The sequence below is a fragment of the Eretmochelys imbricata genome, chromosome 1 (genome assembly GCF_965152235.1).
Source record: "Eretmochelys imbricata isolate rEreImb1 chromosome 1, rEreImb1.hap1, whole genome shotgun sequence".
Taxonomy (NCBI): Eukaryota; Metazoa; Chordata; order Testudines; family Cheloniidae; genus Eretmochelys; species Eretmochelys imbricata.
Genome location: NC_135572.1, coordinates 210,283,131 through 210,354,777, shown reverse-complemented (window position 1 = coordinate 210,354,777; position 71,647 = coordinate 210,283,131). Strand labels below are relative to the sequence as shown.

Genomic DNA, 71,647 nt, shown 5'->3' with positions numbered 1-71,647 from the left:
CTAAAGTTATACTGACATAATTATTTTAGGGTGGGATTTTCAAAAGGGCTCTGGTCTGACCTAACTCTGATCCAATTAAAGTCAGTGGGAGTTCTAATGTCAACTTTAACAAGGAAAATTAGATCAAACTGAGAGCTATTGAAAATCCTGTCCTTAAGCACCATGGGACTCAATTAGAATAGGGCTGTTGTGACCCTACGAGCATCCCAATGCCAGTGGGCAAGGGGCACCCTGGCATCTAGCCATGAGTCCTAGCTGGCCCAACCAGCTGAATGTACCCCAATTTGCTGTTGTCATAATCTGTATCTAAAAGGGGTTCTGTGAGATACCATATGTGACTGGTAACACACTAGTCACTAATATTATTGTACGGCATATGTATAGGTGATATATGAACAATTATAAATATGTGCTGGAAACATAAATTGTTTCTGGGACTGAAATTAGGATCTGAATTGGCAACTCCCTCCTTCCTTTCATCTGCTAGGGATAGAGGGGAATGGTGCCCTCTCAGTCCAAGGTGTGCCAGTCATCCAGGCTGTCCACTGGGGTTCCCTCTCACTGGTGGGGGTTGGGGAGCACCCACTCGATCACTGGGAGAGTCAGGACAGGCCTGTCTCCCTGCCACACTGCTGTTAACCATGCAGGTCCTTTAACAGCTAAAGGATCCCAAACTTCTGCAATGGAGAATCTGCACGTCTTCGCTAGAGGTAAATCCCTTCTTCTGCCCATCTCCTCGCAGGCCAGGACCTGGGGACACCCGTGGCATCCCGCAGTTCCCCCAAAGAGGGGAGGTAACGGATGCCCCCAAGCTCCCGCTCCACTGGATTTGTCCTTTGTCCCACACCCAGAGATGAGCTGTGTTTCTTCCCCCACCCCACACAGGAGCATGTGCCCTTTCACAGGCTGGGGGGAGAAGTTCCCCCTCCCTCATGGCTGCTGCCACCTCTGCAATCTCCTAGGCAGCTGTCTTACACTTGGCTTGGGCTTTTCCCTCTCTCACGTGGGTGTCACAGGACTGGCAGAACTCCCTAGCTGCCTCAGATTCCCAACTTGCAGCTGGAGTCTCAGCCACAACCTTGCTCTCTTCTGCCTCAGTTTCCCTGGTAAGGGCAGGCAGTGATCTGTTCTCCCTGGCCATGGCAATGCACTTTCGTATCAGTAAAATACCCAGTGTGGGAGCAGCAGATGGTGTCATCCTCCCCTCAGCCTCTGGTATCTATCTGCAGAAACTGGGAAGGTAAATTGAGCTTAACCCTGCTTTCCTTTTGTTACAGGAAGGGAGAACATGCCCACACCCCACCTCCACTTCTCCCTTTCAGCACCTTCATTTGTAGGGACACCGTAACAAGCTGTATTCTTGCAGTCAGCTGTTAGTGCCTGCTCCAGACTCTTTGCTTTTGCAGGAGAAAAGGCTGGAGCATATCAAAAGGTATATCACTTAAGATCCCAGCCAACTTTTCAGTGTTTTCCCCAGGAATTGAAATCTGGGGCGGTGTTCGAATTTATGGGGGGAGGTCAAGGCCAATGAGGGGTGAGACTGTGAGGGCGAAGGTGGGCTGTATGGCACCATAATAAAAACGGAAAAATGTTTCATGACCATTTTATTAGATTTAACTCAGGTTTTCAAATCATCACACAACTTAAAGTTGGCTACTCAAGCCTTCTATGAAGCATTACATCTACATCCTTCTTGGTTTCTTGTTATAATTTTGCATAACTCTGTTAATGAACTTCTTGAATGCAATGCGTTCATCTTTGGTGGCTTCTTGTGAGTCCGGTAGTTCCATTCCTTCAACTGATATGCTTATTAGTTCATTCACATGATCAGGCAGAAGGCGACTTCTTTCAGAACACAAAATTCTATTCAATGATGAAAAAGAACGCTCAACTGTAGCTGTTGTGACTGGGAGTAGCAAGAGATGAACTCCTACTTCTTTCATCCCAAGAAACATAGCCACAAGTGATGATAAAAAAGAAGTTGAAGTCAAATCTCCATTCATCCATCTTATGATATTTCACTCTGTGTTCAAATTCTCTATTCTGTCCTGAGCACATGGCAGCCCCCAACTGTTGGCATTTTATAGGACAGGGATGGAATCATAGAATATAAGGGTTGGAAGGGACCTCAGGAGGTCATTTAGTCCAACCCCCTGCTCAAAGCAGGACCAAGCCCCAATTTTTGCCCCAGATCCCTAAATGGGATTGAACTCACAATCCTGGGTTTAGCAGGCCAACGCTCAAACCACTGAGCTATCCCTCCATCCCTCCTGCCTGTAAAACCTATGTAGATGTTGAGTAGAATCTAGAAGTCGCTGTTGTAGATTTTTAAGAATCAAGTCTGTGTACTTTTTCAGTTGTCTTAACAAACACTTCTTGTCCTCTTCACTTAAGGATTCAGTATAAATGCCTTCTTTAGTCAACATCTGGACTGAAGTCTTTGCTTCTTCCAGTACTTTTTCAACTGATAGCTCTCTGATTGATCCAAATGTAGCTTCTATTGCTGGACAAAGATTTACTACTGTTGTAGCAGATGCCTGGATGGCATTGTTAATGACCCAAGTGATTTCAACAGTAGACTTACAAGAGCGAGAATGGCAATAGTCTTCTCTGAACATAGTAGCAAAAGTAATCCACCAGCCTCACTACTTAGACCATCCCATCTTGGTAGATACTTTCCAAAGCCAGTAATAATGGCTGCAGTAATTTTAAGACAACAGCCAAGGATTGCTCATGAGAAAGCCAGAGGGTTTTCCCAGGTTGGACTAATTTGAACTTCAGTCTCAGTGTATCTTCTATATTTTCCAAGATATTCAGTCTTTTTGGACTCTTGCTGAAAAATATAATGAAGACATTACATTTATAGCTTTTTAAATGTCTTTTGAAGAGTCTGCAGCTTCTATTAGTGCTAGTTGGAGTACATGGCCTCTGCAGTGTGTATAGGAGAGATCAGGGTTACACTTTTCTCTGAGCAAAGCTTGTACTCCACCATGTCTTCCAGAGAAGTCTGCAGCTCCATCAAATGCACAAGCAGCCATCTGTTTGGGGTCCAACTGACAAGCATTTAACTCTTCTAAGAGGTGGGATGTCACAGATGCAGCTGATGTGTCTTCTATAACTTGAACATCTAGAAATGTATCTACTGGCCCACCACTGACATCAAGATAACATACACAATGACTTAATACTCGATGCCCATTTGCATTGGTGCATTCAACAGCTATGTATGCAAATTTTTTGAATGTGGTGAGAGAGTTCACTTTTTCAACTGTTGAGTCTTTCACTGTTGCACCACATGCTTCTAGCTGGTCAGTTGAGTTTCTTGCAGAAAGATAGTGAGCATTTGCTGGTCTTGGTCAGAACCAGTGTTCAACTTCAGGATGAACAAGTGACAATGCACTTAACATTGGCCTCCAGTTTGTAGCGTGTGGTATCTCTTGCTTAAATAGAAAGTATGATGCCACAGCCATGTTTGTTAGCATGAACTGTTTTGTGCCTCCAGTGTTCTTAACAGCCTCATTAACACTCACCAGTGTGGTCCTTGGTCAGTGGAGACTCAGAGTTCAAAGGTGCTTTCACATGAGTTCAAACCTCCCAGGTGCGAGGCAAGAAGGCACCTTGCTCATTCCTCCAGCTGCTCACTGTTTGCTCTGGCCACTGTTGTTTGCTGTGCCATTGTTCACTCCATCGCTCTGTTGCCAACGGCCCTGCGCCGTCACCTTCTGCTGCCACCTGCCACTGTGACCTCTGCGAGTTGGTCTCTTGAGGTTCCACCCATCTCTCAGTGATTTCAGCTGAGCTCTCAGTGGGGGAACCTCGCTGCTAGTGCAGACTGGGCCATCTCTTCCACAGAATCACTGTCCCACAGCAGGTCTAAACACTTTGACCTAATTATCAGTGATTTCAGCTGTAGTGGTCACTTAAGAAAACAAGAGACTATCTATGGAGCCTAATCAGCTCTGTCTTTAAACAGTGGAGAGGGGCAGGTCAAATAGTACTTGTGACTCAGGCAAACCATCAAGCAAAACACCTGTCCCCACCCTCTCTCTCAATGCCCTCAATCATAGAATATCAGGGTTGGAAGGGACCTCAGGAGGTCATCTAGTCCAACCCCCTTGCTCAAAGCAGGACCAATCCCCAATTTTTGCCCCAGATCCTAAACAGCCCTCTCAAGGATTGAACTCACAACCCTGGGTTTAGCAGGCCAATACTCAAACCACTGAGCTATCCCTCCCACAAAAGCTGAAGCCCATACAGGGATCGTGACCTTGGCATTATTAGCACCACGCTCTAACCAACGGAGCTAACCGGCCACTCAGTACAGGCTAAGTACAGTTCTACTGTCCTTTACTCATACAATAATAACATTTCATTACCCCCCGCATTCCAGTGATTTGTAACCCAACCCCAGCCAAAATATATCACTTGAGTAACACAGCTGTGTTTGCTGGATACCTAGGTAGACTAGATGTGAATGTAAATACAATCTGGTCCTGAAGTCTTTCCCCCCAGCTCATCACTAACTGTCAGGGAGAGCTCATTTAGACTTTGCTTACAAATCATATTTTAAATTATTAGGTTGGCCAGCATCACCGAAATGAATGCACTGACACTGTCATAAAAAACAACAGCTGTATAAGGAAGCTAGTCTATGTTCATACTTTTCAAATCTATTATACTTTTTCAGATACACATATTTTATCATACACTTTACATGCTTTTATAGTGTGTATTAATGTTTCCATTTCAATTCCAATTTCCAAACAATCACTAAATTGGCAACACTGCATGTAACTAATTCACAAAACTGCGTGGGGTGGGGTGTAGGGAAATCCCTTCAGCCAACAATGCATCTGACCCTTCCTGTGTCTGCAGGCAGTGAAAATGGGTTTAAACCAGGAAATGGCATAAAGTCACTGCCTAGTCAGAAAAACGTTGTACAAATCTCTACAAATATTGTCAAATCCACACACATGCCCAGAATTGGACACAATACTGCAGTTGAGGCCTTATAAGTGCTGAGTAGAGTGGAAGAATTACTTCTCGTGTCTTGCTTACAACACTCTGACTAATACAACCCAGAACGATGTTCACTTTTTTTGCAACAGTGTTATATTGTTGACTCATACTTATTTTGTGATCTACTATAACCTCCAGATCCTTTTCTGCAATCCTCCTTCCTAGGCAGCTATTTCCCATTTTGTATTTGTGTGATTGATTATTCATTCCTAAGTGTTGTACTTTGCATTTGTCCTTATTGAATTTCATCCTATTTAATTTAGACCATTTTTCCAATTTGTCCAGATAATTTTGACTTGTAATTCTATCCTCCAAAGCGCTTGCAACCTTTCCCAGCTTGGTACCATCTTCAAACTTTATAAGTGTACTCTCTGTGTCATTATCCAAACTATTTAAGAAGATATTGACTAGAACCAGACCCAGGGAAGATCCCTATGGCTTGGACCCCACTTGATACGCCTTTCCAGATTGCTTGTGAACCACTGATAACTACTCTCTGAGTAAGATTTTCCAGCCACTTTGGCACCCACCTTATATTAGGTTGGTCTAGACTATATTTCTCTAGTTTGTTTATGAGAAGACCATGTGAGACAGTATCAAAAGCCTTACTAAAGTCAAGCTATATCACATCTAGTGCTTCCTCTTTTTGTGTGACTCTCTTTTGAGTTTCAGGTCATTGAAAATCTCCTGGTGAAGCCAGTGAGGTCTCTCACCATACTTCCTATCTTTCCTGCTCATTGGGATAGTTTGCTCTTTTGTCCTTAATAATGTCTCTTTAAAAATTGCCAGCATTTTTTCCCCTTAGACTTGCTTCCCACAGGATCTAACCTACCAGTTCTCTAAGTTTGCTGAAGTCTGCCTTCTTGAAGTCCATTGTCTTTATTCTGCTGTTTCCACTCCTACCATTCCCTCAGTCATTTCATGGTCACTTTCAGCCACGCTGCCGTCCGCTACAATCCCCAACTGACCACACTGTGAACTTTTGGCAAGCTAAAAGAAAAACCAGAGACAAACAAGCTGGCCCACTCACCCCAAGCATTAGTGCTGGCTCCTTCTTCAGTAGGGCTCTCCCTCCCATACACGCCTGTTCGCTGCCCCCTGTTCACAGAGAAGGAACCAAGCTGAGCAATGGAGATTTCAATGGCAGAGCAGTGCCTGGCTATTGTGTGAGCATGGTGATGGAAGTGGCTTCTGTTATGTTGCTCAGAAAGCTGAATGTCTTCCGAACTAGGACTCAATGAGTCCCAATGACAATCTTTAATTTCTGTGTCCCCTGAGACCGTTGATCGCCACCTAGGATGGGAGAAGGAGAACCACACATGAGGTGCACCAGAGCACATTGGTGTTTAGAACCCACCCAGGGCATTGTTCAAAAACAGGAGAAAGCTCCAGTGTGGAGGTGGGTCCACAAACCCACTGTTTCCTGCCCTGTCCACCCCAACATGCTCGGCCCCAGGACCGACCCGTGGGGCACTCCACTTGATACCGGCTGCCAGCTAGACATGGAGCCATTGATCACTCCCCTTTGAGCCCGACAATCTAGCCAGCTTTCTATCCACCTTATAGTCCATTCATCCAGCCCATACTTCTTTAACTTGCTGGCAAGAATACTGTGGGAGACCGTGTCAAAAGCTTTGCTAAAGTCAAGGAAAACATCCACTGCTTTCCCCTCATCCCCAGAGCCAGTTATCTCATCATAGAAGGCAATTAGATTAGTCAGGCATGACTTGCCCTTGGTGAATCCATGCTGACTGTTCCTGATCACTTTCCTCTCCTCTAAGTGCTTCAGAATTGATTCCTTGAGGACCTGCTCCATGATTTTTCCAGGGACTGGGGTGAGGCTGACTGGCCTGTAGTTCCCAGGATCCTCCTTCTTCCCTTTTTTAAAGATTGGCACTACATTAGCCTTTTTCCAGTCATCCGGGACTTCCCCCGATCGCCATGAGTTTTCGAAGATAACGGCCAATGGCTCTGCAATCACATCCGCCAACTCCTTTAGCACTCTCGGATGCAGTGCATCCGGCCCCATGGACTTGTGCTCATCCAGTTTTTCTAAATAGTCCCGAACCACTTCTTTCTTCACACAGGGCTGGTCACCTCCTCCCCGTGCTGTGCTGCCCAGTGCAGCAGTCTGGGAGCTGACCTTGTTCGTGAAGACAGAGGCAAAAAAAGCATTGAGTACATTAGCTTTTTCCACATCCTCTGTCATTAAGTTGCCTTCCTCATTCAGTAAGGGGCTCACACTTTCCTTGACTTTCTTCTTGTTGCTAACATACCTGAAGAAACCCTTCTTGTTACTCTTAACATCTCTTGCTAGCTGCAACTCCAAGTGTGATTTGGCCTTCCTGATTTCACTCCTGCATGCCCGAGCAATATTTTTATACTCATCCCTGGTCATTTGTCCAATCTTCCACTTCTTGTAAGCTTCTTTTTTGTGTTTAAGATCAGCAAGGATTTCACTGTTAAGCCAAGCTGGTCGCCTGCCATATTTACTATTCTTTTGACACATCGGGATGGTTTGTCCCTGTAACCTCAATAAGGATTCTTTAAAATACAGCCAGCTCTCCTGGACTCCTTTCCCCCTCATGTTATTCTCCCAGGGGATCCTGCCCATCAGTTCCCTGAGGTTGTCAAAGTCTGCTTTTCTGAAGTCCAGGGTCCGTATTCTGCTGCTTTCCTTTCTTCCTTATGTCAGGATCCTGAACTCGACCATCTCATGGTCACTGCCTCCCAGGTTCCCATCCACTTTTGCTTCCCCTACTAATTCTTCCCGGTTTGTGAGCAGCAGGTCAAGAAGAGCTCTGCCCCTAGTTGTTTCCTCCAGCACTTGCACCAGGAAATTGTCCCCTACACTTTCCAAAAACTTCCTGGATTGTCTGTGCACTGCTGTATTGCTCTCCCAGCAGATGTCAGGGTGATTGAAGTCTCCCATAAGAACCAGGGCATGCGATCTAGTAACTTCCATGAGTTGCCGGAAGAAAGCCTCGTCCACCTCATCCCCCTCATCCGGTGGTCTATAGCAGACTCTCACCACGACATCACCCTTGTTGCTCATGCTTCTAAACTGAATCCAGAGACTCTCAGGTTTTTCTGCAGTTTCATACCGGAGCTCTGAGCAGTCATACTGCTCCCTTACATACAATGCAACTCCCGCACCTTTTCTGCCCAGCCTGTCCTTCCTGAACAGTTTATATCCATCCATGACAGTACTCCAGTCATGTGAGTTATCCCACCAAGTCTCTGTTATTCCAATCACATCATAATTCCTTGACTGTGCCAGGACTTCCAGTTCTCCCTGCTTGTTTCCCAGGCTTCTTTTGTTTGTGTATAGGCACTTGAGATAACTTGCTGTTTGTCCTGCTTTCTTAGTATGAGGCAGGAGCCCTCCCCTTTCTCGCTCTCCTGCTCGTGCTTCCTCCCGGTATCCCACGTCCCCACTTACCTCAGGGCTTTGGTCTCCTTGCCCCGGTGAACCTAGTTTAAAGCCCTCCTCACTAGGTTAGCCAGCCTGCTTGCAAAGATGCTCTTCCCTCTCTTTGTTAAGTGGAGCCCGTCTCTGCCTAGTCGTTGTGCCCCTCCTTCCCCCCTTTCCCTACGGCATTCATTTTGTCAAATGTTAGCCACAGTAACCTCTCTGAAGAAGGGAAGGTGGATGGTGGGTGGTAGTGGAGAGGCAGGAGTGATCAAAGGTTGGCGCTGGGAAGATACAGAAGACCTGAGCATTCTTGTGAGGTGAAGGAGGTAGAAGAGGGAGAGGGTAAGAATATGAGAGTGGGGGAAGGGAGGTTAGTAGCTGGGAGAAGATCAGGGGGTTGGGGGAGGTGGCGTGTTGCAGGTAGAGAGTCAGCAAGAGTTGTTGGAGACAGCTGGACTGAACAAAGGCCCTGTTATCCCCACTAGGTAAACACCTGAGGAAGGAGCATGCTCCCACTCAGTTTGTTCAACCGATCATGTATTTGTCTGTTGTTTCAAATGATGCTAATTTCCTGATTTTCCTCGCAGTACAGTGAGTCTCCACTGAGCAGGGGCTGCCTCCCAAACCGTGACTGTCTTTCTCTCTGTCTCTCTCCGCAGCAGGTCAGCCACTTGTTGCTCCAAGATCCAGCCGCAGGGATTCCACAACACCCGCCAGAATGAATAAGTTCATCATTTATGAACATGCAAACTTCAACAGTTACCGCAGAGAACTGACCCCTAACATCTCCCACCTGAGGTCTGTAGGCTAGAATGACTGCATCTCCTCACTGAAGGTCATTGGCCAGCCCTGGGTGGCCTACCAGCATCATCATTATTCAGGCAAGATCAGGGTGTTTGCGGAAGGTGACTATAGCTTTGTGGGTCATGATATGAATAATGAGATCACCTCTCTCCAGCTGATTACTGAAAACCTGCAGAATCCCCAGATCACCCTGTATGAACACTCACACTATTGAGGGCAGGGCAAGGTGGTAAGGGAAGCAACCAACCTGGCCAGGGGACTTTTCATCTTCTCACAAGGTCCAGAACGTCAACTGGCTGTTGTGTGACCACAGCAATGGAAACAGCTGGTGTTATGTAGCCCGGGAAGAAGAACAGCTTCCAAACTATGGTTCCGTCTATTTCAACGGCAAACTTTCATTTCTGCATCCCCTCTGACCTGGCCACCACTAGAGCTGACAAACTGCAGAGCCTGCCATCCTGGGGTGCCATGTGTTGGGGGGGTCTCAACAGGGTGGTGGAGAGCTGGAGCTCTGCCCAGGCTTGCACTTCATTCCTGCACACACCACAGAATGAGTGAATTTGGGAAAATGAAGCTCATCCTGTGCTGGGCCCTTTGTGTGCTGCTGTTTGTCCCCCAAGGCTGTACCAGAACTTTGTCCAGGACCTCACTTTCCCAGTCTCCTTCATGCTTCCTCTGGGGCAGTCCCTGCCTCCTACATCTTTCATGCAGCTCTAACGGGGAGGCCTATTCAGGGATCTGCTGGCCTTTGCCTGCTGCTTTTTCGCCTTCAACCCCTTTTCTCTCACATCATCTCCTCCTGTCCTCCCTTACCCCAGCCAGCTTGTTCCGCATCCCATCTCCCCTGCTTTAACTCCTACAGGTTGTATACTTATAAAACAAATGAACACCACCATACCATTTTAGTTAGACATGGAGGAGAGGGGAAATGAATGAAGATATGCTTATCCCTGCCTCAGTGAGTGGGGAGGGACTAAATAACCTCTTGAGGTTTCTTCCATCCTGACAGTTCTATCATACTATGGATGACCACAGAGGGGCCCCCAAAAGTGCTTGGCCAAATCTTGGAGACAGTTGCCCCATTATCACTGCCAAGACACCATGGCATCCAAAGACATTGAAAGGAATGTCCACATGGATGAAACAGAAGGAGTCAACCAAAGAGATCGTCAGCAAACTTTATCACGACAAGCTCTAGCTTTTACAGCTCAAGTGGATAGGAAAGGTGATGGGGAGGGGTTCAGTTCCTTTGTGGAGATAGGAACCTCTAACCCTTCCCAGGGGATAAACGAGCCACCTGCTAATTTGGAAACTGTCAAGGTGCCTCTACTGGCCAAGATCTCTCCTCACACAGATGTGATCATCCATGCCCTGAGGTGCCATCTCAGTTTTGCTGGTGCTGATCACCCTCTAGGATGGGAAAAGGAGGACTGAACATGAGATGCACCAGAGCACATTGGGGCGTAGCACGCCCCCAGGCCACTCTAGACCAGGAGAGCAGTGGCTGGAACTCACGTCTCCCACATACTAGGCCATATGCATACGCATGCTCTCTCTTTCCCCTCCCCAGACATTGACATGTTCTCCTGAACGGAAAACCCATCATTTGGACACAATTCCATTGTTCTGTAAATGTTTAAACGAGTTGGGTTTTGTTCCAATGCAAAACAAAAACAGACTTTGAAACCTTGAAAGCTCCTGCTATATAGCTCTAAGAATTTACCCTCACTGTCAAAACTCTGAGCCATACTTCCAGTCTGAATTGATCTAGCATTTGCTGCTAACCATTGTCTTTTACAATGCCTCTTCCTGCTCAACTGACGTGATGTATACTCTGGGAAATCTCTTCCCCAGGGAGGTGTTTGGAGCCTGTGATCCAGTTGTCCCAGATCCTGAGGTAAATGCACCTTTGACCCTTTCCTGGCTTCACTGAAGACACCTCACATAGGTCTCCAGTTGTTCCCGTTCCTGGGGAAGGAACCTGCATTACTCTCCCTCCAGGCCAGGGATTTAGGCTTCAGTTCCACCTGCAAGCCACTGTGGTCAAGTCTGCGTTTAGTCCAGCACCTGCCATCCTGCTCTCTCCTAGGCAGAGACAGGGTTAATCAGTGACCAGCCAGCCTGCATACAGCAGAGAATTATTTATTCAGAACAAAAGCATAACTGAGTAAAGATATCACGATAAACAGTTCACACCCAAGCTTACCACACAATGCCTGTTTACCACAAAGGACCCTGGTAGGTTTCAAAGTAATTCAGGTTCTCTTGCAGGACCTGGTTCTGTTTGGGCCACACATTGTCAGTTTTTGGTTTGGGTGAGAGCCACCCCTCTTCCCTTTCTTGGTCAGGATGGCCATTTTATAACAATCTCAGTTCTTTGCCAGTCTCATGAACCAGGTCTTTCCCATGTAGGTCACCAGTCTGAATCCAGTCTGACTTGGAAACTTTGCAGGCCACAGAACCTCACCCACCCACCCCTGCAACAGGGCAGTAATCTCTGGCTGAGTTGCTGAAGTCCTCAGCTATTCATATAAAGATTTCAAGTTACAGAGAATCTATCACTTATTCTAGTTCAAGCCAGAAAGTGACCTGTGCCCCATGCTGTGGAGGAAGGCGAAAACTCCCCAGGCTGCCTGCCCATCTGAGCTGGGGGTGAATTCCTTCCCAACCCCAGTATGGCGATCAGTTAGACCAGTGGTTCTCAAACTTTTGTACTGGTGACCCCTTTCACATAGCAAGCCTCTGAGTGCGACCCCCCTAATAAATTAAAAACACTTTTTTATATATTTAACAACATTATAAATGCTGGAGGCAAAGCGGGATTTGGGGTGGAGGCTGACAGCTCGCGACCCCCCATGTAATAACCTTATGAGGGGTCCCAACCCCCAGTTTGAGAACCCCTGAGTTAGACCCTGAGCATGTTCGTGAGACCCACCAGCTAGATAGCTGGGAAAGAGTTGTCTGTAGCAACTCAGAGCCCTCACCATCTACAGTCCCATCTCTGACCACAGGGGATCTCTGCTAATAGCAGTGGCAGATGCGCCATATGCCACAGTAGGCAACCTCATCATACCATCCCCTCCAAGAGTTTATCAAGATCAGTCTTGGAACAAGTGAGTTTATTTGCCCGCACTAATCTCCTTGGAAAGCCGTTCCTGAACCTCACTCCTGTGAAGTCAAACCACCATATGCAAATTCCCTTGGGAGGTGAGAAGCTTCCCAGTCTTATCAGCCTAAGGATTTGTTTAATTACACACAGGTGACTTTAATTGCCGCAGCAAACTCCTGCACTCACCCACTGAGTCAGGGTACAATCACTCGCAATAAAGATAACTTTAATTATGTTGATTCCACAGAATTGAGTATTTCATGACTCTTTAAAGCTAAGTTCACATGTTCTCAGTTCTTGATAGCTCAGTAATGCTTATATTCCTTCTGCCCAGTCACTGCTTTGCTTGTCCTGTCTCAAGACATACATTGACACCTCCACACTTTGTGGGTAGCCATAGACTGTGAACAGAGAAAGTGAGTCACACATTTCTTGCATAAAAATCAATCAGAAGTTTCCCAGGTCTCCACATCTCCCCGTCTTGAAAGCGGGCTCAGCCAGGCTGTCAGTGCAGTGCCCCAGGGGAGCTCACACATGCCCTCACATGGCCCCCAGTACTGTAAAACCCCTGGGACTGAAATGAGGATCAGAATCAGCAACTTCCTCCTTCCTTTCAAGTGCTAGGGATAGAGGGGAGTTGTGCCCTCTCAGTATGAGGTGTGAGAAGGATGTTGATAAATTGGAGAGGGTTCTGAGAAGAGCCACATGAATGAATAAAGGATTAGAAAACCTGCCTTCTCGTGCTAGACTCAGGGAGCTCAACCTAGTTAGCTTAACAAAGAGAAGGTTAAGGGGTGACTTGGTCACAGTCTGTAAGTACCTGCAGAGGGAACAAATATTTGACAATGGGCTCTTCAGTCAGCAGACAAAGGCTTAACACAATCCAATGGCTGAGAGTTGAAGCTAGACAAATTCAGACTGGAAATAAGGGGCAGATTTTTAACCGTGAGGGTCATTAACCATTGGAACAATTTACTGAGGCTCATGGTGATTCTCCCTCACAGGCCATTTTTAAATCAAGCCTGGATGTTTTTTAAAATGTCTGCGTATCCAGGAACAAGTGTGTTCTATAAACATCCCAGGAGTTCTCATGATGCCCTTGAAAAAAATCCACTCATAGCACTAGAAAAACTGATCAGAGTCCATTTACTATGCAGAAACCCCAGGTCCACTGGGAGCTGGATTTCTTCTGTTATCTGCCGGGGCTGATTATTAGTGGACACCCTCTCCACTCCTGCAATATGTCTTTCTTTCTTTCTTTCTTTCTTTCTTTCTTTCTTTCAGCAGTGGGTGTTTTCCATGCATGATCCTTGGCTCTAATTCCTAACTTTGGCTCTGGCACCTGGCCTCTAGCTCCGACCCTGGGCTCCTACTCCTGGCTGCTGACCCCTGGTAGAAGCAGGAAGCACAACCCCTATGTGATGCTGGCAGGCCAGGTGCCACCTCTTTCCAATGCTGCAGGCATTAGCAAAGAACTGACAAACTCACAGCTGGAGACCAGGCCAGTTCACTTATGTGTTAGTGTTGCTCAGAATAGGTGTTAGTCTGATAAGAATTTGTTTAGTGTTTAGACTCTGTAGGATGTTTGCAGGGTGCTGCATGTGTCAATCTGACCTGTAATGTCTGTATTCCATGCTGTAAGGAAATAGGTAAGGGCTGCTTTATAACTTTCAGAATGTTTGCTCTAAACTTGTCAACTCACAGGAAGAGTGGATCCCCCATGCTCATCCAGAAGAACTATCAGAATCAGCTGGGCCTTCCAGGAACATCACAATTCAAGGCATTGGCGAATGGCTCTCTCGCACTACTACGAGCAAGGAAGCTCATCCTATGGACTTGGCAGCTGCGTGAAGGAAATAAAAGAAAGACACTGGGAAAGTTTTCTATCACTTTGCTGTTTGAACTCTCACAGAGCCAGAGACACCAAACAGGACTGAAGGTAAAAAATCCATTACAATCTACATACCACACAGACTATGCTGACAGCTTGTGCCACACGCTCTCAAAGAAACTGTGGAATGACCTGATCAACATCCTCTACAGCAAACAGGGAAAGATTAAGAATGAGTTCTCAAAAATGGATACTCTCATAAAAAACCAACCTTCCACACAAACTTCCTTGTGGCTGGACTTTACTAAAACTAGACAAGCCATTTACAACACACACTTTGCTTCTCTACAAAAGAAAAAGGACACTAAACTTTCTAAACTACTACATGCCACAAGGGGCCACAGCAATGGTTCCCTCAACCCACCCAGCAATATTGTTAACCTATCCAACTATACTCTCAGCCCAGCAGAAGCAGCTGTCCTATCTCGGGGCCTCTCCTTCTGCCCCTCCACCCCCACGAACATGATACAGTTCTGTGGTGACCTGGAATCCTATTTTCGACATCTCCGACTCAAGGAATATTTCCAACATACCTCTGAACAACATACTAATCCACAGAGACCTCCCTACCAACACTACAAAAAGAAGGATTCTAGGTGGACTCCTCCTGAAGGTCGAAACAGCAGACTGGACTTCTACATAGAGTGCTTCCGCCGACAGGCACGGGCTGAAATTGTGGAAAAGCAGCATCACTTGCCCCATAACCTCAGCCGTGCGGAACACAATGCCATCCACAGCCTCAGAAACAACTCTGACATCATAGTCAAAAAGGCTGACAAAGGAGGTGCTGTTGTCATCATGAATAGGTCAGAATATGAACAAGAGGCTGCTGGGCAGCTCTCCAACACCACTTTCTACAAGCCATTACCCTCTGATCCCACTGAGGGTTACCAAAAGAAACTACAGCATTTGCTCAAGAAACTCCCTGAAAAAGCACAAGATCAAATCCGCACAGACACACCCCTGGAACCCCAACCTGGGATATTCTATCTACTACCCAAGATCCATAAACCTGGGAATCCTGGGCACCCCATCATCTCAGGCATTGGCACCCTGACAGCAGGATTGTCTGGCTATGTAGACTCCCTCCGCAGGCCCTACGCTACCAGCACTCCCAGCTACCTTCGAGACACCACTGACTTCCTGAGGAAACTACAATCCATCGGTGATCTTCCTGATAACACCATCCTGGCCACTATGGATGTAGAAGCCCTCTACACCAACATTCCACACAAAGATGGACTACAAGCCATCAAGAACACATCCCCGATAATGTCACGGCTAACCTGGTGGCTGAACTTTGTGACTTTGTCCTCACCCATAACTATTTCACATTTGGGGACAATGTATACCTTCAGATCAGCGGCACTGCTATGGGTACCCGCATGGCCCCACAGTATGCCAACATTTTTATGGCTGATTTAGAACAACGCTTCCTCAGCTCTCGTCCCCTAACGCCCCTACTCTACTTGCGCTATATTGATGACATCTTCATCATCTGGACCCATGGAAAAGAAGCCCTTGAGGAATTCCACCATGATTTCAACAATTTCCATCCCACCATCAACCTCAGGCTGGTCCAGTCCACACAAGAGATCCACTTCCTGGACACTACAGTGCTAATAAACGATGGTCACATAAACATCACCCTATACCGGAAACCTACTGACCGCTATTCCTACCTACATGCCTCCAGCTTTCACCCGGACCACACCACACGATCCGTCGTCTACAGCCAAGCTCTGCGATACAACCGCATTTGCTCCAACCTCTCAGACAGAGACAGACACCTACAAGATCTCTATCAAGCATTTTTACAACTACAATACCCACCTGCGGAAGTGAAGAAATAGATTGATAGAGCCAGAAGAGTTCCCAGAAGTCACCTACTACAAGACAGGCCCAACAAAGAAAATAACAGAATGCCACCAGCCCTCACCTTTAGCCCCCAACTAAAACCCCTCCAACGCATTATTAAGGATCTACAACCTATCCTGAAGGATGACCCAACACTCTCACAAATCTTGGGAGACAGGCCAGTCCTTGCCTACAGACAGCCCCCCAGCCTGAAGCAAATACTCACCAGCAACCACATACCACACAACAGAACCACTAACCGAGGAACCTATCCTTGCAACAAAGCCTGTTGCCAACTGTGCCCACATATCTATTCAGGGGACACCATCACAGGGCCTAATAACATCAGCCACACTATCAGAGGCTCGTTCACCTGCACATCCACCAATGTGATATATGCCATCATGTGCCAGCAATGCCCCTCTGCCATGTACATTGGTCAAACTGGACAGTAAAAGAGTAAATGGACACAAATCAGATGTCAAGAATTATAACATTCATAAACCAGTCGGAGAACACTTCAATCTCTCTGGTCACGCGATTACAGACATGAAAGTCGCTATTTTACAACAAAAAAACTTCAAATCCAGACTCCAGCGAGAAACTGCTGAATTGGAATTCATTTGCAAATTGGATACAATTAACTTAGGCTTGAATAGAGACTGGGAGTGGCTTAGTCATTATGCAAGGTAGCCTATTTCCCCTTGTTTTTTCCTCCCCCCCTCCCCAGACGTTCTTGTTAAACCCTGGATTTGTGCTGGAAATGGCCCACCTTGATTATCATACACAATATAAGAAGAGTGGTCACTTTGGATCAGCTATTACCAGCAGGAGAGTGAGTTTGTGTGTGTGTTGGGGGGGGGGGTGAGAAAACCTGGATTTGTGTTGGAAATGGCCCACCTTGATTATCATACACATTGTAAGGAGAGTGATCACTTTAGATAAGCTATTACCAGCAGGAGAGTGGAGTGGGAGGAGGTATTTTTTCATGCTTTGTGTGTATATAAGATCTTCTAAACTGTCCACAGTATGCATCCGATGAAGTGAGCTGTAGCTCACGAAAGCTTATGCTCAAATAAATTGGTTAGTCTCTAAGGCACCACAAGTACTCCTTTTCTTTTTGCAAACTGAAGTCGAGATTCCCAGATGTTACCCCTGGATCTGGCCTGAAAGACACTGAATTAACAGATTGTGACAACTCTGTCACTGTTAGCATTTAGATTGCAACCCCTCTTTATATATATGTTTGTTTGCTTCAACCTGTAAAAAAAACTCTCTCATTCCTTTTTCCTTGTAATACTCCTTTAAGTTAATATATTACAGGATTGGCTACAGGCATTGTCTGTGGTGTCAGATCTAAGATACAAAATGATCTGGGGTCAGTGACTGGTTTCTTGGGACAGGAAGCAACCTGCGTATCTTGTGATTTCTTGGTCTAAGTGACCATTTATCATTAAGTCCAGCTTGCCTGGGTGACAAGATAGGCTGACAAGTCTCAGGGAACTGTCTGTGACTCCAGGGTGAGACTGTTTTTGTGATTTAGTGTTTTAGTGACAAGGTCAGCTCCCACACTGCTGTCCTGGGCAGCACAGTATGGGGAGGAGGTGAACAGCCCTCAGTGGTGAAAGAACAGGTTAAGAACTACTTAGAAAAGCTGGACATGCACAAGTCCATGGGTCCAGATCTGATGCACCCGAGGGTGCTGACGGAATTGGCTGATGTGATTGCAGAGCCATTGGTCATTATCTTTGAAAACTCATGGCGATTGGGGGAGGTCCCAGACAATTGGAAAAGGCAAATATAGTGCCCATCTTTAAAAAAGGGAAGAAGGAGAACCCGGGGAACTACAGACCTGTCAGCCCTGGAAAAATCATGGAGCACATCCCGAAGGAAACCATTCTGAAGCACTTGGAGGTGAGGAAGGTGATCAGGAACAGTCAGCATGGATTCACCAAGGGCAAGTCATGCCTGACCAGCCTGATTGCCTTCTATGAGGAGATAACTGGCTCTGTGGATATGGGGAAAGCAGTGGACGTGATATATCTTGGCTTTACCAAAGCTTTTGATACGGTCTCCCGCAGTATTCTTGCCAGCAAGTGAAAAAAGTATGGATTGGATGAATGGACTATAAGGTGGATAGAAAGCTGGCTAGATTGTCAGACTCAGTGGGTAGTGATCAATGACTCGATATCAAGCTGGCAGCCGGTATCAAGCGGAGTGCCCCAGGGGTCGGTCCTGGGGCCGATTTTGTTCAACATCTTTATTAATGATCTGGACGATGGGATGGATTGCACCCTCAGCAAGTTCGCAGATGACACTAAGCTGGGGGGGTGAGGTAGATACACTGGAGGGTAGGGATAGGGTCCGGAGGGACCTAGACAAATTGGAGGACCGGGCCAAAAGAAATCTGATGAGGTTCAACAAGGACAAGTGCAGAGTCCTGCACTTAGGACGGAAGCATCCCATGCACCGCTATGGGCTGGGCACCGACTGGCTAAGCAGCAGTGCTGCAGAAAAGGACCTGGGGATTACAGTGGATGAGAAGCTGAATATGAGTCAGCAGTGGGCTTGTTTAGTCTGCAGAAGAGAAGAGTGAGGGGGGATTTCATAGCAGCCTTCAACTACCTGAAGAGGGGTTCCAAAGAGGCTGGAGCTCGGCTGTTACTGGCTTGGTGAAATCTAATTATAGAACAGACTAGCGGTCTGGGGTGTCTGCCTTGTTTTTGACAGTCTTCCCTGAGGCAGGCACACCAGGTTGTGAGCCACTGCAGACAGCACGCTATAGTGCTCTAACCACTAGGCACAGCTGCCAAAGTCCCGGTCTCCGACAGAGTCTACATGAAGCGTGGTGGTTGCCGCTTTTGTCTTTACCCCGCGTCCCTTTAGGGAATCATCTCCAGAATTTCCCTTGGCTGCTGGAATCTCTGCCAGGGATCTGGGTCCTGGACTATCATTTCTTTTCTGGTTCTCGGACTAGAACAGTTCAGTGAGCTGTGCCTGTGTTAGCCCTGGACAGCTTACTTTTCTTATTGACTTTTCTTCAGCCCTTCAGTATTCATCTCTCCTGGTTTTCCTTCCTCTTTCCTTTCCTGAGCAGGCTGGGAGACACCTTTCCTTTGTGCTTTCTCCTTCTACAATACTTGGTCATACTGCTGATGGCACGTTTTGGCAATTCCTCTTCACTGTCACAGATCCCACTCACACACTACCGCCAGGTCACAGGTCCAGAGGGATCTGCACCTCTGACCCCTCGTGGCTGGCCTGAGGGCACCCAGCTAAGGTCTGAGGCTCTAGCTGTCACCTTTCTCATGGTGAAACCCAAGTTCCTCTCCCTGCAGATCGGGGATTTAGGCAGCTCCTCCTGCTCTGCATTGGGATCACCTGAGCACATCTGTGGGCATGTTTACACTACAGCACAACAATGGCCCAACTGTGGTGCTGCAGCTACACTACTGTAGCACTGTTGTGTAAATACGTCCTACACAGATGGAAGGGATGTTTCATCCACGTAGACAATCCACCGCTCTGCGAGGCGGGAGCTGGCTGCATGGAAGACCCCTTCCTCCTAGCTGCATCTACACTGGGGGTCAGGTCGACCTAACTGCGTCACACAGGGCACGTAATCTTTCACAGGCCTGAGCAATGAAGCTAGATTGACCTAATTTTTAGGTGTAGACAAGGCTTCAGTTTAGTACAGCACCTGCCGTCCTGCTCTCTCCGAGGCAGGGACAGAGTTAATCAGTGACTAGCCAGCCTTCATACAGCAGAGTATTATTTATTCAGAACAAAAGCATCATAGAGAAAACATATCACAATAAGCAGTCACATACATGCTTACCATGCAATGCCTATCTACCAGAAAGGACCCCGATAGGTGTCAAAGTAAATCAGGTTATTTCGCAGGACCTGGTTCCCTTTGGGTCACAGTCTCATGTCAGTTTTTTGATGGGGTGAGAGCAACCCCTCCCCCCTTCCTCGGTCAGGTTGGCCATTTTATAACAGTTTCAGTTCTGTTTGCCAGTCTCCTGAACCAGGTCTTTCCCATGTAGGTCTCCAGTCTGAATCCAGACTGACTCGGAGATTTCAAGGCCACAAGTGACCATCATGATCTTCTAGTTTGACCTCCTGCACATTGCAGGCCACAGAACCTCACCCACCCACTCCTGCAATAGGGCGGTAACCGCTGGCTGAGCTACTGAAGTCCTCAAATCTTCATATAAAGATTTCAAGTTACAGAGAATCTATCACTTATTCTAATTCAAACCAGTAAGTGACCCACACCCCATGCTGTGGAGGAAGGTGAAAAACCCCCAGTGTCTCTGCCTATCTGACCTGGGGGAGAATTCCTTCCCACACCTAATATGGCGATTTGTTAGACCCTGAGTGGGTGGATGAGACCCACCAGCTAGACAGCTGGGAAAGAATTGCCTGTAATAACTCAGAGCCCTCCCCATCTACTGACCTTAGGAGACCTCTGCTAACAGCAGTGGCGGATAGGCCATATGTAAGGCTACGATTTAGTGACTTCCAGCAACCTCCATGACTTAAGCCTGCGGTGGTTGAGAGCTCCAGGGTCTCCCGCCATCCAGGGGGCAGGGAACTGCAGGGTATCCCCAAGCTCCCGGCCGCCACATGCGATGGGGCTCCCTGGAGCTGCTGGTGGTGAGGGAACCCCTGAGTTCCTGGCCACCGCGGGCCCCTGGAGCTGCAGGCTGAAGGGGTAGCCCGCAGCCCCCAGCTGCTGCAGACGGCTCCTAGCCCCTGTGCAGCCGCCCCGCTTCAGGCAGTGTGGGGAGCCAGAGATCCCCATTTTTTCACAGCGTCTGTGAATTTTTCTATTTTGCCCGTGACCTGTCCGTGACTTTTCCTAAAATTATCCATGACAAAATCTTAGCCTTAGCCATATGCCACAGTAGGCAACCTCATTGTATCATCCCCTCCATAAGTTCATCAAGCTCAGTTTTCAAAGAAGCAAGTTTATTTGCCCTCACTAATCTCCTTGGAAGGCTGTTCCAGAACCTCACTCCTCTGAAGTCAAACCACAATATACAGAGTCCCCTGGGAGCTGAACCTTCCCAGGCTTATCAGCTTAAGGATTTGTTAAATTACACAACGAGTGAGTTTTGCTGCAGGAAACTCTTGCACTCGCCCATTGGGTCAGGATACAATCACTAGTCAATAAAGATAACTTTAATGATGTTGATTCCACAGAATTTAGTATTTCATGATTTTAAAGCTCACTTCCCGTGTTGTCAGTTCTTGATATCTCAGCAGCACTTACGTTCCTTCCGCCCAGTTGCTGCATTGCTTGTCCTGTCTCAAGACATACATTAACACCTCCACACTTTGTGGGTAGCCATAGAATGTGAACGGAGAAAGTGAGTCACACATTTCTTGCATAAAAATCAATCAGAAGTTTCCCAGTTCTCCATAGATCCCCTCCAGTACTGTAAGACCCCTGGGAGTGAAACGAGGACCAGAATTGGCAACTCCAGCCTCCCTTTCATGTGCTAGAAAGAGGGGTGGGTTTTGCCCTCTCAATCCGAGTTGTTCCAGTCTCCCAGGCCATTCGCCTGGGATATGAATGACAAGATCACTTCTCTCCAGCTGATTACCGAAAACCTGCACAATCCCCAGATTATCCTGTATGAACACATGCACTGTCAATGGGAGATCAGGGTGGTGAGAATCATAGATTCATAGAAATATGGGACTAGAAGGGACCTCCATAGGTAATCTAGTCCAGTCCCCTGCACTGAGGCAGGACTAAGTATTATCTAGAACAGAGGTGGGCAAACTACGGCCCGCGGGCCACATCCGGCCTGCAGAACCGTCCTGCCCAGCCCTTGAGCTCCTGGCTGGGGAGGATCGCCCCCGGCCCCTCCCCTGCTGTCCCCCCACCCCCGCAGCCTCAGCTCGCCACACCACCGGCTCTCTAGCCCGCCACTCCTGCCAGGGAACATGGCAGCGTGGCTGGCTCTGGCCAGGTGGCAGGCTGCAAGCTCATGCTGCTCTGAGTGGCATGGTAAGAGGTCAGGGAGCGGGGCGGGGGTGGGTTGGATAAGGGGTAGAGGGTTCCGGGGGGCAGTCAGGGGACAGGGAGCAGGGGATGGTTGGATGGGGCAGAGGTTCTGGCGTGGGAGTCCCGGGGGGTCTGTCAGGTGGCGGGGGTGTGGATAGGGGTTGGGGCAGTCAGGGGACAGGGAGCAGGGGTGGTTGGATAGGGGGTGAGGTCCTGGGGGCGGTTAGGAGCGGGGGGTCCTGGGAGGGGGCGGTCAGGGGATGGGAATGCGGTGGGGGGTTGGATGGGTCGGTGGTTCTGAGGGGGGCAGTCAGGGGGCCGGAAGTGGGAGGGGGTGGATAGGGGGCAGGGGCCAGGCTGTATGGGGAGGCACAGCCTTCCCTACCCGGTCCTCCCTACAGTTTTTGAACCCTGATGTGGCCCGCGGGCCAAAAAGTTTGCCAACCCCTGATCTAGAATAATCCTGACAGGTGTTTGTCTAACCTGCTCTTAAAAACCTCCAATGATGTAGATTCCACAACCTCCCTAGGCAATTTATTCCAGTGCTTAACCACCCTGAGAGATGGGAAGTTTTTCCTAACGTCTAACCTAAATCTCCTGTGCTGCAATTTAAGCTAATTACTTGTCCTGTCCTCAGGGGTTAAGGAAAACAATTTATCACCCTCCTTCTTGTGACCTTTTACGTGCTTGAAGTTTGTTATCATGTGCCCCCTCAGTCCTCTTCTCCAAACTAAACAAACCCAATTTTATCAGTCTTCCCTCATAGGTCATGTTTTCTAGGCCTTTACTGATTTTGTTGCTCTTCTGAGCTGCATGAAGTTTTAAATGTAAAATTGTCAACTTTATCAAGTCCAGGCCACTCAGTGCTCACCTGTTTCACACTCTTTGCAAAGAGATGGGGTCAGAACATCAGCAACTGTTGCGTCACACAGAGATTCACTGGCTTTCGAGGGGGAAAGTACTTGACAGACTGTTGGAATTGTGCACAGAAGTTCACATATTTCTTTCTGGTCATTCATTTCCACCTTCCTCTGTGTTTCACAATACTGTGTGGTTAGCTCAACTTGCCTACCTTGCAGATATATTTAGCAAGCTGAATGATCTAAATTTGTCCATGCAAGCCCGCAACCCTAACATTCTGAATCTCTATGACAATGTGGATGCTTTGATCAAAAAACCTGAATTCTGGAAGTTCACATGTGCAGATAAAGACTCCACATGTTTTCCACTACTCCATGCATATGTCACTGATGTTGGCACAGGAGAAATTCAATAGAGTAAAATTAAAGAAATAATAGTAGATCATTTGGCCAACTTGACATCTGAGGTCAAGTCATATTCCCCCAACATTGAACACAGCTCAGCTCAACTTGACTGCGTAAGACAGCCATTCATTTTGTCAGATGTTAGCCACAGTAACCTCAATGCCAGTCAGCAAGAAAATCTTCTTGAGCTGGCCTCAGACCGTGGGCTGCGAATGAAGTTTAATGACTCCACACTAACCCAATTCTGGTGTTTAGTACAGAAAGAGCTCACTGACCTTAGGAATCATGCTTTGGATGTTCTGTTACCTTTTGGGTCAACATATCTTTGTGAAGTCTCATTTTCTACCTTGACTGCCATCAAGACAAAGAGTAGCAACAGACTCAATGTAGAGAAAACCTTAATTGTTGCTGTCTTTTCACTGCCTCCCAGAATGACAAGGCTCACAAGTGAAAAACAGACTCAAGTATCCCACTGAAATGTAAGTACAAGAATTATCTTCCAGTCAATTTATTTTATAATTATATGGTAAAAATGAGAAAAAAAATTTCAGTAATTTCAATTTTTCAGTAATAGCGTGCTGTGACATTTTGCATTTTTATGTCTGATTTTATAAGCAAGGAGTTTTTAAATGAGGTGAAAGTTGGGGGTACACAGGATAAATCAGACTCCTGAAAGAGGTACAGTGGTCTGGAAAGGTTGAAACCCACTGCTCTACTACACAGAAGAGCCCTGTAGGTAATTACAGATTGTAAGTTAGGCCATGTTTTGTATAATATAATGTTGAACAGCAAGTACAAATGTGTGTGTTCACCTTAACTATAAAACAAGTTTGAATGTATGTGTAGGGTGGTTTATTTACGCAAGATGGCTTGAGTGTATGCTTAATTGTTTTGGGAAGGAGGAGCAATGGGTGGACATTGGTGCTGTGTGCATGTGTGTGTTGAGGGATGGGACGGGTTGCCTGTGGGGTGCCATCTGGAACTGGGGTATCCCTGAGCCCGTTGACCACCAGACTGGGCTCCCTCTCATACTGTGCTGCTGTGACAAGTTGCAAAGCCCTCCAGGCTTGCAATTTCACCAGCATTCACACAGGTAGGGACACACCCAGCTGCAGTTACATGCAGGCTCTCTAACCACCAGCCTCCCGTCTTAGGACCCCAGCGCAGTAACATCCTGCTCCTGGTCCAATCTAGCCAGTATATGGGTTTAACACCCAGTCCGCCTCTCCCTCAATGTGAAGAGGACCATGTACACTTGTGGTAACCGAGCTAAGATTTTTTCCCAGACACCTTAGTTAAATGCTCACTGGTTTGGATTAAAACATAAAACAAGTTTATTAACTTCAAAAGATAGATTTTAAGTGATTATAAGGGATAGCAAACAGATCAAAGCAGATTACCTAGCAAATAAACAAAAGACAGAAACTAAGTTTAATATACTACATAGATGGGATATGAATAGCAAATCCTCACCCTAGTGATGATACAAGCAGGTTGCATATTCTTAAGGGGGCAAGCTGCACTAACTTACAGCTTGGAATCCCCAGGTGTTCCACTCACAGGCTAAAAATTCCTCTAACCTGGATCCAGCACTTGCCCCAGTTCAGTCTTTGTTCCTCAGGTGTTTCCAGGAGTCTCTTTGGCAGGGGAGTCAGTGAAAAACCTCAATTATGTCACACCCCTGCCTGAAATAGCCTTTGCATATGGCAGGAACCTTTTGTTTCCAAGCTTGGTTCCCATACCAGCCATGCTTATATCCCAAGATGAAGTCCAGTCCCAGGTGACCTGGTCACATGTTCCTGTAGTGTCACAGCAGCCATGAATCGGAGGCTGTTTGTAGCATACTCAGGAAGGCCCCTCAGTGGGAGATAAGTTTCTTCTAAGACCTATTTTTTTTCTCCTAATGGCTCATTAACCTGAATGGGCCCTTTCCTGCCAGCCATCTAGACTGAGCGCCTTTTGCCCAGTGGGTGTTTCCCGGGGAAAACACATTTGTAACACAGATACATAGTCAATATTCCTAACTTCAGATACAAAAATGATACACGTATGCAAATAGGGTAATCATGTTCAGTAAATCATAACCTTTTCAATGCTATCTCACAACTGATCTTGCATAAAATACATCATAATTATGCCATAATCATATCATAAGATCTCTATGAAGAGTATGGGGTGCAGTGTCACAAGGGGGAATAGCAGTAGCCTTATCCCTGATAAAAATGTGTAATCAACTGTTTTACATAAAATAGCTTAAACAAAACCTTCATTTTGTCTACATGGGGTGTATTAGCTAATTTTACATAGTTAGATTTCTTTTAAGTTAGGCTGTATGTATTGCGTGTTTGGTATAAAACAATCCTGAACAAGAAATATGAATGTGTGTGTGAATGGGTGATTTATTTATAAAATACGTAGTGAGGTGGAGTGGCCTCCCTCCCAGGCTGACAGGGAGGAACCACGCCCTGCCCTCTCGTAGGTGGAGCCTGGCCGGGTCTGCCCCTCATGCTGGAAGCAGAGGGAGGGAACAGGAAGTATAAGAGGCAGGACCTCCAGCTAAGTTGAGCCAGAATCAGGGAAGGAGTTGGACGCCTCTGCTTTGCTGCTGGCCCCTGCACCAGGGACCGAGCTGTGCCAACCTCTGCCCGTGGAGCAGGACCCAGAGGAAGAGGAGCTGCTAAGACTGCCGTTGGCCGAGTACCCCGAGGAGCTGCTGGGACTGCTGGGTGCCGTGTACCTAAAGGAGACTGAGGACCCAGGAGCAACGAAACCCTGCAAAGAGGTAGGGGTAGAAAGTAGCCCAGGTAAACTGGACATTAGTCCCGTTGTGTTGCTGAAACCACAGTCAGCATGTTTCCGCAGGATCCCCACTGACCCCGTGGTAGGATTCCCCACCACTAATAGGACTCTGGGCTGGGAGCTGGTGGAGTAGGGTGGGCCAGGGTCCCCCTACCCCCTGCTGCCAACCCTACCCATGGGGTAGTGCCTAACCACCTTAGGCCGGACGGCCTGTGTTTGTCTGCTGTCTGCCCCAGCCAGAGAACTGGGCCATAGACTGCTACTGCTCTGCCTCACCCAGAGGGCTTGAGCCTGACTGTGTTTGCTGTCTGTCCCAGTCAGGCAGGTGGGCTAAACACTGCCAGTTGCTCTGCCCCACCCCAAGAGGCCAGGGCCCTAGACTCTTTGCTGACACTTACCAAGCTAATCCCCCTCCTTTGGCCTCAACTGCTAGGTGGCGCAGCGAGGCGGTGTGGCCTCCCTCTGTGGCTACAGTTATTTTGAATGTGTGTTTCCAATGGTTTATCTGTCAAATAGGACACAAGTTGGCTTGAATAGATGCTGAATTGTTTTGGGAAATAGGGCAGAATAGGGGGTGGGCGGGGGTTGTGTTTGTGTGTTGTATGTTTTGCTAAAATATTCTTTTAAATTTATCTGTCCTTCAAAAACTTTACTAAAATTAAGAGGCCTCTGATAAAGTTTAAGCCAATAGGTGCTAATTTCCAATAAATATAAAAGGCTGTGAAGAAATATATTACTTCGAGTAAATGGAATAAGGGACATTCTTCTAAAGATTAGTAAGGAATTATGCAGAAAAAGAACACCTTATTCCTGGCCAGAAACTGAAAACAAAGATGACTAATTGCTAAATGTCCATAGGTTTTGTAAAAATTTTGAGAGAGAAATTTCCCTGCATGCTCCTTTTGAAGTGTGGATCATATTTCTGCAAATAAAAACTACAACACAGGGGTCGGGGGGAAGGGGATGGGGAGAGGTAAGGAGGCAGCATATATCAGCACTCTTATTTCTTTCCTTTAAAGAGATGGAAAAAGAGGTTGAGGACCTTTCCGCTTTGTAATGAAAAATAGAGAAATAAAATCATTACAATAAAAGGCCTACTGCCTTTGCCCATCTAAGAATACAGAGAAAACCACATTTTAAGTTAAACAGGAATTGCTGCAATGAAAACAAGGGAGAACGTGTGGTAGTTTTAAGGCTAACGTTGGGATATACTTGGGCATAGCTCAGTGTTTACAATCACTTCCCTAAGCACAAGAACAGTCACCCACCCATTACATGTGTTCAAACTGGAGATAAGTCCAGAAATTACCATCTCAGGCTGAACCAATCACCATAACTATGGGAGTTGGGTGTTATTTTTTTCCTGCTTTTCACGTGTTCACAGAGCATTTTACACATAGTGATATTTAAAGTGCTCTTTCCCTTACTATTAACAATACTAAAATTTTGCTTTTGTTTTGTGTTGTTCCTTTCTTCCCTTCTCTCCCCTCCTCAAACCTGATGATGGTAAACTCCACATATTACAAATCACATGATTATGTGACTACGTAATATCAGATCTTTGACTATTCTCTGATTACATTTGCTCTAGATCTTTCTTGTCAAAGTTTTCCAGCATGTCATCAGAAAATATTGGAGAATGGCCGGAGGCCTTGCGTGCAACCCCACAAATCCAAGAAATTACTAACAAGGTGAGTGGCATGCAATGAAAGATGGACAACAGAAACAAATGTAACAAAAGTGTACATCTTTCATTGAAGATTGGCTAAAATACATTAATTGACTTTATTGACTACATGTTTTTAAAGAAATGGTCAAAGTTAATTCATGAGCTCACTGGCGATCACAAGGGATTAGTGGTTGGTGCACTGGGACTGGTAGTCATGAGACAGATGCGATTCCTGTGTTAGCCACAGAGTTGCCGTGTGGCCTGACTTTGGGGAAGTCACTTCAGTGCTCTCTGCCTCAGTTTCCCCACCTGTAATGCTGTTGCTATGTTGGACATCACTGTCGTATCCAAATGCTCCTAAAAGAGGCTCCAAAGCAGACAATTAAAATCACAGCAAATGGAAATGATGCTTTGCCAAAAGCTCTTCTGAGATGAAAGGATTTTATCCCTGATTTCCTCAGCAGGTACAAGGCATTTTTCACGGGCAATCTGAAAGCACAAATCACGAGCAGAGATGGGCACCTCTCTCCGGCCTGTCAGTCAGGTGCCTAAGTACCTTTGTGTGCTGGGCCCTAAATCCTGCCCCTTTTCTCTCCATTTTATTCTTGGCTAATTTAGATGGCTCCCCACTCTGCCTGATGGCTTCTGGGAATCCCTTTCCTAGGCACTTAAGCCTCCCCATACCGTGCATGGGGAACCTGGGTGCTTAACTCAGGGCTAAGAATTCCACTGGTCATCAGGCTGCTCAAGATCCCTGGGGAATCTGGCCCCAACAGCCCTAGTCCTATCGCGTTGGGACAGGTCTTCTCGTAGACCCCTGAGCGTTACCTTCATGTCTGCCCTAAGCCTAGCTGAGTCCAGAAACAACAGCCAACAATACATTTGATCAGGAATGTATTGCTTATTAAATCTCCTTGTCCTACATCTGCTAGGAATGAGCCAAGGGCGACAAACTGTCCATTTGGGGACTAGGCAGCTGGCTGCTTGACCTCCCTCAAAGGGATGGGCCCTCTCAATAAATAACTCACGGGTAAATAGTGCTTGGAGGTTGGGAAGGTCATGAATGGGGAGGGGGACAGAGTTTATTTCTCTAAGACAAGGACAGCAAGTGCTGAGGTGACACTTAATTCAACACTTCCACGGAAGTGGAAAGCCTGGGTGTAGTGCAATGACTCTGCTGAAAGCAGCAAAAGGGGAAGGTTCCTGGGAATTGGGTTAGTCAAGAGAGGGTCAGGCAGGCAGGGTGTGTTGGGGTTCTGGGAGGAGTGCAGTGATTGCAGCATTCGCCTTGTGAGTGTCAGCATGTGAGGAACTAGACCAGCTGCTCCAGAGCTGAGACTGTGACACAGAGCTGAAGCTGCACCAGAGTTAGATGCTCACACAAAAGATGCTGCATCAGTGTGGAAGAGCAATGCAGAGGGGCCCCCAATGAGACATACCACAGAATTGAACTTTGGCCAATTGCCTCTACTGCACGAATGCATTAAGATGTTAAGATTGCGCACTAACTTCTTTTGAACTGTCTTCCCCCCCGCCCCCGCACACACACACCAAGAGTTCAACTGGAAACTACTCTGTTATTGTTAATAGGAACTGTTTAAACTAGTGAGCCCAGGGTATTTGCCCTTTTCTGGCAGCCTTAATACATTAGTATTTAATTGGTGCTGTGTGTCAGAGCTTTTTGAGACCCAGTAGCTGTTGCAGCCCACGATGCCTCACAGCTGAAGTTTCTTTAATGCTTTCCTCTGAGACACGGAACTTCTGGTGTGCTACCAAGTTCTGTATCTGATGTACCACAGCCCTCCAATGACCTCATCAGGTGAGGTTGATCATAGGCATCTTAGGGAAAATTTTCAAAAGTGACTTAGTTGTAACACGTATGAAACTAGCCAGGACTTACCTCCTGGAATTAAGTTGAAGTATTTTAGGCATTCATTGTATTAAAAATGCAAAAGTTTATGTACTATTGAGGGATTGTAAATAATTCCATGGGGGAGGGGAACAACAGCCCTCCAGGAACTAAGAACTGTGGGGGATGGTTAGGCAAATTCACTCAGGTAGTAACACCTCCACAGAGGTACCACCAGCTGGAGAGAAGCTTGCATTTACTGGTACAAACTGGATTCTCCACAGACCAACAGACAAAAAAAGGATTTTTGGATAAATAGCCTGAGTTTTAACTGACTCATGGCCTTTTTTCTGATCCAGCAAAGGGAACGGACCTTCCGTTCAAGTGGTGGGGCACAATCCTTGTGGAAGGACTTAACCTACCAGAGCCCTAGGGTGGAGCTAGAGTTACCTCTGGTGAACTTGCTAGCGAGTTTGTATGTTTTCATTGTGTTAACGTTTTACCTTAAGAATAAATGTGCCTACTTAGAAAGAGCTGTGTGATAACCTGTCACTGCTGGCACGCCACTGTTCATAGCCTGTGGAGAGAAAGCAGCACAGAGGCTGGTCTGTTTAGGCCGTCTGGCTTGCTGGAGATATGGCAGGGTAGCTCAAGAAGCTGTGCAGCCTGAACATGCTGGTCAGGAGGGAGAGAGACATGGGCCTTTGCCTTTGCCCAAGGGAGGTGACGGTTCAGGAGCTGGGGGACTCGAGTGGGTGCCCTTGGTGGACACAAGGGGGGACTGCAGGTGCAGTTGCCCTGAACTGTCACAGTTGGTACTTAGCCTTTGAAAAGGTCATTGATAATGTCACTGTCAATTCACTGATGAGCTCTAAACCTCCCTTCGCTTCAGCTATATGTCACAGTGGGAAACACTCCTTATTCCACATCATATTTTTGAAGTACTGGCACTGAACAAGTTTTAAAAATCCACAGCATTTAAAGTTGCTCCTATGCATAAACACATCTACCTAAATATGCCTCCCGCACAAAGGAGTCCTGCCTTTGCCAGCTGGCTGTTAGCTATCTCACACAACCAGCCCGTCAGCCACTCAGGCACCCTCCTCTGGGCTGTGCCAGCCCTTCCGTTGCCCTGCAGATTGACAAATAGATACACCCTAGCCCCTGAGTCCCTTCAAAGTGTCCCCCTGTGACAGCCAGCCCCTGATCCCCAGATACCCACAGAAATTCCAGATCTTCCATTCCAAAAGGAACATTGGACCCCAGTTTTACCTTAGATTACTACTTGTGTAGCACACCCACCACTTGCGTTCACTTTCAATAAAACAAACAAACAAAATATTTAAGGAACAACAGATTCAAATAGACACAAGTGTTACTCCTGGGGAAATTGTGCACCAAAAAATTAAAAATTTCGCAACAAAGATTAAAAATTCTGCGCACAATATTTTAAAATTCTGCAAAATTCTGCATATTTTGTTTGTCAAAATAACACAATATAATCACACTAGTTTCAATTATTTTGGTCATTTATTTCAAAATGCCTGTCAGCAAGTATGTCTGTAACCATACAGACAACAAAAAGAATTCAGGAAATGTTTTTTGACAAATAGATTCCTTACTAGGCATATTAATACAGAAAGCTGAGTAATAATTCATTTAAACTACAATAGAGAACCATATTTCCCGCACCCCTCAGAAGCAGTGCAAAGGCTTGGCGGAGTCAGGGGTAACAGAGGAGGTGAGGGAGAGGGAAGTAAATTGCTGGGAAGGAGGCTGGATGTGAACTTGGAGGGTTGTTGGGTATGGGTGGGAAAAGTATGGAATAGTTTTTTTGAGGGCTCGGGGAGGGATTGTTAGGGAGCTTCCCCATGCAAAGCCGGATTGACCCCTAGCCTCTCCCTTTCAGTCAGGCACATCTGCCCCTGTCCCCATGTACTCCTCCACCCCCATGTGTCTTTGCACCCCCGTCTACACGTGTCCCTCCACCCCCACTCAGACATCCACTCCCCCCATCCCCATGTTGTCCTGCTCCTCCTCCCTCTGTCCCTATGTGTCTGTGTGCCCCCACCCAGCCACTCTCCTGTCCCTATGTGTCCCTGTACCCCTTCCCCTGTTCTCATGTGCCTCTGTGCCCCCACTCAGCCACCCCTGTCCCTATGTGTCCCTGCACCTCGTCCCCATGTGTCTCTGTGACCACCAACCAGTCAACCACCCCCTGTCCCTATGCATCTCTGTGCCCCCACTCAGCCATCTTTTGTCCCTATGTAGCTCTGCACCCCTCCCCCATCAGGTGGCCCTGCACCTCCCTCCCACCTGTGGCCCTGTGCCTCCACTCCCATTCATCCCCTGCCCCAGTATGTCCTCCCCCAAGAACCTTTATGAGCCCCTGTCTAACCCCTCGCCAGCAACCCATGCTGTCTGTCTCCCTGTAGCCACTATCTCCTGACCTGGCCTGACAGGTGCTGCAAAGAAGGCAGGCTCTTTCTCTTCCATAGCTGACTGGGAGCTGCTGCTGTGTTCTATCACCACAGCACCCTGTGGTGGGCAAAAGGAGAAACTGGAGAAGTTATTTTCTGCTGGGACCTGCTGCTGTTCTAGTGCCACAGCACCCTCTGGTGGGCAAAAGGTGGAAGGGCAGCAATATTGCAGCAGAAGCTTTTTTCTGCGCAGAAAAAATTTAAAATATGTATGGCCCATTAATCACGCAGGCATGCAGTAGCGCAGAATTCCTCCAGGAATAAAGTGTGAGTGATGGAAACAATTGGTTCCGTATAAAAGAAAATCTTAAAACACTTATTAATAGTTACGTTTCCTATTTAATAGAAAAAATTCTCACCACACAGTTCAGTCTTTTACAGCATTTGTTAGCCACAAAGACCCAGTCTTGCAGGAAGCTCCCCCACTCATCAAGGTGCCACCTCGTGAATGGATGCAGAGTGTCTTTCTCCACCCTGTGATATACTGAATCAGTCTTCTGTTTTTATCCACAGACAGGGCGATCCACTCACTATCATATTGTTCCTTTTCACTTGCAACTGGTTTTGATGCTTAGTTTGTCTTTCATGATTTCCCATTGCTTTTCTGGGTTGGTGCCAAGGCAGACAATAATGCAATATATAATCGGCTAGCCGAGGACAGGTGAAAATTCCCTCCTGCTTGAATTGGCTATGACTGAGACATATTATTCTCTGGTGATTCACTTTCCCTCCAAAACCATAAGGGCATAATTTTCAATATAGCTAAATTAGTCCTTAAATATCACCCATGGAAATATCTCACAATGCTTATGGGTACTGATGTTACAAATTTTCAACAGGGACCTCACATGCTACCCTTCATGGATAAATACTATGAAAGCAGTGTGTTAGGTGTAGTGAGTTTCTCAGGTCTGAGACAGGGGTTGCTTGTAAAGAACAGTGAACGCTTTGCCTGTTGGCACCAATGGGCCTCTGTGTCACAGTGACCTAGTGTCATGTGATGGCAAACTGGAGGTGGTGCCTCCTTTAAGAGGGAGCTGGGCCAGACAGACTCTAAGGGCCAGTGGATGGATATGGGTTTTGGTGGGAGATGTTTGCAAAGAGCAGGAGCTTCAGGTGAGAGGTATTTCAGGAAAGGCCAGGCAGCAATCCTAGTTTTGACAGGGCTGTGAAGCCTGGCTGCAAGGAACTGTGGAGCCTAGCGAGTAAGGCTGGAAGATCTGAGTTGAGTTGAATTGTTTATTAATAAGCAAGGCCCAAAGAAAGCAAATGTTGTATGCTGCATGTAGGTCTATGTGCATTCTGAGAAGGGGAAACGGAGGCTGTAGACATATGATGAGAAGGGATATGCTGACCCCATTACAACACCCAACCCTCTTTCTTTTTTATAGGTGAAGCCTCAGCTGGAAGAAAAAGTGCATAAGGAATATCCAGTCTTTGTAGCTGTAATATATAGACAGCTGACCCTGTGTGGTGGAACACACTACCTCATTAAGGTGAGTAATCAATGTAGGATGGAAGAAGTGGGGGATTTTGTCAAGTTTTCTCGTTGAAGAAGAACGTAGGCGTCATTTGAAGTGGCTTAAGGCAAGATGTTCAAATAGTGAGCAAACACTGCAGGGAAAAGTCCAATATGACTTTTAATCAAGGTAAGGATTATCTCTCATGTGCCTTTGCAGTGCCCTGCTATCACTTGTTGGGTGCTATTTCTCTACAAGAGTAGAAAAGAAAAGAAGTCTTCATTCAAGACTCTCCAATTGCTTTCTCAGCTCTCATCCTTAGAGCTGGCCTTAGCTGTTGTTTGGGCAGGCTGGAAAAACAATGGCTTTTACTTCCTGCTGTCTCCATTCCCTTTTGAGAAAATAGAATCCTGATCTATGGTACCCATCCCAAACTGCTGTGAGCAATTTTAAAGAGAGAGAATGTGTGTGTGGGCGGGGGGGGGGGAGTAGAACTTTAGGTCACAACCTTCCGCTGCATGAGTACAATCCAGCCGCTAGTCCTTTCAGTCCTAGTGATCAGCTTATATTTTCCAAGGCTCGCTCTTAAAGGGCCTTGGAAAATATAAAGGGCTAGAAACCCCTTTTTAACGGTAGCTGAGATTTCCCCCTTCCCTAATGTTTCCCCAAAACAGGTGATCTATTTTCACAGGCTGCCTGGGGCCCAGAGGCCACGTCTGCTCCTTCTCTTAGAGAAATGATGGGTCTTTTTAGCTCTGTCATTGTGAGAAGGCCCTGTCAAAGCAGTTGGGTTTTCACTGTGCTCTGAACACTCCTGGCCCAGGTCTCATTCTGATCTCCTGTGGCAATGAGTTCAGTCCTTTAAAACCATCTGTTAAGAAAGTTAACATAAGAACATAGGAACATAAGAATGGCCATACTGAGTCAGACCAAAGGTCCATCCAGCCCAGTATCCTGTCTACCGACAGTGGCCAATGCCAGGTGCCCCAGAGGGAGTGAACCTAACAGGTAATGATCAAGTGATCTCTCTCCTGCCATCCATCTCCACCCTCTGACAAACAGAGGCTAGGGACACCATTCCTTACCCATCCTGCCTAATAGCCACTAATGGACTTAACCTCCATGAATTTATCCAGTTCTTTTTTAAACCCTGTTATAGTCCTAGCCTTCACAACCTCCTCATGCAAGGAGTTCCACAGGTTGACTGTGCTCTGAGTGGAGAACTTCCTTTTATTTGTTTTAAATCTGCTGCCCATTAATTTCATTTGGTGGCCCCTAGTTCTTATATTATGGGAACAAGTAAATAACTTTTCCTTATTCACTTTCTCTATACCACTCATGATTTTATATACCTCTATCATATCCCCCCTTAGTCTCCTCTTTTCCAAGATGAAAAGTCCTAGCCTCTTTAATCTCTCCTCATATGGGACCCGTTCCAAACCCCTAATCATTTTAGTTGCCCTTCTCTGAACTTTTTCTAATGCCAGTATATCTTTTTTGAGATGAGGAGACCACATCTGTGTGCAGTATTCAAGATGTGGGCGAACCATGGATTTATATAAGGGCATTAAGATATTCTCCGTCTTATTCTCTATCCCTTTTAAAATGATTCCTAACATCCCGTTTGCTTTTTTGACTGCCGCTGCACACTACGTGGATGTCTTCAGAGAACTATCCATGATAACTCCAAGATCTTTTTCCCGATTAGTTGTAGCGAAATTAGCCCCCATCATATTGTATGTATAGTTGGGGTTATTTTTTCCAACATGCAAAGTTTCCCACTGGATTGTCAATGAGGGCAGTTGCTTGAAGGACTTGGATAGAGAGGTTTTCTATGGTATCTGGGCATTTCAGTGCCTAAATTCTAGGCACCTAGTAACCTTGTGGAATTCACAAACCCTGAATTAGGTGTTCAGGTTCCCTACAGAATGGATGGGGAAAGCGAGGTACCTAAGACTGGGATTCACAAAAATCTGCTCACTGACTGAGGAGCTGCCTAAGTTAGCCAATAGGAAATACTGAGGAAAGGGCTTTGTGTCCTAAATCATAGAATATCAGGGTTGGAAGGGACCTCAGGAGGTCATCTAGTCCAACCCCCTGCTCAACGCAGGACCAGTCCCCAACTAAATCATCCCAGCCAGGACTTTGCCAAGCCTGACCTTAAAAACCTCAAAAGGAAGGAGATTTCACCACCTGCCTAGGTAACACATTCCAGTGCTTCACCACCCTCCGGGTGAAAAAGTTTTTCCTAATATCCAACCTAAACCTCCCCCACTGCAACTTGAGACCATTACTCCTTGTTGTGTCATCCACTACCACTGAGAACAGTCTAGATCCATCCTCTTTGGAACCCCCTTTCAGGTAGTTGAAAGCAGCTATCAAATCCCCCCTCATTCTTCTCTTCTGCAGACAAAAGAATCCCAGTTCCCTCAGCCTCTCCTCATAACTCATGTGTTCCAGTCCCCTAATCATTTTTGTTGCCCTCCGCTGGACTCTTTCCAATTTTTCCACATCCTTCTTGCAGTGTGGGGCCCAAAACTGGACACAGTACTCCAGATGAGGCCTCACCAATGTCAAATAGAGGGGAAAGATCACGTCCCTCGACCTGCTGGCAACGCCCCTACTTATGCATCCCAAAATGCCATTAGGTTTCTTGGCAACAAGGGCACACTGTTGACTCATATCCAGCTTCTCGTCCACTGTCACCCCTAGGTCCCTTTCTGCAGAACTGCTACCGAGCCATTCGGTCCCCAGTCTGTAGCGGTGCATTGGATTCTTCCGTCCTAAGTGCAGGACTCTGCACTTGTCCTTGTTGAACCTCATCAGATTTCTTTTGGCCCAATCCTCTAATTTGTCTAGGTCTCTCTGTATCCTATCCCTACCCTCCAGACTATCTACCACTCCTCCCAGTTTAGTGTCATCTGCAAACTTGCTGAGGATGCAATCCATGCCACCCTCCAGATCATTAATGAAGCTATTGAACAAAACTGGCCCCAGGACCGACCCTTGGGGCACTCCGCTTGATACCGGCTGCCAACTAGACATGGAGCCATTGATCACTACCCGTTCAGCCCAACAATCTAGCCAGCTTTCTATCCACCAGTCATCCGGGCCTTGATTTCCACTCTGATGGTGGTTTGCTTTGGGTATGGTCGTTAGCTCGGCAAAGATCCAACAAAAATTCCAAACACATCTTCAGCCCTTTCTGTAAACTTAGATAGACCCTTAGACCTTGGAAAGTCCAACAGGAGGATTTCTTCCCACTACATGCCTCTTTCGTGGCTTTAATCAACTGACTTCTTGTACAGAGGCTGATGAAAAGTCTCCTTTTTTCCAACTTTCTTTGCCCTTTCTGAGAGTCTTTGAAAACTGCTATGGCTTTCTTACAGCAAACAGGGGGTTAATTCTTTCACTGCCAGACTAGGCATGGGATCTGAGTGAAATCAATGAGAGAGTTTCCCATTGGAAAAACTGATGGAAAACTTTTGGGTTTAACCATCAGATTTTCTGAAGGCAAACTCACATTGACTTCACTCACATCCCCACAGTTACGTGCAAAAAGCAGAAGATGAAGGAGTTGAGTGGGAAGGATATTTTTTGGGTATAAAGACTTTGGCCTAAATTCAGTCCAGGCATAAATAGGTGCAACTGCCAGAGCAACCAATGGAAGTGGCATTTGTGAATACCAATGGAATTTGGCCTTGTGAATGTGGAATAAAGTTTCTACTTCCACTGATCATCAGGGACACACTACCATGGAGACAAAGGCCTGTCTCTGCTCACACATGTGGTATGAAATGGGACAGTCTCTATAGCTTTAGGGTATTGAAGGATAGTGGGTGTGATTTAGTTCTTATTTTGTAACTATTCAAAAGTTCAGCACTGCATCTCCCCAAAACATCCTTTCACTGGAATCTGCTTAGTCCATGGTTGTCCCATTCTCCTTGTCTTTCAGGTCTCCATCAGCGACAGCAACAATGAGTGTGTACACTTGTACGTGGTACAAATCTTAACTCATGTCCTACTGGAGCCAGAACTCACCAAGTATCAGCTGAAAAAAACCATAGCTGATCCACTGGAGCCATTTTGATTTGAGAGGCTTTGGATGGGCTCTTCTGTTGCTCTTTCTGCAGCTCATACCGCCAGTGCCAAGACATGAATGAAAATAAAATTAATCTGATTTTGAAATTTATGTTTGTGTTTCCATGTTGCATGTAACAGAAGGGTATATTCATTCCAGCAGTAACTGCTGCTAACTTACGATGAGCCTGTAAGGAAATGTGCTGGATCTACCCAAATACCAACGGTTCAGCACCACATTTCCCCAAAACATGCCTCCATTAGAAGCTGCTTAGTCCATGAGCTTGACTGTCCCACTCTCCTGCTTTGATGCTTTCTACTAATACTAACCTAGAGAACTAGAAGAATTCTTCCGCCAACTCTGCCTTAAGTAAATCTTTCACAACTACCACATCTCCACTGCAATCATAAGAAAAAAAAGTCATCTAACTGGACACCGCACAGCGGAGAAAACCACACAATGGATCATTACATTGGTTGCTTCAGGGGAAAAAAATCAACTGTGAAATCCTCAGACATGCATGACATCCACCGCAGTCTCTCTACTGCTCAGGGGATAGTCCCTAAAATCCAAGCACCAGATAGTGATCAAACCAGTAGACAAAGGGTGGCACTACTGTAGTCCCTAATTGCCATAACTGTGTCAACAAGACAAACAGATGAGTCTCTGACACCACCTACTATAAAGAGCTAAAAAACCACACCCCACACCATAAGTCAGACAGGAATTTAAAGACACTATCAAATCTTTCCCCAAACAGCTCCAAGAAAAGCGCTATAATGTCATCCCCCACAAACCCTCCCCACGGAACTTCTATCTGCCTCCCAAGATACCCAAACAGGGGAACCCAGGCAGACCTATCGTATCTGGCCCTGGCACTCTCACTCAAGCAAATTCAAGATTCTCAGAAACCATCCTCAATCCGCTCACCACCGCAAGTTTCCTCCAAGACACTACCAAGTTCCTCCAGAAACTCTGCAACATTAACAACCTCCCCCAGAACACCATCCTTGCCACCATGGATGTCAACTCCCTATGCACCAGCATCCCCTCACCATGATGGCATCACTGCCTGCCTCAAATACTTACAGAATAATGTAAAGCTCTAAGAAATGTACCCAACACATATAGCCAAACTCATCCATTTTACCCTCACCCACAGCAACCTCATATTTAACAACAAACACTGTCCAAACCATGGGAATAGCCACGGGTACTACGATGGCTCCCCAATATGCCAGCATCTTCATGGGCCACCTTGAGGAAGAAGTTCCGGAAAAATACACCATAAAACCAATGACATTTTCATCCTCTGGATGGATGACCTAAATTCCCTCACAGATTTCCACCATAACTTCAACAGCTACAACCCATCCAGGAAACTCTCTCTAGAACACTGCCACACCAGCATCAATTGTATTGTCCAGGCAGTTAGCTTCAACTATGGAACCCGAGACACAGTTATAGACGAGAAACCCTCAGATCACCACGCTTATCTCCACAGATCCAGCAACCACCCAGACATACCAAGAAATCTGATCTACAGCCAGGCACTCAGATACCACAGAATATGCTCTGTAAAGAAAGTCTGGGATACACACCTAAACATTCTTAACACCCCCTCCACTAAACAAGGACACAACACCAGAGATGTAGATCACATCATGGAAAGGGCCACCCAAATACCCAGGGAGAACCTGCTTCAATACAGAAAACAAAATAACTCACTGACCACACACCCCTAGTTGTTGTCACCAATCATCCCACCCTGGAAACCATACATGGGGTATCAAACAATTACAGCCAATAATTGATATAAATTGAAATAAATCTTTCCTGATCCCCCTTCTGGCCTTCAAACAACTGCCCCAACCTCATCATCAGAACCAAGCTGCCCCCACACCAATACCACACCCTGCCGGAAAAACAGATGTAAAACCTGCAGACACAGCTCCACTGTTGCAATGATCAATACCATCCACAACACACCTTTTAAGACTCCTAGGTCCTACACATTCCTATCACAGCATGTGGTGTATCTCATCCAGTGCATTAAATGTGCCAACAACAATGCGGGTGAAAATAGACAATCACAATTCTCTTGAATGAACTCACACAGAAACAATAATAGACAAAGCCACGTTACCTGTAGGTGAGTTTAGGTCTCTTTCCTATCCTGGGAACAACATGCCTACAACAACACTGCCAATCTATAAGGTCAAAGTGCCTAAATACAATTGTTGTGGGAATTGTTGCTCTAGTGTAAATTTCTCAACCTTTGTGGGATGAAGAAAAAAATCTCACTCAATGCAGTAAATAGATTCTTTTCAATCCCCGAGCAAACACACTTGCAGCTTATGTGAATGTGCAACTTGATGCTCAGAGTGACGTCAATACACCAGTATATAAACTGCACTGAGGTATTTACGATTTCCCTGGTGCTTCCAGGGATACCAGCGCCACCGACACATTCAAATGTGCTGTCTTATATCCTAAGCAGCTGCCTATTTCAAGACCCCGAGCCCTAGATCTGGAATCCACATCTTGGTGTGTAGCTAAAGAATGACACATAACGTACTGCGCTGGGCTTCCTCTCCCCCGTTAGGTGAGCTGCAGGTGGGTGGGGTTTGGGAGAGACACTACACTGGTGGAAGAGAGTGAAATAAAGTGTCAGATTTGAGCACTGGCCCCTGTTGCCAATGGTAGGGGAAACACTGCAGTGTTAGGGCCCCAGGCCCAGATCCTCAAAGGTATTTAGGAAGACAGTGGGAGTCAGGGGCCTTGATACCTTTGAGGATCTGGGCACTAGATACAATTTGTTGGATTTTTAGATGATGTGGTCTTGACTCTTTCCCTTGGACACCACTGCTATTAAACAGGTTTCAGAATAGCAGGAGGGGGAAGAAATGAATTGCTGGCAAAGAGAAGCATGGTTCAGCGAGCAGCTGCCACAGCTATAACCAAAAAGGGCAACATGGAGCCGGCCAGGTCACAGTCACTCCCACACTCTATTTCTATCCCAGAAGAGCAGGTTGAGGATTATTCCTGCTGCATTAATTAGAAGGGTAGCACCTTAAATTCAAAATGTACAAAATCAGTCATGGAAGCAGACTTCTCCTGTGACTCCGTATCCAAGGACGTTTACCACCATCCCTTGGTTAAATCCACAATAGCTGATTGTCACACCATATTTCATGCATCATTTTTATAGTAATTTTTCTTGACTGCAAAACCCCAGATTTTTACAAAGCATTGCATGTGCAAGGGCGGGTAAGGAGTATGCTACCTTGTAGAAACATTGATCCTGGAATCATTTCTTCCTCTGCATCCAGAGTATTGTGAATTCCTCATCACACTTTTGACACGGATATTAACCAGCTTTACCTGAGAGTGCCTGGGGAGTACTTCCCAGAATAGAGGAGTCCTGAGGAAGTCAAGGTGGATATGTCTCAAGATACCTTTTGTGTCACAATTCCACCGAGTTCATTTGAGTCTTAGTTACTTATTTTCCATAACCTTGACATGAGGTAAGACATGGCTTTTGCAGGAGCAGATATTAACTAACATGGCGGTTAACTAATATGGATGTTGGCGTATGTTGCTTTCTATGTCTGTTTCCAGAATTTCTCTGATTCATTTATATCTCATATTGTTTATATTACATCAGCACAATGGGGCACTTTAATACCAACTTTTCAATACATATTAACCTAACCTACAATGGAGATCAAGATACGTATACAGAAAAAGAAATATGATGGGCCACGCAAAGAACAGCCAAACAGACACCACATGCCAATTAATCTCTTCTTCCTGAATAGCTCAGCAGTGACCATTTTTTTCTGATCTCAGCTGCAGACAGAGTGCTGACATTTACACGAGACATGATTGGTGAGTAATGCTCACCAATTTCAAACATTAGTTGAAAACAGTCACGTGACAAGCGAGCCAGTCATGTACTAGAATTTGTCTTATGTAACAATATTTCCTTAGCATTGAATACTTTGTTTTACAATGCATGAAGACCAAGATCATATGAATATAATTTTCCCGCTTTAGGAATATACCCAGTATAATACACACATACACAATGTAATATATGGCCTGCATTCTTTTACTATTTTCTAAAAAAGGTATGCAGAACAGGTGACCCAGCTTCCTTGGGTTTCTGTTAGAATACAGAACATTCCTGACTTCAAAATTTGAGCCACAAATTAGTTCTGCCTTATTCTGAAATCTCATTACACCAACAAACGAAGAAGGGCTCTTCTTTTTCTTCCTTCTGTTAATCCCATCAAATGGGGTCCACTCTACAAGTCCTCTCCCTCAAAAGTGCCATCTCCTCAATCACACTACAAGCTAACATGCCTTCCTTTATGACAACATCTCACCACTTCTTTTTGGGTCAGCCTCTGTCATTTTCCCCCATCCATCTTGATCTGTTGGACTCTTACCCATAGACTTGTCAGGACTGGGCTGTACATGACCAAACCATCTGAGCCTCCACTCCCTCATTTTTTTGTTTATGTTACTTTGAGCATGTCCGTAACACACACATTCTCCACCTAGTCTTTCTTGCTTATGCCACTTGTCCATCTCAGCATTTCAATTTCTCCGGATCATTTGCTCGTTGTTGCCCAACACTGAGTGCCATACATTAAAAATGGAAGGACCACCATTTTGTAGACTTTCCCTATGAATCTTCTTGGTTTCTTCCTGTCACATTCTGCACCGCTTATCTCTTTCCATTAGAGCCAGGCATTTCTTATCCTAGCTCTACTATTCTCCTTCACTAACCCAGATTCGGGAACCCAGATACTTGAAACTTTGCATTTTCAGTCCTGTCTGCCAATCTAGTTTCAGGGAGAATTCGTCAGTGTTCACATTACTGAAATTACACACCCTGCCCTGTTTTTCCTCTGCTTATTTTGAGCTCATGTTTCTCCAACACATCTCTCCATTTATCAAGATCCTCTCCTCACGGCACAGAATTTCATTTTCAAACAACATGCAGCAAGGTGCCTCCTTCTGTATGTTTCTTGTGAGGGTATCTAGGACCAGGATAAACAAGGGCTCTAAGCTGAACCCTTTTGCACTCCAACCTTTAATGACAGTTCATGTGTTTCAGCACCAGAAGTTCTGACTGTTGGTGTTGCACCGACATATATGGCACCAATAAGCTGCACCAAGTTCTGCACAATCTTCCCCCTCATGCACCACCAGAGGACTTCCCCTGGAACTCAAGTCAGAGGCTTTTTCCAGATCCATGAACTTCATGTGAATACTTTTCCTCTGCCAGAACCAATTCCAAGCCCAGTTAAAGGTTGGCATCAGGTTGTGCAGCTGGTTGTAAAAATTTGCATAAATTGACACTGAGTCCTGAAATGAATCAAGAAAATGAGGGGTATTCTAGAAACGATGCACAGTGCCCCACCCCAGTGTGGTGGAAAGCTGGCCAGGGCTATGGTACAGCTTTGGACGTGTGCAGCTAACGAAGCTACCCCAGAAAACTAAGATCAGACAGTCAAGTTGGAATGTCGGCACACTAACTGGCTGTAGCTTGGACCCAGCAGAGACACTGAAGAGGAGGAAGGCACAGAGAGCATACATCCAGGGAACAAAACAGAAAGGGGAAAAGGCCAAAGAAATTGGCAAAGAATACAAAATACTGTGGGGGCTCCAACTCAAGACATGGAGTAGGCATAGCCCTTGAGAGTAAAATAAAGGAAAGAGAGGCTGACAGTAAATAGAATCAGCTTAAGAGTAGCCAAGCTGGCTTTTGAATGTGGCTTGCTAAACATAGTTAGTGCATATGCATCCCAGTCTGGCCGTGGGCAAGATGAGAAGACAAGTTTCTAGGAAATGTTAGGCACTGCTCTTCAGCAAATTCCAGGAAATAGTATCAGCAGCCACTTAAATGGATGTGTTAGAGACAGGTGTGGAAATGAAGTGCTATTATTACAAATCTCAGGAATTTCTGAACTCTCTTTTGTAATCAGGGTTAAAAAGTGTCCTCTCAGTCAGTAAGTTCCTTCTCCTCACCCCAATATGCTCTGGATCTTGGCAGCACCATTTCTGCTGGATGGATACTGAAATGAAGTTTGTATTGCAACAATGCGCTGTACCCTATATATCCCAGGGTTTTCTAGCCCATTAAATCCACAGTATTAAACCTCAACCTTTCCCTGCTCCTGATGAGAGCTTCACAGAGCCTCCTGCTTTCTCTCATAGTCAGCTGAATTTTCTGACTATCCAGATATTTTAGAACACCTTTCACTCCATTTCCACTGAATCCATTTCACTCTGTGCCACCTCAACTCATAGCAGCTAAAGAAGCACACCACCTTACAGCCCTTTTCCATACGGAAAATCTTTCAAACTCCTGGGAGAAAGTCTCAATGCAAGTTAGATTCCTAACTGCCATTTGTTCTTTGAAAAATCTCCTCTTGTATGTCCTTCAAAACTTACTTTTACCATAGTTGCTATTTGCTTTGGGGTCAAATCTTTCAGAAGTGACTACCTAAAGTTTGGCTCCTAACTCCATACTTAGGTACTGTCATGTTGCACCTCTATTGCCTTTCTGGTCTCTCTGAATGCACCCCTCCCTCAGGTGTTCGGCTTCTCCTTACCTGTGTCTCAGGGGAATCTTATGATTATTCCTATTGATGTCTACACTTCAAGCTGGAGGTGCAATTCCCAACATGAAGAAACATACCCGGGCGAGCTCTGATTGAGCTAGCTTGCTACAAATATAGCATAACCTTTGTTCAACCAGTTAATGAGTAATGATACTTAGCTCTTATATAGCACTTTTAATCTGCACTTCAATGGCAGCTGGTCTGTCAGGGAGATTGCCCTTTCTTGGGGTTATGAGGAAGATGGCCCTTACAAATAAAACAATCCAAATCAACACATACATCTTCAACAGCTAAGAGAACAGAGCGAAACTCCTGCTAAATACACCCTGTACCTTCTGTAGAAATATCTGCTTAGAAGCGCCTATGTGGTTTGAATGCCTTACAAGGACTTTTGGTGAAGAAGCACTGTCATATCTGATGTGTCCTCTATTAGGAACTATATCATATCCTTGCAGGGGGGTGGATTTGATCGCCTAGGAAGTGCTTCTATTTCAAATGAGTATGATCCTATTTCTTTTCACTTTTTCAAGTTTGCTCCAACGTTGTAAACCTCCATCTTTAGTTCCCTAACAATAACATGGGTTTGTTCTTTACAATTTATTGAATAACATTGCCATTCTGTAACAGGTCTAGAAGAAATTCTAATTCTTATACTGCTTTATGTCACAGTTGTACTGGTTACACTCCCTTTTCTTCTAGCTCACAACAGATTCTATGGGCATGATTCTCTAGTCACTTACATGGAATTTACGCTGGCATAAAACCATTGACTTCAATGGAACTATGCCTGTTTTACACTAGTGTAAGTGAGGAGAACCATTTCCCTTCTTTGGGATACTGAGGAGGGAGGGAACTCTAGAAAAGGAATTGATTTTTCAGACAAGATTTTTAAATGCACTCTCAGTCTATTCATTTGTATTGGAAACATCACTTTGTAGCCTATAAAAAAAAATTTGAGAGGGGCTCTTTGGAAGAGCCTCTAAAAGTAAGTCAGCTCATCATGCTTAGTCTTGCTGCTCTGATAACTGGAGAGGCTCAGAGGTTTGTTCTCATGAGGAAGGCTTTTGAACACTCGCAAGTGCAAGAACTCCTCATTGCCAACATGGACCTGAAAGGTAAGAAGAAAGGGACAGTAAGTTCCATGGAATAAAAGCCTTCCAGGGACAGGACATTTTAGCGAGTGTGTGTTTTGGGTTGGGGGAAGGAAAGACGGGGCCGAGGAAAGGCTGTCTTCTTGTTGGGGCACAGATTAGGAGTCATGAGCTCACTCCCTGGCTTTTTCACACATTCTTTGTGTGGCCTTGGGGCAAGTCACTCAGGCACAGAAAGGTTGTTTCCCATCTGTAAAACAAGGATAATCAGATTTGTTTACCTGGCAGCTGCGGTGTTATTTATTAATGCAGTGAGGTGCTCTAATCTAATCTGGGACCACAAACACTAAAACACCTTCATCACAATCACATGGTTGTTGCATGGGGTCACTGCAGGGAAGAGTGGCTCGTTTGGGTCCATATTAAACAAACATACAGTGGGTTTTTCCATCTCCCTCTCCAGGGAGACTACCAGCAAGTCACCACCTGGGAACACTTTGTTCCCAGTTCCTTTTTTCCCTGACACAGGGTCCCCCTTTCCAGGCCTCTTTGCCTGAGAGTGACCAGTCCTCCCACAGCCTTTTGCTCAGGTCTTCACCCTGAGGGCTCCCTCTCTTCCAGCACTCCATTCCTCCAGGCCAACCTGCCCGTCACACCTACCCCTTTCCACTCAGGGGAATCCACCCTCCTGCAAAAACCCTCAACTTCTGGGCTCAGCTTCCCCTGACTGGGCCAGATCTTCCCCTTTTCCTAGGGGACACTGCCTGAGGCTTCTGCTTTTCATGGGTCCCTAGCTTTGGTCTCCTCTCACCAACAGCCTTCCTCCAAGCTCCTCACCAGCAGTTCATAGTTAGTGTTCTCCTTCTAAACTCAGCTCTCTGCCAAGCAACTCCTGCCAGCTCTTCTTTGCTGCTTCCTGTTTCTCTCTGCGTGCGTGCGTCTCTCTCTCCCTCTCTCCTCCCCATGGTCTCAAACAGTTCTCACCTGCCAATCTCGCCCCCCCACCCAGGGCCCAAGTGCCCTCTTTTAAGCCCAAATCGGGGGTGAGCTGATGAGCAATAGGTGCCCATTCCCTCTTCAAGGGGCCAGTCCCTCTGTGGCACCCATTCTAAGGGCCAAATCACAGGAACCTCTTTGTATTTAACTAATTGAACAAGAATGAAGTATAAGATACTACACATATAAAATTCAAATTGAGAGCCCATTCCCCTCTGCCCTGTACCTTGATGAAGTAGTTTATTCCAGCAACCAGCTGAGTTTTAAACTCCACAGCAGTGAAGACCTCAAATTTCTTCCCTTCTTTTTCTTCCACCTGAAGCTTCACCTTAAGAAGAAGAAGAAAAAAAAGAGGGTTTTACTAGTTATTCAAGGCAGACGTAAAGTCTGGAACCCATGAGCTCCACTGTTAGTGTTTCTAAGATGCGGTACAGGTCACACTGCCGCGGTGTCTCTGGACATGTTGCTCTTCATGTTTCTCAAAAACATAATGGCTAAAATGTGAGATGTTCCATAAAGCAAGATGTCAAGGTTCCTTCCTCACTCTGAACACTAGGGTACAGATGTGGGGACCTGCATGAAAACCTCCTAAGCTTACTATTACCAGCTTAGGTTAAAACTTCCCCAAGGTACAAACTATTTTACCCTTTGCCCTTGGACTTCCACTGCCACCACTAAACATTTATCTGGGTTTATTTTTATTAGGAAAGCGTCGTTTGGAAACGTCTTTCCCCCCAAAATCCTCCCAACCCTTGCACCCCACTTCCTGGGGAAGGTTTGGTAAAAATCCTCACCAATTTCAATAGGTGACCACAGACCCAAACCCTTGGATCTTAGAACAATGAAAAAAGCATTCAGTTCTTGAAAAGAAACATTTTAATAGACGAAACAGTAAAAATAATCACCTCTGTAAAATCAGGATGGTAAATACCTTACAGGGTAATTAGATTCAAAACACAGAGAATCCCTCTAGGCAAAACCTTAAGTTACGAAAAAGACGCACAGACAGGAATATTCATTCTATTCAGCTCAGCTTAATTTTCTCAGCCATTTAAAGAAATCATAATCTAACGCATATCTAGCTAGATTAGTTACTAAGTTCTAAGACTCCATTCCTGTTCTGTCCCCGGCAAAAGCATCACACATACAGACACAGACCCTTTGTTTTTCTCCCTCCTCCCAGCTTCTGAAAGTATCTTGTCTCCTCATTGGTCATTTTGGTCAGGTGCCAGCGAGGTTACCTTTAGCTTCTTAACCCTTTACAGGTGAAAGGATTTTTCCTCTGGCCAGGAGGGATTTTAAAGGTGATTACCCTTTCCTTTATATTTATGACACAAGATGTAACAGATATGGCAATTTCTTGCAATATCCCTGAAAAACCTTACTGAATGAAGTTCAAGTATCTTTGGGATCCAGGGAATTAAATACAAAGGTTATGTATTATTGTGGGCTGGGACTGTGTGATCTCTCTCTAGGGGGGAGATGTGATATGAACCCTGGGAAGTGTTATGACCTTCAACTGGACTGTATTTAATAACGTGCCAGACAAGAATGAACTTTTGGGACAAACAGTATCAAGTGGTTTGCTTGGGCCTCCAGGGGGAGGTGAAAGCAAATTCCTCACCTCCAGTTATGCCCAAAATCCAGCCTTTTGAAGCTACACCCTGAGGAGAGGACCATTTTCTGCTGATCACCTGTATTCAGAGTCTAAAGATCAAAGGCCCAAGCTGTATAAAGGGGAGACTGAACTATTCTGAGCTAAAGGTTGTTATGAACTCGTAACCACAACCCCCACCCTCCCCGTGTGCAGTCTGAAGGACAGACTCCTACCAGAAAGAGCCGGTGGTAACCTGTAACTGCTGGCAATTGCAGTTGTTCATAGCCTGTGGAGAGAAAGCCAGATGCTGGCCTGTTTAGGCAGTCTGGTTTGCTAGAAATATCACAGTGTGGGCAGGGAACTCTGCAGCCTGGAAAAACCCTGGTCAGGAGGGAACGAGATACGTGTCTCCACCAAGAGAAGTGACAGCTAAGGATCAGGGAGCCTAGAGTGGGTGCTCTTGAGGGAGCACTGAGGGGAAATACAAGTGAAGCTGCCCTGAGTTGTGACACAGGGTCACCAATTGGCCCTAATTCTAGACAGGCAGTGAACCTGGGGAAGCAGCATGGTTCAGCAGACATGGTATGAGGCTGGAAGTCAAGAGATTTGGCTTCTAAATCCAGCTAGCCAGCTATTTTGCTATGTGACCATTGGCAAGTTATTTCCTCTGTCTGTGTCTCAGCTTCCCCTTCTCTACTGTGGGAAAATCATACTGATCCACCTATGCGAAGTGCTTTGAAATCTGCAGCTGAAAAATACTAGGTGTCAAAAACACACAAAACCATTCCTCTTGACAAAAGTCCTCTTCGGATCCATCTTCCTTTTCAAAATTAAAAACTGTTATTAACACCTGGATGCACGGAAGAACTCAGACTTTGTAACAGAGGCATGGCGCCTTTTGCACATCTGTGATTTTCACGGCATCTCACTGCGATCCACAAAGTCTGAGTTAGGCACCTAGGTTCCCTGTACAACGAATGGGGAGAGAGGGGCATCTTAGACTGCAAGCCACAAAAAGGCAGCAAGCTAGGCAGGGAGCTGCCTAAGCTAACAAAGGCTAGCCGATGCTGACAAAAAGGGTATACCAACCTCCACTCCTCCAACGGAGATTAGTGCCTACGCCCAGGTTGCAGGGGGCGCCGCTCTCTGTTTAGTGATTCACGAACAAAACCCTCCGCTTGGTGTCAGGTGGCTTAGGTGCCTAAATAGTTTCTTGCGGGAATGAGTTAGATGCCTGCCTTGCCCGTACAAAACAGGGGAGGGGGAGGACACAGGAGGAGGAAGAGCCAGGCTTTTCAGCCCACGGTTCAGAGCACTCACCTGGGATGTGGGAGAACTAGATTCTTCCCTCCTACACTTAGGATTTGAACAGGGGTCTCTCTTCTCCCCCTTTTCTCCCCTCAAGCCAAGAGAAGAACTGAACCTGGGTCTCCCACATCCTAGGTGAGTGTGATAACCACTGAATTATGGGGTATTCTGATGTGGGGCTCCCTCAACCTGTCCTGCTGAGGATCAATAAAGAAAGAGTCAAGCGTGGGGGGACTGGACTCAGGGCCTCCTACCTCACAAGTGGGTGCCCTAGCCATCAGGCTATAGAATCTCTCTCTCTCTCTGACTGTTCCATGGTGTACAAGTACTTACACAGCACTGCCATCTCTTCCTTCAGCCAGATTTTGAATGAGACTCTGTCTGGTAGGTGGCCTCTGGGCACACTTACCAGAACGTGGGCCCTGCACGTGACTTACGCAGCTGACTGCCTGTCTGGCTCTGGCTCATGGATCACTCCGAGGCTTAGGATGGAGATAGGCATTTGGATGCCTGGAGAGAGGCAGCAAAGCGCATACTCAGAGGCAGAAACTTAGGCACCTTGGGAATTTTTACCCTGAGACTTTGGCATTCGGTGAATTTAGGCACCTACAGGATTTGGTGGAAATTTTGTGGATTGCCATGGAGCCAAAACCAAGACTTGGTACCTAAATCTGAGCCTAAATTATATTAAACCCAGCTACATTACTGTTAGGCAAGAGGGTTTGGGGATTTCCTCCAATGCTCCCCACTCCCATTCTCCATCCATTGTATTGTAGTTTAAATAAATTACCGAAATAATTGAAACTAGAGGACTTGTATTGCATTATTTTGACAGATAAAATATGCAGAATATTGCAGAATTTTAAAATATTGTGTACAGAATTTTTAATTTTTTGGTGCACAATTTTTTTGTTTTTTTTGCACAGAATTCCCCCAGGAGTAAGTTTTTAAACCATAAAATAATTTGGTGCTGAAGTAATGTCCCATTTCCTACAGGAATATAAGCGAAGGCCAGTTAAGTGGGGCTTTAGGAAGTCTGTTTAATGGATATTTCACAGTATGACACTTATGACTGGTAATAATAATAAATAAAAAGTTTTATAAAGTAATAAAGTTTTGCATTTCAAAAATTCTTTGATCATTGATTGAGGTTTACAACCCTTTGTGAGCTAGGTATTCTTATTCCCATATTACAGAAAGGAAAACTGAAACACAGAGAGAGGAAGTGACTTGTCTAATATCACAGATAGAGGCAGTGATAGAACCTGAGAGAATTCACAAATTACTGTTGGTCTTTCTGTGCTCAGATTACTGAAGAACACTAACTACAGCATACGCTTTAGGTCAGGGGTGGGCAAACCTTTTGTCCTGAGGGCCACATCTGGGAATAGATTTTGTATGGTGGGCCACGAATGCTCACAAAATTAGGGTGCAGGAGGTGGTGATGGCTCTGGTTGGGGATGCAGGCTCCACGGTGCATGCTCTGGGGTTGGGCTGGGGATGAGGAGTTTGGGGGCTAGGAGGGTGCTCCAGGCTGGGACCAAGGGGCTCGGAGGGTGGGAGAGGGATCAGAGCTGGGGCAGGGGGTTGGGGTGAGGGAAGGGGTTCAGGCTCCGGCTTGGGGTGTAGGCTTTGGAGTGGGACTTGGGATGAGAGGTTTGGGGTACAGGAGGGTGCTCTGGGCTGGGATCAAGGGGTTCAAAGGTGTGGTTCCTGGCCAATGGGAGCTGCAGGGGTGGCACTTGGGGTGGCGACAGCATGCAGAGCGGAGATCCCTGGCGGCCTGTACATATAGGAGCCGGAGGGGGGGGGGCATGCTGCTGCTTCTGGGAGCCATGTGGTGCGGCCCCCGACCCTGATCCCTGGCTGGAGAGCCAGAAGGGCCAGCGTGGAGCGGCCCCCAATCTTGCTCCTCGGCTGGAGTGAGGCAAGTCCCAGACCCCACTCCCTAGTGGGAGCTCGAGGGCCAGGTTAAAATGGCTGATGGGTCGGATCTGGCCCGTGAGCCAAAGTTTGCCCACCCCTGCTTTAGGTTGAAGAGAGGGATATTTCAAACTTTACCTATAAGGACAAGGAAAGTTAATGATACTGACCAGTAATGCAGCCTTGTAGTGCCTCAACCCCAGCTCAATACAGCTGGTCTCACCTCCTTTGGGTGCATGGCTATGTATCCCTCCACGTCTCTACTGTGCAGGAACACAAGCAAGGAGCATATACACAATCCAGCTCAGAAAAGGAAATTCCTGTTCCCTGTAAATATCCATTAAACAGGAGGAAAAAAACATTTGCCATTGTATTGCCGAGTCAGCACACCTGCTCCCACTCCAAGCACAGAAGGTTCCAGCCGGCTGCTCCTCAGGCTACTTCATGAAACTGTGGAGTGGAAATGTACCTAAAAGATTCCTGCATCCAGGACTCCCCCCACCCCCTGCAGGAGAAAAAGACAGGACCAAGAACTCGCTCATTTCACAGTCGAGCTGAGCTCTAGGCCACTTGTACTAGCACCTTCCCTCTCATAGGGCATGAGGGGGAGCTCTGGCCACTCTGTACGCTGTCTGTCACAGGGGAAGAGCTCCCATCCCCACCTGTACCCCCCACTCATAAGAGTACATCTTACTGTAACTCCAAAACTGAAGCAGTGAAGCTCTAACTCTCCCCATGCAAAATGCAAATAACCCCCAGCAATCTTGTATTTTACAATGGGAGAATAAGACCCACAGAGGGTACAGTCAATCTTAGCCCAATTCCTTTTCCTACAGCGCCACAGGTAAGGATATTACTAAGAGCCAGACAGTGGACTGAGTGCGCCTGTCACTGCATTAGCAGCCAAGCTGCTGCTGCTGTGAACACTCTGTGTAAACACAACTGAAGTGCTGATGAGCTAATGTTGCAGCACTAAACCCAAAAGAAAAATCCAGTAATATCATGACCTTCCCCTCAGTGATTCTAGACCCCTGCTCTGAGTGTTAGAGGCTAGGCAGACAACCTGGATCAGCATATTTTGTTTTTCCACCCTAAAGCAGAACACTTGGCTCCCCAGATGCAGATGAGCCACAGTCATATGTAGCCCGGGGGCTGACGTTATTACCACAGAAACACCGACTCACAAGAGCATGCGACTGATGGGCATCACCAATCCCAGGAGGGAGGAGGTAGACCAGTAGAGAGTCTCTGAGTAAAAATAAAAGGGTTAAACAAAAATAGGGTTGATGTAATGGTGGGGGGTGTGTGTGGTGGGGGAATGCTACTATAGACCACTAAATCAGGGAGAGAAGGTGGAGGAGGCATTTCTAAACAAAAATATCCAAAACACAGGATCTGATAGTAATGGGGGACTTTAACTACAGACATCTGTTGGTAAAGTAATACAGCAAAACACAAAAATCTCCAATAAGTTCTTTGTATGTATCCAGGACAAGTTTTTATTCCAGAAAGTGGAGGAAGTAACCAGGGGCACAGCCATTTCGGACTTGATTCTGACCAGCAGGGAGGAATTCATTGCGAATCTGAAGGTGAAAGGCAATTTGGGTGACAGTGATCATGAAAAGATGGATTTCATGATTCTAAGGAAAGGAAGGAGTGAGAGCAGCAAAATAAGGATAATGGTCTTCAAAAAAGCAGACTAAAGCTCAGAGAACTGGTAGTTAAGGTCCGATGGGAAGAATATCTAAGGGAAAAAATCAGTTCAAAAGAGCTGGCAGTTACAGAATCATAGAGGTTAGGGTTGGAAGAAACCTCAGAGGTCATCTAGTTCAACCCCCTGCTCAAAACAAGACCAGTCACCAACTAAAGCATCCCAGCCAGGGCTTTGTCAAGCTGGACCTTAAAAACCTCTAAGGATGGAGATTACACCACCCCCCTGGGTAGCCCATTCCAATGCTTCACCACCCTCCTAGTGAAATAGTGTTTCCTAATATCCAACCTAAACCTCCCACACTGCAACTTGAGACCACTGGTCCTTGTTCTGTCATCTGCCACCACTGAGAACAGCCGAGCTCCATCCTCTTTGGAAAACACCCGCCCCCCCCCATCAGGTAGTTGAAGGCTGCTATCAGATCCCCTCTCACTCTTCTCTTCTGCAGACTAAACAAGCTCAGTTCCCTCAGCCTCTCCTCATAAGTCATGTGCCCCAGCCCCCTGATAATTTTCATTGCTCTCCGCTGGACTCTCTCCAATTTGTCCACACCTTTCTGTAGTGGAGGGCCCAAAACTGGACACAATACTCCAAATGTGGCCTCACCAGTGCCGAATAGAGTGAAATCATCACTTCCCTCAATCTGCTGGCAATGCTCCTACTAATGCAGCCCAATATGCCGTTAGCCTTCTTGGCAACAAGGGCACACTGCTGACTCATATCCAGCTTCTCATCCACTGTAATCCCCTGGTCCTTTTCTGCAGAACTGCTGCTTAGCCAGTCAGTCCCCAGCCTGTAGCGGTGCATGGGATTCCTCAAGGAGACAATATTAAAGACACAACTATAAACTATTCCGACGCAAAGGAAAGATCGGAAGAATAGTACGAGGCCTATATGGCTCTATCAGGAGCTCTTTAATGACCTGAGAATCAAAAAGGAATCCTACCAAAAAGTGGAAACGTGGTCAAATTGATAAGGAGAAGTAAAAAAGAACAGCACAAGTGTGTAGGGACCAAAATCAGAAAGGCTAAAGCACACCTAGCAAGGGACATAAAAGGCAATAAAAAGAGGCTACTTAAATACATTAGGAGTAAGAGAAAGATGAAGGAAAGTGTAGGTCCTCTACTTAGAGGGGAAGGAGAGCTAATAACTGATGGCATCAAGAAAGCTGAGTTGCTTACTGCCTATTTTGCTTCAGTCTTCACTAAAAAGATTAATGATGACCAGATACTCAACACAATTACTGACAACCAGGGGGAAGGAATGCAAGCCAAAATAGAGAAAGAACAGGTTGAAGAATATTTAGACATGTTAGATGTATTCAAGCAAGCAGAGCAGATTAAATTCATCCCAGGGTACTTAAGGAACTAGCTGAAGCAATCTTGTTAGCAATTATCTTTGAGAACTCCTGGAGGATTGGTGAGGTCCCAGAAGATCGGAGAAGGGCAAACAAAGTACCTATCTTTAAAGGGGGGGAAGGGGACGACAAGGAGGACCCAGGGAATTATAGACCAATTAGCCTAACTTCAATATTTGGAAAGATACTGAAGCAAATTATTAAACAATCAATTTGTAAGCATCTGGAGGATAATAGGGTTATAAAAAATAGTCGGCAGAACAAATCCTGCCAAACCAACTTAATTTTCTTCTTTGATTGGATTGCTGACCAAGCGGATGGGGGGGGGGGGGGGGAGAGTGGAAAACATGATATACCTTGATTTTATTAAGGCTTTTGACACAGTTCTGCATGACATTTTCACAAGCAAACTAGGGAAATGTGGTCTAGATGAAATTACTATAAGGTGGGTGAACAACTGGTACTCAAACAGTAGTTATCAATGGTTTGCTGTCAAATTGGGAGGGTACATCCAGTGGGGTCTTGCAGGGGTCATTCCTGTGTCTGGTACTATTCAATATTTTCATTAAGGACTTGGATAATGGAGTAGAGAATATGCTTATAAAATCTGCAGATGACAGCAAGCTGGGAGGCGCTGCAAGCCTTTTGGAGGACAGGTTTTAAATTCAAAATGACCTTGACAAATTAGGGAATTGGTCTGAATTCAGCAAGATTAAATTCAATAAAGACAAGTGCAAAGTACTTCACGTAAGCAGGAAAAAATCAAATGCACAATTACAAAATGGAAATAATTATCTAGTTGAAGTGCTGAACAGGTTCTGGAATTTATAGTGGACCACAAACTTACTATGTCATCAATAAGATGCAGCTGCAAAAAAAGCTAATATCATTCTGGGGTGTATTATAGGCGCATTGTATGGAAGACACAGGAGGTAACTGTCCCCCTCTACTCAGCACTGGTGTGGTCCCAGATGGAGTCCTGTGTCCAATTCTGGGCACCACAATTTAGGAAAGATGTGGATAAACTGGAAAGAGTCAAGAGGAGAGCAATAAAAATGCTAAGAGGTTTAGAAAAGCTGACCTATGAGGAAAGGTTAAAAACAACTGGGTATGTTTAGTCTTGAGAGAAGAAGACTGAGAGACCTGATAACAGCCTTCCCATATGTTGATGGCTGTTTTAAAGAGGAATGTGATCAATTGTTCTCCATGTCCACTGAAGGTAGGACAAGAAGTAATGGGCTTAATCTGCAGCAAGGAAGATTTAGGTTAGAAATTATCTCCTATTATCTAATTATAAGGGTAGTTAAGCTCTGGAATAGGCTTCCAAGGGAGGATGAGGAATCCCATCATTGGAAGCTTTAAAAACAAGACGGACAAACTCCTGTCAGGTATGGTCTAGGTTTATTTGGTCCTGCCACAGCACAGGGGGCTGGACTTCTACCTGCTGCACATCCTCTTGTAGCTTGAAAAGTTTGAGGCTGGCCAGTCAGAATCATGTATGGGAGAGTACATTAGGATGAACCAGCAGCAACATGGACCTGCCACACTAGCCTGGGGCACACTGAAATGACTCCTCATGCTATCCAGAGCATGCCTATTTGCATTGTGCTGTGAGGTTCCCAGTTCTCTGACACTCCCTCTTGTGAGGTTAGGAAGGAGGTAGGGGATGTCTGGATGGAGAAACATTGCATAAGGCTCTGTGAGAACATAGGGTGTTGGGCTGGTGGATATAAGAGGGAAGGTGAGGGCAGAATACCATATGTGAAGAGGAGTCTCTATCCAGTGGGATATGGTATGGTTTTGTAACTGTGTAGGCAGACTGTCTCTGGAGTTTCTGTATGCTGTGTAAGGAATCAAATCCACAGAGAGATTTTGAAAACTTATAACAGACTTTTGGGAAACACTTAAATTGGACTTAGCACTACATGCTTATTCTATTTAAAAATTAGCACTATCCAAAAATCAATGTAGCATGTATTAAACAGATTTAAAACCAGCTAAATTACATCAAAAAAGTAATCATTTAGCAGGGAATTATCATCCATTCTGGGGGTGTTTCTGGTGGGGCCCCATAGGGATCTGCTATTGGCTCAATGCTATAAAATTTGTGTAAGCACAGTCAGGATGAGCTCCACCCTGACATCTGGTGGTGAGTTGTGGCAAGTTGTGGAAAAGAACTTCAGGGGCCAATCTCATTTGCATAGGCACACCCACCCCGCCTAGAATGAGACCATAGCTGCCCAAATGGTCACTTTGGCTGCTGTGGGATCCCCAGTGTCTCTGTTATGGGGGCAGGAAGAATAAATTGTTATTACCCTGATTATGGGAATCAAGGACAGTGGAACTGTACTTAGCCTTTTGTTATGATGGAGGGACTTACCATCAACTAAGTAGCACTCGCTAGGCAAGGGACATGGGTTCCTAAACTCTGTGAATCAAGAGAGGTTGGGGATAGGTATTAATACTTGGTGGCATGGGCTTCCTTGGTGAGGGCCTTACATGCTAATTGCACTTCCTCCTCTCTCCACTGTGGAATACCAGAGCTAATTTTGATTCCATTAGGAGTCTAGTTATAGGCTTTTGAGCTGAATTCACTTTGGGCTAATGGTGTACCAGCACTAAGGCTTCCCTACTTCAAGCTGAAATCACAAAAGAGCTAAACTTACTAAGAGCTGAAATCACTGAGTGTTGTGTTAAGTAGTGGGGGAGCCTGAAGATATATGGCGGAGCAGTTTGCGGGACAGCTGGCAGAGCAGATGGTGCAGCAGAGCAGTTTGTCGGATGCCTGGAGCAGCTCATGGGGTGGCTGGCAGAGTGGAGCCCCATGGAGAGGTGGGGCAATCAGCTTTGGACCATGTATCGTGCCTCTTAACACCCCCCCACATCTCCACCCAGGTTGGGAGGTAAAACTCTGCAGATAAACTTTCGAACTCTGGGGCTGCCCTGACCAGTGACAGAGACTTTTGGGTCATGGGACTTTGGGTGATTTTGGGTTGCTGGACTCAAGAACCAAAGGGAAAGGACACACCCCAATTTGCTTGGAGTGGGTTTTTTGCTCATGAGTTGTGTTATGAATCCTGTTGGTGGTGTTTCCCCAACATAATGCCACATTGTTTCTCTCTGTTATTAAAAGGCTTTTTGCTACACTCAGACTATGTGCTTGCGAGAAGGGAAGTATTGCCTCTCGGAGGCGCCCAGTGGGGGTGGTATATATTTGTCCCAGGTCACTGGGTGGGGGCTCAAGCCGGTTTTGCATTGTCTTATTGGAATGGAACCCCTAGATACTGAACCCGGCCCTTGTTGCTGCCAACACTGACAGGCAGAAGGGTTACATTTGTTTATCCATGCATTATGTCTCGGAGAAAATATAAAATTGCGGCTGGCAAATTTTGCAGATGACACAAAAAATTGTGGAGGTGTAAATAAGAAAGGACAGTTCTACAGAATGATCTGGATCACTTGGTAAACTAGATTAATTTAACAACATGCACTTTAATACAGCAAAATGCAAGGTCATACTTCTAGGAACAAAGAATGCAGGTCACACTTACAGAATGTGGGAATATATCCTAGAAAGCAGTAGGGATGTAAAATGTTAATTGGTTAACCGATAAGCATCAGTCTTACCAGTAACGTATTCAGTTCATGTTTAAATGCCTAATGTGTACACGAAAAACACCACAGCAGTACTATTTCATAGGGCAGCGGTTTTCCAACTTTTTTTCTGGGGACCCAGTTGAAGAAAATTGTTGATGTCCGCAACTCAACAGAGCTGGGGATGAGGGTTTTGGGAGGGGCTCAAGGCTGAGGTAGAGGGTTGGGGTGAGGGCTGTGGCCAGGAATGAGGGGTTCAGGGTGTGGGAGAGGGCTCTGGGCTGGGGCAGGTGGTTGGGAAGGAGTCAGGGCTCTGGGCTGGGGGTGCAGGTTCTGGCGTGGAGCTGTGGATGAGGATGAGGGGTTTGGGGTGCAGAAAGGGGTTCCAGGTTTGGGGAGGCTCAGGGTCTGGCAGGGGGTTGGGGTGTGGGATTGGGACATGGGCTTACCTCCCGTGGCTCCCGGTCAGCAGTGCAGCCGGGGTGCAGAGGCAGGCTTCCCTCCTGTCCTGGCACCATGGACTGCGTTGCGCCCAGGAAGCGGCCAGAGGAGGAGTGCAAGCGGCTCCGGGCGGCTCTCGCCCGCAGGCACCCTCCCCCTCCCCAGTGGAGCCGGTGCTCGGGACGGGGGCAGCGTGTGGAGCCCTGTGGCCCCCCTGCCTAGAAGCCAGACCCGCTGCTGGCTGCTTCCAGGGCACAGCGCGGTGTCAGAACAGGTAGGCACTAGCCTGCCTTAGCTGGGCAGCACTGCCAATGGGACTTTTAATGTCCTGGTCAGCAGCACTGACCAGAGTGACCCAGTGCCTGACATGCCTGACCCAAAGTTTGAAAAATGCTCTCATAAGGTACGTGATAGGTATGTAACAGGTTCCGCATTGTTTGGACCATTGCTATGGAACTGACATCACACTTTAGTAGCGTTAAACCTTCAAACATCACCACGTAGGTTATCGTGATTTTTGGTAACTACTATTCCCTAGTGAAGATGCAGTGATCGAAAAGGAGTAATGCCTGGAATCATTTCACAAAAACAACAGAAGACACCGTTACATGTAAACTGTGTAATACAGAGCTGAGATATGCAAACAGCACCAGAGCAATCCTGAACTATTTGAAGCTGAAACATCCCTCTGTTTCATGTGAAAAAGACAGCAAAAATCAAACAACGCTGACCGTGTTTGTTTCTGGCAGTTCAAGAAAATGCAAAGCACAAGACTGACACCAGAGCATGTAAACATGTTAATTTTTCTTAACAAAAATCAGCAGTAGAGTTGAAATTCTAATCAGACTTTTTGTGTTTTTGGATGGCTCAGGAATATTACGGAAAAAATTAAACAAAAAAGTGGATTTCACACATAAGACTGTCTGTTTTTGTTGTTAGTAAAGGCACTTGACAAAGATAATATGTGTGGTAGATTCATGGTGAACTTGTTAACGGTTAAACGGTTAACTGATACTTTTAAAAATGCTATTTACATCCCTAGAAAGCAGTGACACCGAAGAGGATTTAGGATCATTCTAAATAAGCAACTGAACATGAGCTCCCAGTGTGATATACCTAAGACGGCAACATGATCCTTGGATGTAGGAGCAGGATGGCAAGTAGAAACAGGGAGACGATATTACCATCCTGTCCAGCATTTAGTGAGACCATTACTGGAATACTCTGTCCAGTTCTGGTGTCTACACTTCAAAAACAATGTTGACATATTGGAAAGGGCTCAGAAAAGAGCTACAAGAATGATGCAAGTTCTGGAAAACCTGCTTTACATTGAGAGACTAAAACTCTGCCTGCTTAGTTTATCCAAGAGAAAAGAGATCTTGATCACAGTCCATAAGTAACTACATGGGAAGATTTCTGATAGTAGCAGGTTCTTTACTCTAGCAGACACAAGCATAATAAGATCCAATGGCTGGAAGTCAAAGCTATATAAATTCAGAATAGAAATAAGGCCTACAGAGGAGCATGGGCATATAGACTCCCCTGCCAGGGCCATATGCCACTGATCTTGAGCAACATGTGCAAATGCAGGGCTTTTTGCTGCCACTCCAGACACAGCAGAGGGGCAGCTATTCCCTGCTAGCCCGCGTATCATCCCAACACAGATAATCATACCCTAAGATTTTATTACAGGGATGAGTTGTCCCTTTAGGACTCTGAGAAGGAAACATCTTGGTGAGAGTGTAACTCCCCAATAACCCCACACCACACCTCTCCCTAAACCTGCTGCCAGACTGAAATCACTGCCTTCACTGCAACTGTGTTCTGCTTCCCAAAATACTTGAAATACCTCTTCCGGATGGGGCTGAATGCAGAAGGGTACAATTAATTGAACATGAAGCCCTCTCCAATCCCCCACTGGCTTCTTTCACTCCCCAGTCTGCCTCCAGTCACCGGGTTCTGCCACATCCTGCCCTTCCCCCACCACCCCAGAGCAGCTATCTGGAGTCTCTTTGGTCCCTCCCGCTACCTGGAGCCTCCTTCGTGCCCCTCTGCTATGCCCCAAAGCAGGATTTCCCCCGAAAGACCATCACACTGCAAGGTGTATCATAGTCAAATAGCTTCACGTCCTGGCTCTGAGCCCAAAAGTACTCGCATTCCCTCACACACTCACACCGTTTTGCTGTCCAGATCCCAGGCTATCCCCATTCCTCCCCCCTCCCCCGCCCAATCTCTGCTACTTGGCTCATTTGGCAGGTCGGAGGAATGTTTGGTGGTGGGGGGAGGGAGTGGCGATGTCAGGCGGCTCGGGCCACCCCCGCGCATCCTGTTTTCAGTTTAGGGAAATATGGTCACCCTACACATACTCTGCACTGCTGACAAGTTGCCAGCATTCTGCAGTTATCACCAGGAGGACTACAGTCAAACACCAAACACTCCTTTATAGAAAAATCCTATAGAATGTAATAGAAGATAAAAACCTTTCTAGAGAGTGTTGCAATCAATCTGCTGTATCATACAGCGAGGATATAATTATCTATTGAATCCTACAGGATGGTTTAAGAAGTCTGTACAAAAGATCCTATTCTCTCCTAAACTCTGTAGGCACAATGGCCACACAGAGGAGTAAGGGGATAACCACCTTACTCCCCTTCTTGGGCTAACTACATCACAGGTAGAAGCAAGTGGGGGAGAGAGGGAGGGAAGGGAAAAGCAGCCTCTGCAGAACTGCTAGTCCCCCTCTTGTGCAGATGGGTGGGGAGTAGGGGAGCCAGGGCTCTGTCCCCCAACACACCAGCCAGCATAGTTGAAGTGGCATGCCATGGGAAGTACAGTAGAACCCCATTTATCCAACCCTCCGTTATCTGGCTCTATGTATTAACCGAACAACTTGCGCACACACAGGAAATTGACCTCACGTCTGTAACCATAGTGTCTTTTCAGCCATGTAAAACAGTTTGTATATTCTGTTAAGTAGCTAAGAAGAAGTTCTCATAAACTAGGGGAAACTGTTCCCAGAAAGTTTGTGGATGATACCAAGCTGGGAGGGGTTGGAAGTGCTTTGGAGGATAGGATTAAAATTCAAATAGATCTGGAGAAATGGTCTGAATTAAATAGGATGAAATTCAATAAGGACAAATGCAAAGTACTCCACTTAGGAAGGAACAATCAGTTGCACACATATAAAATGGGAAATGACTGTCTAGGAAGGAGTACAGCAGAAAGGAATCTGCGGGGTCATAGTGGATCACAAGCTAAATGAGTCCACAGCATAACACTGTTGCAAAAAAAAAAAAAAAAAAAAAAAAGCAAACGTCATTCTGGGATGTATTAGCAGGAGCGTTGTCAGCAAGACACAAGAAGTAATTCTTCTGCTCTACTCCATGCTGATTCAGCCTCAACTGGAGTGTTGTGTCCAGTGCTGGGCACCACATTTCAGGAAAGATGTGGACAAACTGGAGAAAATCCAGAGAAAAGCAACAAAAATGATGAAAGGTCTAGAAAACATGACCTATGAGGGACGATTGAAAAAAACTGGGTTTGTTTAGTCTGGAGAAGAGACAACTGAAGGGGGACATAACAGTTTTCAAGTACATAAAAGATTGTTACAAGGAGGAGGGAGGTAAATTGTTATCGTTAACCTCTGAGAATAGGACAAGAAGCAATGGCCTTAAAATGCAGCCATGGCAGTTTAGGTTGGACATTAGGAAAAACTTTAATTGTCAGGGTAGTTAAGCACTGGAATAAATTGCCTAGGGAGGTTCTGGAATCTCTGTCATTGGAGATTTTTAAGAGCAGGTTAGAAAAACACCTGTCAGGGATGGTCTAGTCCTACCATGAGTGCAGGGGACTGGACTAGATGACCTCTCGAGGTCCCTTCCACTCCTACAATTCTATAAGGCAGGTATGTATGTTTTAATGCTTTTCTGGGCAGGGTCAGCTAGTTTAAAAGCAACTTCATATTTTAAAATAATGGATAAAAAGCTCTTTGCCCATTCTCCTGATTATCTGAATTTTGGATTATCTGATCTGGCCCAGGTCCCAATTAGATCCGATAAACGGGGTTCTACTGTAATTTGTTCCAGACACAGGGCTGGCAGAGATAACTTTTCCCCTGGAGCAAGGGGGAGTCTAAATTCCAATCTGGTTTCGGTCTGCCCTTGGGACTTCACACAGGTCCAGGGACCCTGGAACCAGAGGTGTCAGGGGGGCCATAGCCCTCCCACTTTTTGAAAGTGGATAGGCCTGGGCCCTCCAATTTTTGCCAGGGCAGACCCTGCTCCCTTCTCCCCGAGGCCCCACTCACGAGGCAGACCAACATGGAGCCTGGCTGGGGAGCTGGGGCAGTTGCGTGTGGATCTTCCATCTGCCCACGGTGTGAGAGCAGCCCCAGGCCTGTGTCCCCACCCCCAGGATCCGCACCGGGCTGTGGAGGTGGAGGGTCCATGACTCCGCATGGCCTCCCCACAGCTGCCAGCGCAGCTCTCAGGAAGGGGGGGGGGGGGCTTGGAGCAGCTGTTTTTGGCTCACCCTGAACAGGCACCCTGGCCCACTCTGGCTTCCGGCTTGGCTGGGGGCAGGCCCCCGGTGCCCCCACTTTTGGGAAGGCTCCAATGCCCTTGCACAGGTCTCAGTGCAAAGCCAGAATTGAGCCCTATAAACATTTTAAAGTAATTTTTATAGACCCCCCCCCCTTTTGATTTCATCCTTATTAAATTATGTAAGACTTCTCATTTTTGAAGAATTTTTTGGGCAAATTTCGAAGTCTCTCCTTTCCGGTGGAGGATTTCGTTGTGTGTTTCAACAAGACATAAAACAATCTCCCTCATTCAGAGTGTCCCTAAACGACAGTCCCTGCTCTTGATTTACAGGCCCCCACATTCCCGTGCAGAGGCGAACCTCCTGAGAAATCATCACTGGCATCAGCACACTTTTTTACTCTCTGCAGCAGACAAGTACCTCATGCCCTGAGCAGCGGTTCCGCTTGTCACTCAGTTTCCATTCTCAATACACGCTGTTTAAGAGAAAAAAGTTGCTTTTATTTTGTATTGCGTTGCCATTTCCCCCCTCTCTGTAGGGTGACCAGACGTCCGGTTTTTAGACCCTCTTGAGGATGTACCAACTATTCTTTTTAAAAATGGGCAAACTGTCCCATATTTTCTGCCGGTCCGCCCTCCATCAGTACCAGCGGGTCCTGCTGCCGGCTGGATCCCTACTCACCAGCTGCCTGCCCACCAGCAGTGGGGTGGGGAGTGGGGGTCCAGGGGCTGAGGGTGGGGCTGGGTGTGCAAGGCTGGTGGCAGGACAAAAATGCAGCGCGCGGGGCTGGCCGCTCCTGCCGGTCTGTCAGCGCAGCCCCTGCTGAATGCTGGCTCTTGATCAGCAGGGCCCTGCCCCCGTCCCGTTTCCGGCTGGCGCTGGCTGCACGCTGTGAGCTGTGGTGGCTGCTGAGTGTCAGCAGGTGCCACACAGCGGCTGGTTATGTGTCACCTCTGCTACCCCCCCCCCCATCATCCCTTTACCTGCTCCTCCTCGCTCTTTTTAACAGGGGCTCAGTCCACTCCATGTTAACTTGAACGTTTGCACTGCATCACTCTGATTGCTTGCCGCTGATCTCACCTGAACAGGAGTCATTTTACCAGGTGTCTCAGACCCAGCACACGGACGCGAACCACGGGCACCCTGCCGCTCCGCCAGGCGCGCTGGCTGCAAAGGCCTCCTTGCCTGCCCCGCTGCCCCCCGCCCCGGCTTAGCGGCTCCGTAGCCCGGCCAGGCGCCCTCACCTCATCGAGGATCTGCTGCGTCTCCGGGGTAGCCGGCCGGACACCCGTCAGCCCGCCACACTGCATGGCGGCGGCGGCAGCTGAGCGCCGAGCTCCGAGTCCGCCACCAGCCAGGCCGAAGCCACGTCGCCGGGAGCAAAGGTTCCGTCACGTGAGCTCAGCCCCGGGCTCCTATTGGGCGGGCTGGAGGAGAAGGTGGGTGCGACTCTGAGACGCCCACTCCCGCGGCCTGACCAGGCGCGTGACGGGCAGGCGCGTCCCCAGCGAGCCAGCCCCGCCCAGCCCCGCGAGCCCGCCCGCCCGCGCGCCTCCGTGGCGGAGGCTGGGTCCCGCTGCTCTCCCGGGCTCGCGGGTGGGACTCGGGGCGCCAGCGCCTCCTCGCCGCTCAAGGAGCGCGGTGGGGGCCAGGGCGCGGCCCCGTGGAGCGGGGACGAGGAAGCCCCGGGCAAGCGGGGGGAGCGTAGATCTCGGAGGCGCGCCGCACCGTCCTTTGAGAGGCGTTGGGAGGAGCCCTGAGCGCTCGCCCCTGGCTGCTGCCGCGCCCTGCATGAGCCCGGGCAGGGCGAGGCCAGTCCGGTGCACGAGAAGTGGCTCCAGGCAGCGGCAGCGCCCGGGGCAGGCATGGGCAGCACTACTATCCCATGATCACAGCACTGAAGTGGGTCAGTGCGGCAGGTAAACAGCTGATGCTTTGGCATTGACCCCACGTTTAATTCACTCGTTGTATATAAAAAGTGTATGCAGGTGGGGTGCACGCTTTAAGACCTCTTTCCACCTACCTTGTGCTGCAGGAGACAGGGAGACCAGCTACTTGCGCTGGGGTCTCTGTATTGTTGCCAACTTCTGGAAAAGTTTTGCAAGGGACACTTGGCCAAATATGCTGGTTTCTGGGGTCACTGAAAGTTTTGTGTAAATTTTGAAGAGGTTTAAGATTCATAAACTTTATAAACGTTAACTACTTAATGGCCACAAGTCTGCTGTGGTGTTATGTCCATTTTACAGATGGGGAAATTGAGGCTCAAATAGATTATGGTTGACATTTTCAAACTTGGGTGTATAAAATCATGAATCTATCCATCCAAGTTGACCTGATTTTCAGATGTGATGAACATTTTCAGACCTCATTACTTTCAGTGGAAGTTGGGGTGCTCAGCATATCAGGATTTAAATGCCTAAGTTTAGGGACCCAGGTTTGAAGATTCTGGGTAATGGATGCTGACCCCTATCTGCACCTATCCTTGCAACAAAGCCCGTTACCACCTCTGTCCACATATCGATTCAGGGGACACCATCATAGGGCCTAATCACATCAGCCACACGGTCAGGGGCTCGTTCACCTGCACATCTACCAATGTGATATATGCCATCATGTGCCAGCAATGCCCCTCTGCCATGTACACTGGCCAAACCGGACAGTCTCTACACAAAAGAATGAATGGACACAAATCAGATGTCAAGATTTAACACATTCAAAACCACTCAGAGAACACTTCAGTCTCCCTGGACACTCAATTTCAGACCTAAAAGTTGCAATTCTTCAACAAAAAAAACTTCAGAAACAGACTCCAATGAGAAACTGCAGAACTGGAATTAATTTGCAAACTGGACACCATTAAATTAGGCTTGAATAAAGACTGGGGGTGAATGAGTCATTACACAAACTAAAAACTATTTCCCCATGCTAATTTTCCCCCTACTGTTACTCACACCTTCTTGTCAACTGTTTGAAATGGGCCATCCTGATTATCACTACAAAATTTTTCCCCCTCCTGCTGATAATAGCCCACCTTAATTGATTGGGGGGAGGGATAGCTTAGTGGTTTGAGCATTGGCTTGCTAAACCCAGGGTTGTAAATTCAATCCTTGAGAGGGCTATGTAGGGATCTAGGGCAAAAATTGGGGATTGGTCCTGCTTTGAGCAGGGGGTTGGACGAGATGACCTCCCAAGGTCCCTTCCAAACCTGATATTCTATGATTACTCTCATTAGAGTTGGTATGGCAACCCCCATTTTTTCCTCTGCCTTGATGGATCCTGAGCTTATTGGTGGATTTGCTCGCCTCAGAAGCTCATGGCAGCCCTCAGTTTGACCATTTTCATGCCTCAAATCTGCCATTCACTCAGGTAGTTTCATCACTGGCCAGCACGGGGAAAAGAAAGAACAATCCCCACAGTCTCTGCTGATCCACTAGGTGGATCAGGGAACAGACCAGAGACCTTCCCCTCTGGTGGAACCCACAGTCGAGGTCAACTCCTCCGGTATCGAGTTGGGGGGATGGAGGGAACCCGGGCCCGCCCTCTACTCTGGGTTCCAGCCCAGGGCCCTGTGGACTGCAGCTGTCTACAGTGGCTCCTGTAACAGCTGCGTGACAGCTACAACTCCCTGGGCTACTTCCCCATGGCCTCCTCCCAACACCTTCTTTATTCTCACCAGGACCGTCCTCCTGATGTCTGATAATGCTTGTACTTCTCAGTCTTCCACTAGTACGCCTTCTCACTTTCAACTTCTTGCACCTCTTGCTCCCAGCTCCTCGCACGCACAGCACAAACTGAAGTGAGCTCCTTTTTAAACCGAGGTGCCCTGATTAGCCTGCCTGTCTTAATAACAGGTTTCAGAGTAACAGCCGTGTTAGTTTGTATTCGCAAAAAGAAAAGGAGTACTTGGGGCACCTTAGAGACTAACCAATTTAGACTAACATGGCTGCTACTCTGAAACCTGTCATTATGCAAGTCACTGCATTTAGCCGTACGGAGTGGAAATCCTGTCTTAATAGATTCTAGCAGCTTCTAGATTGGCTGCAGGTGTTCTAATCAGCCTGTCTGCCTTAATTGTTTCCAGAAAGTTCCTGAAAGTTCTGGAACCTTCCCTGTTCCCTTACCACGGGAAAAGGGACCTTCTTTACCTGGGACCAAGAGCTCTCTCTTTGATCACTCTTCTGTAGCGACCTCCTGTCCTTGGATCAGGAGAAGATGTTCGACGGGGTGGATCTCGGGTATCTCCTGAACACTCTGCAAGCGTTTGGCTTCGGACCCCAGTTTGTGGGTTTTCTCCGGGCGCTGTATGCCTCTGCAGAGTGTCTGGTCAGGCTCAACTGGACCTTGACAGAAGCGGTCAGCTTTGGGCGAGGAGTGCGGCAGGGGTGCCCCCTCTCGGGCCAGTTGTACGCTCTGGCGATCGAGCCTTTCCTCTGTCTCCTCCGCAGGAGGATGACGGGGTTGGTGCTGCGGGAGCCGGAGCTGCGGCTGGTCCTGTCGGCGTACGCTGATGACGTACTCCTCGTGGTCCAGGACCCGGGCGACTTGGCGCGAGTGGAGGCATGCCAAGCCATCTATTCGGCAGCCTCCTCCGCCCGAGTCAACTGGGTCAAGAGCTCTGGCTTGGCGGTAGGGGACTGGCGGCAGGTAGGCTCCCTCCCACCCGCACTTCAGACCATCCGGTGGAGTGCGGGTCCACTGCTCTATCTCGGCGTTTACCTTTCCGCCACGCACCCTTCCCTGCCGGAGAAGTGGCAAAATTTAGAGGGGGGGGTGATAGAGCGGATCCGGAGGTGGACGAGGCTACTCCGATGTCTCTCCCTCCGAGGGAGAGCACTGGTGCTTAACCAACTAGTCCTGTCCACGCTCTGGTACCGGCTCAACACCCTGGCCCCGGCCCCGGGTTTCCTGACCCACCTCCAGAGATTGATTCTAGAGTTCTTCTGGTCAGGAATGCACTGGGCCCCTGTTGGAGTTCTTCATCTACCCCTGAAGGAAGGAGGGCAGGGCCTGAAGTGTCTGTACACTCAGGTCCGCGTTTTCCGCCCCAGGCCCTGCAGAGGCTCTTTTATAGTGCAAGTAGTTCGGCGTGGAGCATACTGGCACACGCCTTCCTGCGCCGCTTCCAAGGGCTCCGATACGACCGGCAGCTCTTTTATCTTTCTCCGGGGGGTTTTCCGCGAGACCTCTCCGGGCTGCCGGTCTTCTACTAGGACCTCCTCCGGATCTGGAAACTGTTTCTAACAACCAGGTCCGTGGCGGCCACCGTGGGAGCAGATCTCCTCACGGAGCCCCTGCTACACAACCCCCAGCTCTGTGTGCAGGTGGCGGAGTCCCGCTCGGTGCGCCAGAGGTTGGTCCTGGCGGAAGTCACGAGGGTCGAAGACCTCCTGGACTACGACCGGAGAGACTGGCTGGATCCCCTGACGCTCGCTCGGCGCATGGGGCTCTCCAGCCACCGTACCCCCCGGCGCGTACTTCAGGAGGTGAAGGCCGCCTTGACCCCCGCTGCTCAGGCTTATGTTAGCCGAGCCTTGTGCGAGGGCGCACCCCGCCCATCCCTTACCCCAGGCCCGCCGGACCTTTCCATCGGGCCCCTACCCCGTAGATCCCAACAAACCCCTCACCCTTTCACTGCAAGCCGGCTGCACGAACTGCAGCCGGTTAGCTTTCAAATTGCACCACGGAAATACTTATATACACTTACACTTCACACCCTTCACGCCCACACCCTGGTGTCCCGCCCCGATACAAAGTGGCGGGACCTCCTGCCACCTTTGAAGGGTGAGCAACCTCGGTGGGCCAGCCTGTATTCCACCTTGGTCCCAAGGCCCGTCGGGGACATCAGTTGGCGGCTCCTTCACGGAGCTGTGAGCACGGGCGTGTTTCTGACACGGTTTACCCCCATCCCGGACACTTGTCCTTTCTGTAACGTGAGGGAAACCCTGGCTCACGTCTATTTAGAGTGTGCCAGATTGCAGCCCCTTTTCCGGCTCCTCACAAATATTCTATTACGCTTCTGGCTTCATTTCTCCCCTCACCTTTTTATCTACACACTTCCCATCCGTGGCCCCACAAAGTCGCGGGATCTTCTGGTCAACCTCCTCCTAGCCTTGGCTAAAACAGCCATTTATAAAACCAGAGAGAGGAGGTTGGCCCATGAAGCGTCCTGCGATTGTGGGGCCTTTTTTCCGATCCTCAGTACATTCACGTATCCGGGCGGAGTTCCTCTGGGCGGTGTCCACCGACTCCCTGGACGCCTTCAAGGAGCGGTGGGCGCTGTCCGGGGTTCTCTGCTCGGTGACCCCGTCCGGCTCCCTCCGTCTGACCCTTTGATTGAGGGGAAGAGCGAGAGACGCCAGCCCCAGCCGTCGCCGCTGTGGATACCATCATCCCTGTCACCTAGGAGGGGTCCTATAATACATGGGTGTCTACCCCCCCACCCCCAAACCGCCCACCCCGCAGCCGTGCCCATCTTACCGGGCACTCTCAGGAGAGGGAGGATCGGTGAAACTAGGTGCGGCACTGGGTAACTCGAGGGGGTGGAAGACCACGAGTGTCGAGGAAGCCCCCCCGCTCTAGGCCACCAGGTAACTCAGGAGGGTGGAAGACCACGAGTGTCGAGGAAGCCCCCCCGCTCTGGGCCCAGGCTAGCCTGAACACTTCTCCCTCCTGAAGGCTGCTGTGTTATACCTTCTGTTTGCTCTGGTCTGTTGCATAGTTTTGCTTTATCCTCTTTGGTGATTCTTTGTAAGTGTTACACAAATAAAATTCTTTTCTGCTTTAAAAAAAAAATCACTCTCCTGTAGCGACCTCCTGTCCTTGGATCAGGAGAAGGCGTTCGACAGGGTGGATCACGGGTATCTCCTGAACACTCTGCAAGCGTTTGGCTTCGGACCCCAGTTTGTGGGTTTTCTCCCGGCGCTGTACGCCTCTGCAGAGTGTCTGGTCAGGCTCAACTGGACCTTGACAGAAGCGGTCAGCTTCGGGCGAGGAGTATGGCAGGAGTGCCCCCTCTTGGGCCAGCTGTATGCTCTGGCGATCGGGCCCTTCCTCTGTCTCGTCCGCAGGAGATTGACGGGGTTGGTGCTGCGGGAGCCGGAGCTGCGGCTCGTCCTGTTGGCGTACGCTGATGACGTACTCCTCGTGGTCCAGGACCCGGGCGACTGTGCGCGGGTGGAGGCTTGCCAGGCCATCTATTCGGCAGCCTCCTCCGCCCGAGTCAACTGGGTCAAGAGCTCTGGCTTGGCGGTGGGGGACTGGCGGCAGGTGAGCTCCCTGCCACCCGCGCTTCAGACCATCCCGTGGAGCGCGGGTCCACTGCTCTACCTAGGCGTTTACCTTTCTGCCACGCACCCTTCCCTGCCGGAGAACTGGCAAAATTTAGAAGGCGGGGTGATAGAGCGGATCCGGAAATGGACGAGGCTACTCTGATGTCTCTCCCTCCGAGGAGAGACATCGGAGCTTAACCAACTAGTCCTGTCCACGCTCTGGTACCGGCTCAACACTCTGGTACCGGCCCCGGGTTTCCTGACCGACCTCCGGACATCGATTCTAGAGTTCTTTTGGTCAGGAATGCACTGGGCCCCTGCTGGGGTTCTTCATCTATCCCTGAAGGAAAGAGGGCAGGGCCTGAAGTGTCTGCACACTCAGGTCCGTGTCTTCCGCCTCCAGGCCCTGCAGAGGCTCCTTTATAGTGCAGGTAGTTCGACGTGGAGCATATTGGCGCACACCTTCCTGCGCCGCTTCCAAGGGCTCCGATACGACCGGCAGCTCTTTTATCTCTGTCCGAGAGGTTTTCTGCGAGACCTCTCCGGGCTGCCAGTCTTCTACCAGGACCTCCTCCGGACCTGGAAACTGTTTTCAACGACCAGGTCCGTGGCAGCCACCGTGGGAGCAGATCTCCTCGCGGAGCCCCTGCTACACAACCCCCGGCTCCGTGTGCAGGTGACGGAGTTCCGTTCGGTGCGCCAGAGTTTGGTCCTGGCAGAAGTCACGAGAATCGGAGTCCTCCTGGACTACGACTGGGGAGACTGGCTGGATTCCCTGATGCTCGCTCGGCACATGGGCTCTCCAGACCTCGTAGCCCCTGGCGCGTACTTCAGGAGGTGAAGGCCGCCTTGATGCCCGGTTTTCGGGCTTATCTCAACCAAGCCCTGCGCGAGGGTGCACCCCGTCCACCCACCGCAGGCCCGCCGGACCTTTCAATTGGGCCCCTACCCCGTAGATCCCAACAAACCCCTCACCCTTTCACTGCAAGCTGGCTGCATGAACTGCAGCCGGTCAGTTTCCAAATCGCGCCACGGAAATATTTATACACACTCACGCTTCACACCCTTCACGCCCGCACCCTGGTGTCCCGCCCCGATACAAAGTGGCGGGACCTCCTGCCACCTTTGGAGGGTGAGCAACCTCGGTGGGCCAGCCTGGTTTCCACCTTGGTCCTGAGGCCCGTCGGGGACATTATTTGGTGGCTTCTTCACGGAGCTGTGAGCACGGGCATGTTTTTGACACGGTTCACCCCCATCCCGGATACTTGCTCTTTTTGCAACGTGAGGGAAACCCTGGCGCACGTATATTTAGAGTGTGCCAGATTGCAGCCCCTTTTCCGGCTCCTCACAAATATTTTATTATGCTTTTGGCTCCACTTTTCCCCTCACCTTTTTATCTACACACTCCCCATCTGTGGCCCCACAAAATCGTGAGATCTCCTGGTTAACCTCCTCCTAGCCCTA

At 47.4% G+C, this 71,647-nt stretch overlaps 2 protein-coding genes across 2 annotated transcripts; one reads left to right on the top strand and one right to left on the bottom strand.

The window, feature by feature from the left end:
- The first annotated feature begins 27,797 nt into the window (after nt 1-27,797).
- On the top strand, nt 27,798-37,766 carry LOC144268417 (leukocyte cysteine proteinase inhibitor 1-like). Its single transcript, XM_077823306.1, has 3 exons — nt 27,798-27,872; nt 33,571-33,675; nt 37,595-37,766. Exons 1-3 carry the CDS (start codon nt 27,798-27,800, stop codon nt 37,727-37,729), a joined length of 315 nt encoding a protein of 104 aa, XP_077679432.1. The 3' UTR covers nt 37,730-37,766.
- A 4,052-nt stretch (nt 37,767-41,818) lies between these two features.
- CSTB (cystatin B) lies at nt 41,819-64,314 on the bottom strand. The gene is made up of 3 exons (XM_077823291.1): nt 64,160-64,314; nt 46,672-46,773; nt 41,819-45,466 (listed from the first exon to the last, which is right to left on the bottom strand). Exons 1-3 carry the CDS (start codon nt 64,223-64,225, stop codon nt 45,338-45,340), a joined length of 297 nt encoding a protein of 98 aa, XP_077679417.1. The 5' UTR covers nt 64,226-64,314; the 3' UTR covers nt 41,819-45,337.
- Between the last annotated feature and the right edge of the window lie 7,333 nt (nt 64,315-71,647).

Bases quoted from the DNA above. Each gene is read 5' to 3' on its own strand.
- LOC144268417 (XM_077823306.1), top strand. From the start codon at position 27,798: ATGTCATCAGAAAATATTGGAGAATGGCCGGAGGCCTTGCGTGCAACC. The intron at 27,873-33,570 runs GTGAGTGGCATG...TCTTTTTTATAG, and splicing joins TCCAAGAAATTACTAACAAG to GTGAAGCCTCAGCTGGAAGA. The intron at 33,676-37,594 runs GTGAGTAATCAA...CTTGTCTTTCAG, and splicing joins GAACACACTACCTCATTAAG to GTCTCCATCAGCGACAGCAA.
- CSTB (XM_077823291.1), bottom strand. From the start codon at position 64,225: ATGCAGTGTGGCGGGCTGACGGGTGTCCGGCCGGCTACCCCGGAGACG. The intron at 46,774-64,159 runs GTGAGGGCGCCT...CTTCTTCTTAAG, and splicing joins CGCAGCAGATCCTCGATGAG to GTGAAGCTTCAGGTGGAAGA. The intron at 45,467-46,671 runs GTACAGGGCAGA...CTTACCTTTCAG, and splicing joins GAATAAACTACTTCATCAAG to GTCCATGTTGGCAATGAGGA.